Source organism: Dermacentor silvarum, chromosome 7, assembly GCF_013339745.2.
Source record: "Dermacentor silvarum isolate Dsil-2018 chromosome 7, BIME_Dsil_1.4, whole genome shotgun sequence".
In the NCBI taxonomy this organism is placed as follows: domain Eukaryota; kingdom Metazoa; phylum Arthropoda; class Arachnida; order Ixodida; family Ixodidae; genus Dermacentor; species Dermacentor silvarum.
In genome coordinates, this window is record NC_051160.1 from 127,804,711 (window position 1) to 127,876,799 (window position 72,089).

The window sequence follows — 72,089 nt, forward strand, 5'->3', positions numbered from 1 at the left end:
GAACATAAAAGGAACTCTTCTACTGTACGCCCTCTTGCCTCGCAGCGCGAGCCGCCCCACAGCATGTTATGGGCGTTCAGATCTCCTGTTAAAATGAATGGCTCAGGGAGCTGATTGACAAGCGTTTGAAGTTCCGTAAGCGGCAAATGATGCTCGGGTGATACGTACAGTGTAACGATGCTTAATGAGTCTCTGTATATCAACGCCTTATGTAGTTTTAACAGCTTCATGTGTTTCGCAGCGAACCATAGTGCATACGCCTATGCTGTAAAGATGCTCGGGTGGTACTACACTACAACTGGTGCACCAATACTATTAGTGGTTCCGGAGTTTCCGATCTTCTGTTCTACGTATTATGCTTACTATACAAAAAGTACTACACTACAACTGGTGCACCCCTACTATTAGTGGTTCCGGAGTCTCCGATCTTCTGTTCTACGTATTATGCCCGACGACCACACCTCAGGTCGCTTGGGATCAGTGCAGACTCTGTACCGGGCTAAAGAACGCTTCTATTGGCCGGGAATGCGTCAGACTAAGGAACAATACGTTGCCGGTGCTGACTGTCACCAACCAGTCAAACAGTATTGCCCTAACTCCTACTGCCTCTAGATTTGTTTGAAGGTGGAGGTGTTGGCAAGCAACTGACCTCTGAGCTATAATGGCCACGCCGCCAGACGCGGTGTGGCCATCATCGCGATCTTTGCGAAATAATGTATAGTGTGTCAGGAAATTTGTATGAGATGTTTTAAGTGTGTTTTCTGGACACAGAAAAGCCTAGGATTAAATTATTGTATTATTTCCTTGATGTCGTCCAAGTTGTTCAGAATGCCACGGGCATTCCAATGAATAATTTGTACCGCCATCTTCTTGAAGAGAGGAGCGTTCTGTGTTCAGGTGTGTAGTTGGTGTCCTTTAAGTAACAGGACCGTCGTCCGGCCCTGTTATGGGTTTTTTGTTTGGTTTGGGGCGCTCGAGAGAGCCACGTCGGTTTTTCGGCGCCAATGGCACCCGTGTTGTTTCCATTGCCTCCTGGGAGGCACTGGATGCCCGCAAGTGCGGGCTGCTTGTTCGTTTTTCAGACCTCCCCTGGTGAGGCTTGGTCTTGAGACCCAACGTCCCTGGGGTAGCGGGTCTCTGTGGCTGGGTGGGTGGAGCAGATTTAACTGCTGCCACCACAGGGGCAGAGGGCGCCACTGCCAACGGCTCGCTGTGCGCTAGCCGGGCAGGTGGAGGATGCCGGTGCGACGCTGCCCCCTGACGCGTCACATCGGCATACGCTGTGCTGTGGAATGGTAAGGACCTTTTACGTGCTTCTTTGAAGGAGATGTTCTCACACACTTTAAGAGTGATAATTTCTTTTTCTTTTTTCCAGCTCGGACAAGACCGGGAGTAAGCTGGATGTTCACCATCACAGTTGACACAGTGAGGTGTCGCTTCCCAGTTGTCTGAGGCATGACCTTGCACTCCACGTTTCGCACATGTGAGTCTACCACGGCAGCTCTGTGAGCCGTGGCCGAATCTTTGACATTGGAAGCATCTTCGTGGATTAGGTATGTATGGTCTGACAGATATCATGGTGTATCCGGTTTCTATGGTTTGTGGCGGATCGCAAGTTGCAAAGGTCAGGATGAGGTGTTTGGGGGAATTTCTTTATTGTCTCTTCTGATAACGATGCGCTGAACGTTTGTAACATGCATTTTGTTCTTTCCAGCGTTCTAATAGTTTGGTTTCGGACAAGTCAATGAGATCTGCATCAGACACTACTCCGCGTGCTGTGTTTATAGACCGATGCGGTTAAACGGTAACAGGTATGTCGCCAAATGCCACAAGCTTGTTTATTTTACTGTGCTGCTCTTTATCACGGATCTCAAGGAGGAGGTCCCCGCTCGCCATTTTAGTGACCTTATAACCAGGGCCAAGGGCTTTAGTCAGGCCGTTTGCAACTAGGAAAGGTGATACGGTTCTATGTGGTCTTTGTTTTTTCACTGTGCACAACTTGGAAACGGGGAATTTTTTTTCGGTTTGAATAGGCTTAATATTTCATCGGTGCGTCCCCTCTTGTGAGGGTGACGATCAAGTAAACGGGGAAATGCAGGTGTTCCCATATTATTTTCGTTTATTTCGCTGGCAATGGCAGCCACCCACCACGGAGCCCAACTAGGAGACGCTGCAGCACTTAACGTGTAAGGCTCCAGACGCCAGCCGTGCATTGCTGGTACAACCCAATATACCCAAGAGAGGGCACATACACAAGGTTAACCCAAGCCACCTGTGAAAATGTAGAAGTAACAGAAGAGAAGAGAGAACAGGACAGGAGAGGAGACAGGGCATATAAGAAAAAGTTCGGAGAGGGGGATAGGAAAAGGCGACCAGCCGATTTCCCCTGGGTGGGTCAGCCCAGGGGTGCCGTCTACGTGAAGCAGAGGCCAAAGAGGTGTCTTGCCTCCTCCGAGGGACCATAAAGGTCCAAGCACTCAGCATCCGCTCAACCCCCAGGATTCCCTTTTCCCCGGACACGGCTAAGCCGCGCACGGCTACACGCGGGAGGGTCCAACACTCATGTGCGCGGGTACGTGGTGTCGCAACACACCAAACGCCGGCTTACGCAGACGCCCCTGCGGGGAAGCTGACAACTTTGACCACTACCTCGCTTCCCTGGCACCTGCTTTTCCCGACAGCGATGCGTTCAAGGTTGAGCAGCTGAAGTACCCAAGTTTACTGCCGTGCTTTCCGGTCAGCAAAAGTGTACTCTAGCACACCGTTTTTGTGTTCGCAATGGCTTACTATACAAAAAGTAATACACTACAACTGGTGCACCCCTACTATTAGTGGTTCCGGAGTCTCCGATCTTCTGTTCTACGTATTATGCCCAACGACCACACATCAGGCCGCTTGGAATCAGTGCAGACTCTGTACCGGGCTAAAGAACGCTTTTATTGGCCTTGAATGCGTCAGACTAACGAACAATACGTTGCCGACTGCGCGACGTGTCAGCGTCATAAACATCTGAACAAAGCTCCTGCTGGTCAACTTCAGCCCATGCTGCCTCCAAGTTCCCCACTTGAGTAAGTTGGAACTGATCTTCTGGACCATTTTCCGCGATCCTCCGCAGGGAACCGCTGGACTGTCGTGTGCGTCGACTACCATACTCGTTACTGCAAGACGGCAGCCATCCCCTCCGCCACTGCTCTGCGGTCTCATTTTTTTTTTGCTTCACTGCATCATCCTCCTGCACGGGCCGCCTCGAGTGATAATCAGTGACTGTGGGCGCCAGTTCACCGCAGATGTTGTGGAAGAACTAATAAGCTTGTGTCCTTGTATACCTTCCGACATTCAAAGACCCCATACCAATGGACTTACAGAGCGTGCCAACCGAACACTTAGCAACATGCTTGCAATGTATGTCGCGTCGGATCATAGCAATTACGATGAAACTATTTCTGACGTACGCTTTCAACACTGCTAAGCACGAGACGACTTGCTATAGCCCACTCTTCTGTTTGCACGGCCGCCTCGTTGCACTTTAGACACCATCCTCCCTTTGTCGACTAATGAGAATTCTATACCGGAGACACTCTTTTGTGCCGAAGAGGCTCGTAGGCTTGCTCGTCTACGCGCACTAGCTTCGCAGGATGCATCAAAGACAAGATACGGCAGTCGCCCTTGCCCGGTTACCTATGCTGCTTGTGAATTGGTCTGGTTGTGGACCCCAGTACGAAGCGCAATCTGTGCACAAAGCTTATGGCACACTATGATGGCCATTTTCTGATACTCGACCACGTCAGCGAGGTGAACTATACCATACCGCGCCTCACCGGCAACGGGTGACGTTGTGCCCGGACTCAAGTAACGCATGTCACTAGGGCATGACATGCCCTCAGCGCGAGGCCACCCACCTGACTCGCCCAGTGGGCTTCGTCGGCAGGAGGAGCGATGTAACGGCGCGTTAGTACACACGAAGACGAAGGGAAGGAGGGGTGGAGGAGAAGGAAGACGAGGACATTTCTTTTGGTCTGGCGGCGCCGCCTCATCCAGTGCTTTCTCCAGCCAGCCTTCTAAATAAACACTTCCCGCCTTGCAACGATATAAACGACACCTGCTGGGTCCTGGTATATCGTGGTATAGTTCGGAATGAGGAAGCCATTGTTATGACTAAATCAGTCGATATCAAGAGCCCCCTTGCATTACGCTACGTTCCATATTGAGACCTTCGAGCAGTTATGCGCAATAACTTGCGCATGCAGTGGCAGAAAGAATGGGATCTCCAAGTCAATAATAAGCTTCACACTATACCACGAATTAGCTCTGGATAAACTCTGTTCCGCCAGACACATGACAAAGTGATTTACAACCATTTGAGAATAGCGCACACTTGTGGTACATCGAAGTGGCTGACCTACCGATCTGCGGTAGGTGTGATCAAACGCTCGCCGTTTTCTATGTCACAACGTCACAAAATGGAGCAAGAAAGAATTCAACGCTTTAGTTTCCTGTACAAGTCACATACATTGCATCCATCAGTATTTTTATCTGAAGAACCTTCAGCCGCTTTTAAACACGTTTATCACTTTCTGAAGGCTGATTGATTTTTAAAGAGAGGTTCAGCATCTGGTGGAACCCAGTCCTCGTGCAGATCAAAATATTTCACCTGACACGGGGTCTCGTTACCCTTGGTAAGGTAAGGGCTAATGAGTGCTTCTTTGTCACCACCACCGTTATTATTTTAACCATCAGACATACACATTTAATCTTTCACCAGTAATGGCTTTATCAAAATCTCTAGTACTCTATTTTACGCGGCACTCTACACCAGTGTATTTATTCCCACTTGAATACACAAGGCATCTGCTTATTACCACTACCCTGAGCGGACCAATCACCACTGCTTTGGCGCTCTGTGGCTAAATCCACAAATCATCATTATCATGGAGTAAGCTTGTAGCACAAGGCTTCCCTTTTCCTACGGAAACTGCAGCCAGCAATTGCAATTATGTGGAGCGACAGTGTCACCCGCACTGCGCATGCGCATCCTCCTCGCCCTCCTCTCCTTGTCTCATCACCTCTCCTCTCGGCATTCCTCCTCTCATCTCCGACGCTCCTCTCCTCTCCGTATTGCGCCACGAATGCAACACCTGCGGCTCCGTGCGCGATAATGCGAGGCAGCTTAGGTTAGAGGCGCGATGGTAGGCGCCCCATAGGCACCGGCAACAGTCACCAACACCGCGCGAGTTCGGTGCGAACGCGGGCAAAACGCCGACGGCGTCGACAACAGTTCTGCGCGTTGCTGGTGCTGCTGCATGTCCAAGTTTATATAGAGCTGATAGAACTACCTTGAGTCGACCCCATGGCTGCTTCGCATACTATTGAGGGTTCCCCTACGGGAAGATGGTGTAATTTTTATCTCTACTCTGTAACTCATTGCACCAGCATTATATTATATACACACTTTGATGAGGTGCATGAAGCCTGTTTTTTATCTTTTCAGTTTGATACTACTTTTACGCTATTGTTACAGAGATTGTTCCCAAGTTTGTTCCATCCTAGAAGTTTACATTGTGCTTGCGCTGAACCGCAGTGCACACAAAAAATTTGTGTCACAGAGACGGAGAGGTATCGATATGCGGTTGCTTACGTGACTACACAAGCACAGAAGCTTAAAAATCAAAATGTTGGGCTGAACAGTAAGGAATCAACATACACTGATTTATCACACAAAGCTTGCATAGAAATGAAATCAATATTGTCGACTGAATTGTTCCGATCGAGTCAGGATTCAACCGCAAGTACTTAACATTTTCAAGTACCATGTTTCATTTAGCGGTTTCTATTACAGCAAGAAACAGTATTATCAATCCAATAAATTGTGCTGAAGTGGAGGAATCGCGCTTCTAAAGATAACGGCATTTTGGAACAGTACGACAGCTGAACGCATTTGCAAATGGTGGCGAAACCTTCAACATTTCGCTACAAACGGGATTTTTAGGGCTTCCTCCGTAGCCCACGTAGCAACCAGAGCGACAGTAGGTTATGAAGAATATCTGTTCCGGGCTGTAGCTCTCGAGGCCTTTAAGAGGAAGATCTGTGTCTTGGTCTCTAAAACGCTCGTACGCTGTGTAAGCGACGTCCACCGCTGGAAGATCCGGGTATAGCCTGTAGGTATTGTTGGGGTAATAACACCAAAACGTGCTCCAAAAAGCACGGTGACTGGTGATATCAGTAGGAGCAGCTATAGTGGCGCCTTTAAGAAGGTGCGAGAGCACGTTGACCGCACGGAACATTTCGGCGGCATAGATGTAGCCCAGACCACCATACAACATTGCACTTGTGCCGTGGGTATAAAACAACGGAGGCGCCAGAACAGCTGGCGATACTGATATGACGTTTGTGACAGCGTAATACGAGGTGATTAACTTCATGTCTGCCAAAAACACACTACTTATGTCCGTGTTGAATGCGTTATTCCTGGCGCGTTGCCGCTGCTGACGGCTCTGCAGCCACTCCTCAAAGAAAGTGTCCGTATCGTTCTCTGCTGGACCGTAAATTTGCTCCAGCGCATCGAGGCTATCGAAACCGCGCTCTGGCCATATGAGGCCTCTGGTTTTCCCGATGAGGTCGGCTAGCGATGATCTGGTACTGAGATCGTGCGTGGAAGACGAGCGCACCTTCTCCACTGCAACATCGTGAATATGTTCCATGATGTGCCTGATTTTCAACTGCTCAGCAGGAGCCAGTAACTTTCTGTAGCCAGCGGCAATAAGAGCACCATACGGCTCATCTACGTGCACTGTGCACATGATCGCCAGGAAGGCACTTCCGAGTGGGTGAATGCTTAGTTCTGTGGAGATCGAGTTGCTGATTACAATACCAACAGCCTGCACGAACCACCAAACTGTGTGGAACCAGACCTCTCGGGCAGAATATGAACGAAAGATGGAGTTCATTGCCGCCAGAATATGCTCATTCGAAGCGAACACTAGGGTATCATTTGTCAACATCACCTTGCTAGCATGTTGCAAAGCCACCGTCCAGTCCTCGGCGCTTAAGTTCTTCACAGTTTCTGCCAAGAGTTCAACAGTGAAAATCCTGGGTGTAATGAATTGCGCTTCTATGGCAGCGCTCAAGTTTCCGAAGACGTGGCTCTGCATATTTGCTCGTCCCCTTATGAAGTTTTCGAACGCACGTGCTGCTGGCCGACGGCTGAATATGACATCAATGAATCTTTGCACATATAGAGGGTAGACATCATCGTACTGCATGATCTGTTGCTGCAAATTCACGTAGATTCGTGGAAACACTGACGGCGATATGGCTACGACGCTCTCGGGACGCGCAAGGAAGTTGGGAAAAACGTCGAGGCGAAACCACAGCGGAAGTCCCCACAACACGGCCAGCTCCACCAAAGCACTGAGAGCGCGAGAACTCGGGACCACTTCCGTATCGTTCCATTCTTCCGTAGGCCATGAAAAAGTGCGACCGTTCACAAACTTCACGAATTCGTCGATAGCACGGTCTTCGCTGCCCGTTTTCTCGACACACTTGCGCATCATGTTCAGGGGTCTGTCCAGCACGCTTGATGGGCTATGGACACGGGGGCTGGAGCGCACTAAGGTCTCCATCCAGTCAACTGTTACCTCGGTTAGAACAGTTCGTGCCAGCTTGCGGTATCTCGGCGTCCAGCCGGAGCAGACGTATTGACCGAAGTTGCCGCACGATGTGCTTGCTTGGCTCTCGCTGAGGGCCAGGATGCGTGCGTGGTCAACGCAGTCAACCGTCGAGCAGACTTCTATCCCGTCGGCAGTGGTGTCGTCCTTCTTTCGCAATAATAATATCGCCACTAGCGTCGTAGCCACAGCTAGGACCAGTGCTAGTAGTGATGCCAGTGTGACACACTTGACTTTACCATCCCGTTGCTTCAACGGAGGCTGCACGTTGCCCTCAGGAATGGCGGCAGGCTGCAACAGAAGATAAACAGCCGGACGTTAGGTAACATCGGTAGTAAGTCTTTACTTTCGTCTGACAAAGAATTGTTTTAGTAGTGTGCACACATTTTTAGCCATAGTACGTCTCACAGAAGCACACACGCTTGAAATTGTAACATTGTTAAGCTGGACTGCGGATAGTTTCAGAAAAAAAATGTCGCCTAATTTCAAGCAGCAGTCGCACGTGATTTCCGAATGCTTTTTGAGTGAATTATCAGTTTCTTTCGACATGTATAAAAGCATTGTTCTCAAACCTACTTGGCTCTTACTAATAGTGCTTTTCTGGACCCATTAATACAAAACATCAATGCAACTGAGGGTAAAACGAAAAGCGAATCTAAACTTTAGTTTCTAATAACAGATAACAATGTTATGACCTAAACGAATATCAACGAATTGTAACTATGCCATCGAAGCATCATCATCATCGGTCTATATTTGTGTCCACTGCAGGACATACAGCTTATTAATTAGATCCTGCTTAAAATATGTGAAAATTTGGAGCTCTCTTTTATTGTTATAGGGTATTCCATAGTTTTGGCCGTCTGCTACTGTGATGCTACTGTGACCTTACCGTATAGGTTACTAGCAGGTGCAATGCTAGAGCATTAATCAATTGTGTTCGCGCGTGTCTGTGTAGCCTGATTATTACAGGACCTGGAAGGGGTTTAATTTCCAACAAATAACATGAACGTAACATGCTGTTTTAGTCCCTGCAAATTTGTAGTGACATATTTCACATTTCTTTTTTGCAGAGAAGTAAGTGATGTGTGTTTTGTACATCTAGAGAACGACAATCCATAGCGCTATTTCCTGAAGTTTGATCACTCGATCTGCACAAGAATAATACATATGATCCCATATCTTCATACAACAGCTTTAATGAAAAGTACGGAAGTGATGACTAATAGAGTTTATTGGCGTAAGGGCCTGATGTGGCCGAAGAGCACCAAGGGCATGGAAATGTGTTGTCAGTGGCAAGTGAACTGTGAACTTTGAGGATTGGATGACACACGGCTGTATAGAGGTAAACCAATTCGTAGAAAATTATGAATTTGGCCTTTTTGTGGTGCAAGGGCTAAGTGTGGCCAAAGAGCGCCATGCCAGCGTTAATGAGTTGGGAATTGACGAATAAATTACATGAAGTGGATATGACGTGGCCGCAAACGGGCCTTATAACTATCGCAACACAGCACTGTGTTGCGAAACGGTCAATAGACCGTTTCATTCAGGGTGTCGCCATTTCGCGATCACAGCGTCGTCTATCATCCGGCGCCATGCTGGTATGTGGGATCGCGCTAGAGGGTGCACGGCGAACGTGCTGTTGACAACGAGTGGCAAGTTTTCGCGCTTTCCCGAGAGGTGCCAACAAGTTTTTGGGATTGAGAAGCTTCTTAGCGTGTCGAAGTGCTAAGATATAGCTTCGATATAGACGCAATATCGAACGGCGACGGGCCTAGAGGCACTGCCACAGCTCTGCCAGCGACAGTCAAGTCTTAAGATTGTCGATGCGTAACATACTCAAGCGTGTTACTATTATATGTCTAGGCTTGAACTCTTGAACTCTATTAAGGTATCACTCAGGTGACATCAATTAGAGGTGTCTCCGTGCGCCATCCGGTGTGCCGCACCAGCTTACATCCCAATACAGGTAACTACACAGATACGAAGAAACACGTTTTTGCTAGCTTCCGTGCTCCTGAAAGTTTCGCGGCACTATTTTCTAAGCATTGATTTCCTTGCACCTGGACCATGAAGCTTTCCAAAATAAAGAACTGTAAAATAAATCGGCCGGAAGGGCCGTTAACATGGAGCACTCGATAAAACGACCCGGTGACAGTGGCCGCGAATATGACGCGATCAACAACACGCACGCGACGCGTCGAAATAATATGCGCACTCTTAGGTCCCGAGCGGTGTATCTGCAAGGTCACCTCACCGACTCGAGGGAGCTCAAAAACGAACTACTCTTTGCAGAAACTTTATTTTCTGAAGTAATACAGCGCGCGATGCGCGGCATCCGCCAGACAGCTTACCCGCGAGATTCAGAAGTACGGGAGAGCCCATGTGAACTAAAGGCGGCCAGCACAGGGTACGCATGGATTTGGTTACATAAGGAAAAAGACCACACCTTCATTTTCTTAGTCGACACATACTGTTTCCATAATACCTCCTCGGTCAACCTCCACCAGAACGTTGGTTTCCAAGCGTGAGAATCTTAGAACGCATTTGAAAAGAATAATTTTACTGTACGTGCACGAAGAACTAGTTGACGTTGTCCAGAAATTCGATATATACTTGAATACGCACCTTTTGTTCATATCTCAATTAGATCACGGGTGCCGAGTTCGTCGCCGTACGCTCACTGAAAACAAAATTTACTGAACATACATAGGACGAAGCTGATGGCATCGAGTCCTTTCTGTTTATGCTAGCAATAAAAAGCGGATGATTGTCTGCAACCACAGCGGCGGAGTCCACGGACTTGCCGCGGCTGATGGTGCACTTCGCATTTACTTCCGAAAGTTATTTTTCCAGCCAAATACAGCACATTGGTAGCCCGTTGAACCTGAGTCATCTGACATCGCAATGAGCACAGACGGAACACGTTGGCTTAAGATACGACGTGGACGGGTCGTGCATCCGTGAATGGAGTGTTTTTGTAAAGATTTGAGCGTTGTTACATGCAGTTATTTGCGCAGGTTATACGCGGTGGCGGGTAATACGTTTTTTTTCTTTTTTTTTTATTATCGCGGAGTTCCAAAAGGAGATCACCGCTAGCTAAGGCCAAAATATTCAATACTTCGGTGTACCTCTTTTCTGGGGGCCATCAGGAATAATATGTTTTTATTGGCGCAATGGCCGGATATAGCCAAAGAGCGCCATGACATATTGTGATGGGTACGCAATGTGTTATGAATGGAGTGAACAATGAGGTTCCAATGGTACATGTAACGTGGATGTAAAAAGGCTTAAAAACAAGTCGCTTTAAATTGCGTAAAACATAATGACGTTTACTAATGATGTGAGCAATAAGCATAAAAGTTCCGTTGCGAAGAGATGATATAATAAAAGCTTGGAGGACGCTTAAGCTTCGCCTTAGAGAGCGGAACGAGACAGTGTTATTGGACGCCGCTGACGCCGACACCGACACCGCATTTTCCGCGACATGGGACCCGATCACAATTTAGAAAGGCTCAGTTTTCAACATTCCCCTCAATGTTGCCTAGAACCAAAGTACAGCGAAACGCCATCAGAATTGGGGGACGCTTAAGCTTCGCCTTTAAGAGTGAAACGCGATAGCATTCACAGATCCCTGGCTGCTTAAGGCTTTTTTCTCGTATATTCAAATTGCAATCCGACAGTATCAAGTCTGTAGGTTGTGCTTAAGTGGTACTTTGCGATTTTTCTGACGTATTTTACTTTGAGAAATTCAATTTTTGTTCAATAACGCCTTGCGCCACGCGAAGGGCCCGCCCGGTCGGGGTGGTTCGGGATGATGTGGTTCGACATGATTATTTCGGCCAGACGCCAATGCTTAACGCCGTGGCCAACGCAGGATTTTCTGCGACACGGGGCCCTTAACGCCGTCGTGTTAAAACGTATACAATAGCACTAGTGCCTCAAGAGGGTCCTTGAAGGCGCGTGTTGTTATTACATTTCCTACTACAGCTACTGCCTGCAAGGTGACCGTGCACTACAGATAACCTGACCAGATGATTTGTATGGTATTTACGTCTGCTAAAAACTTTAAGATTGTTTGAAAATCAAAATTCAGAGCCCTTGCACTACTGTGAAGATGAAAGCCAGCGAAGCTGTGACTATGGTGGGTCTGCTATAGTGAATATTGCTATAGTGAATTTATATAATCATTATTGACTACTGCAAGAGTTGGGGTCGGGCAAATCCAAAGGTGTAGCTGGCCCATACCGTCGTCCACCTCATCCAAGCTGAAGACGTTGTGGAAGGGAGGAACAGGTTCTCGTCGAGAACGAAGAGTACTGGGTTTATTTGCAATAGAGAACGTTACATCTCATCAGTCTAGCATCACTGGATCGAAGCATGAGCTACATGATGGAGCTGATGAGCGAGCACTGGCTACATCTCAGAGCAGATGGGATAGCAAACTACATCGCAGGGCAAATGGGACCCACCGATGAGCCGCAAAAGTCCGCTTAAAAGCCCTCTGGCCAAGCTGCGGTCCCAACTCCCTCCAATCGGAGCGTCGAAAGTCACCGAAGGGTCCGCCTTGAGGGCGAGGGCGTGCATAATCCCCCGACGCCTTTGTTTCTGGGACACATTGGGAGAAGTGCACACACACTGCTCACTCCCCCACAGAAATGAGGGGACACTCGTAGACAGGCGGCTTCGCGCCTCAGGATTCCCGGAAGGGCCAGCCATCGACGGGTTTGTCTGGAGAACGGCCTTGGCGGCCACCAGGTCGGTCGAGCGGTCGTGACAAAGCATCGTAGAAGCGGTCCTTTTCCAAGAGCCCCCCGCTCCTAGCATCGTGGTGGGCGTCCGGGTGACATCCAGCAACCACGTATTCTGTGAAACGTGTCTAGGCATGGTGTCGCCGCTGATCTCTCCCGTGGGACGTTTTTCAGCCTCCCGAAGCGATTTGCCACAGGCAATCAGGAGATACTTCAAGTTTGCTGCCTCCGATGGTCGCCGAACGTAACACTATATTGAGCGGCTTCGGCATGTTCGTTAAAGGGCAAGGACACCGGCGTCTTGTTTGCGCCCGGCGCGATGGCCAAGTAGTGCGCCACAGATTGGGGTATGAGCCACAACGTTCATAGCCGCGGCAAACTTCACGGCACCGTCACGATCCTGACGTCAGGACCCCAGAAGATGTGGTTTAACGAGCGTACATCCAATAGCGAGACCAAGGGCAACGGCTGATAACAGCACGATCTCTACGTCACGAGAGAAAGTGGAAAAACATTTGGTCGGACGTGCCGCCGCTAAGTATCGCGACACTTGTGAAAGAGGCATCGGCGGTGGCGAGGACAATGGCCCATCCTCATCCGTCTTCACAACTGTGCTAAGGAACAGGTGGCGGGAAACCGCCACGCACATGGAGCCTGGATTGTTGATCTGCTTCCAGTCTATCTACTTCCGTTGCTGGACGCGATCTCCTGGATCCTAGCCTATAGCAGCTTCGCTGTGAAAAGCAGCTCATGGCTCAGAAGGAATGCTGGCTGAAGAGGGATGTGCTCACGATATAAGGGATAAAAGCACTGTTTACGCTGGGCTTCTATCTCAGGTCACCGGACAATAACATGGAAGACTGTAAGAATATCACCACATCTATTATATCTCGGAGGATCACTTCCAGTAAGGAACTAAGTTTTCTTTGCGATGGACAAAAAGATTGAAAGTTTCTTTGGTGCATCCTTTTTTTAAAAGAGGACGATCAGGCTGCTTGGGAAGGAATATGATGCCAAAATGTCTTAATTTCGGCAGCGATGCCAGCCGCCCACCAGAAAGCGCAACAAGGGGGAGGGGGGAGGTGACAGCAGTTCCCACAAGGAAAGTATTGTCAACGCCAGCTGCACAGCGTTGCTATAATCTAATGCCACATAACGAAGACATGTTAGCCACACAAGTTTAAACCTTGCCACCAAAAAAAGTTGAAGTAATCAGCAAAAAGAAGACAGGACAGGCATGAAAGGGTTAAGAAAAAAGATCGTGGAGGAAGAAGGCAGGAAAAGGTGACTGCCGATTTCCCCCGGGACGGTCAGTGTGCCGGGGTGCCGTCTAGGTATAGCCGAGGCCAAAGGGGCGTGTTGGCACCGCCTAGGGTCCAAACATTCAGCATCAGCTAAACCCCCAGCATCAGTTTTTCCCCGGACACGGCTAAGCCACGTACGGTTTAACCTGCTGGCTGAGACGACCCTGCGGGGACATGCGAGCTGGCCATGGCACCTTTGAGAGCCGTGGCCAAAATAGTAGGCCTTCAAGCAACGTCCAAGTTCACTATGTAAGACCTGACTTGAATTTTGACATTCCCTGTCTTAATTCAAGCAGTATGCTCGATGCAAAAGTTAGAATAAATGCTTTGTTGCCATTTCTTTGTTGTCATATTGTATCTTGATTTGATACACCGTAGATTTGTTAGATTTTGGTCTTGTCAACCTACAAGGAGTTCTGATTCAGTTAGGTTTATGAGGTACTATACTCATAAATGACAAATCAGACAGAACGGACGGAATTCATTTAGCAATGCGGGCTTACGGTGGTGGGGAAGTTCCCAAAGTTCAGGTCATTTAGTTTGTCGTGCTGAGTCTCTGATTTGAAGAAGATCAGCACTTGCTAGTTTAGTTGCCTTGTAACCTTTACTTCTCGCCTTAGTGAGACTCTTGACTCCTAGGGACGTAGACATCTAAAAGTCTTGTCCCGAGTTTTTGCTATATATGAGTACTCCATGGTAATGTGGAAAGTTCTCCTTCTGTCGGCCTTTAAAAAACTAATACTTTATTCGGTGCACCCCCTCTTGTGGGAACGATCAGAATTGCAGGAAATGAAATAGCTAAACAATAATCCTATAATTTCGGCAGACACGCCAAACATTCACCGTGGAGCCCAATCCAAATAAGTGGATGCTGGAGAACGTGCAATAAAGACATCTAAAAGACGCCAACTGTACCTTTCCACTATAACAAAATATCTGGAACCAAGTTTTGTGATTATATACAAAGGTTAACCTTTGTTGCCTGGAATATTGCAATCAACAGGAAGTGAGGAGAAGACGGGAAATATTGAAAGTGAATGGGAAAGACGAAGATTGTAAAGGAGGACAGGAAATGGCAACAACCGATTTTCTCCAGGTCTACTTGCAGAAGTGCCAAAAAGGTGCGTTGCAGCCACCGAGCGCCCTTAAATGTCCAAACACTCGGCATCGACTCAGCCCCCAGAATCCTCTTTCCCTAACACGGCTAAGCCGAACACGGAACAAACCATGTGCTCGGGTTAGTGGTGTTGCAACATACTAAGCGCCTGTTCACGCAGACGCCTACCCGCCGGGGTGGCTCAGTCAGCTAAGGCGTTGCGCTGCTGAGCACGAGGTCGCGGGATCGAATCGCGGCCCCGGCGGCCGCATTTCGATGGAGGCGAAATGCAAAAACGCCCGTGTGCTTGCGTTGTAATGCCAGGTGGTCAAAAATAATCCGGAGCCCTCCACTACGGCGTGCCTCATAATCAGAACTGGTTTTGGCACGTAAAACCACAGAAAGAAAGACGCAGACGCCCCTACGAGAGTCGGCCGGATCTAAGTTTCAAATGAGTAGCAGTGACGAGTAGCAATGAGTAGCACTGACGTATTCTGGCGAGAAGGCAAGCGTGGAGTGATGACATTGTTTTCATATGCCAGTCTTTCTGGTCAAACTTGCCGTATTCTTAGTAAGGCCGACCCAAGCTTGAGGAGAAGCGCCTATCTGAAAAAAAAAAACAGAAGCAACTCACCGGATGCCGGCATTCGGCCCAACGCTGAATTCCCATTCCAGAGGCCTTGGATGCTGCCTCAATGGCCCCGGACAATCTTCGCCACACAGTCACCTCCCTTGAAGCTCGTCTTGTTGCCTCGGAGTTCGCAGTGGCGACAACGTTACCCTCTGTGGCAGGATGGTCGTCGTAGATTTCATCTGCAATACAGAACGCCGAGGCAAACAACATTCAAGCTAGCCATTGTGCCTTGCCACTGCGTTCAGTACCATTCGTCTACCATATAACCGATGTTTCTATTTTAGAAGTGTCTAAAGTCAAGTCGGACGTACTCGCAAACAATCCAGTTTGTTGCCTTAAAGATACGGCGGAATGGCAGCTGCATTAGGAAAACGTTCTTCAGCACCCGCTTCCCCCGAATATTTGCACTGTCTTCAGAATACAGTGGTCAAAATGCCTAAAGAACTGCCTCCCATACACGCATACCTTCCCGTCAGCACGTGTACGAGCTGGGAACCTGTACAAACAAGAGGGAGGAGTACGTGTGGTAGCGCATTTCAACGGCAATCGGTTCTAGAGCAGCGGATGGCTCGCTATTCTAACGAAAGATGTGTTTGGTAACGGCTCTAGCGTTAAATACGTTATAGGACAAAGGTTAGAGTAGAATCGAAACGTTGGACGCAGGGGTTTCCCCAGGAATCGAAATTATGGGGGTATCTAAATTTCTTACTGGCGCGGGGGGGGGGGGGGGGGGGGTGACGCGATGTTCACGGTGAAGTAGAAGCGCTAGTCATTTTGAATTTTTTGTGTCGTTCATGTGTGCCGTAGGGCTAGCGCCCTGTATGGCTCCAGCACTCATGAAAAGGCTGCGAACAATTACTTCACTTTACACAAGGACTAAAGTCGCATTAATGAACAGACGAAACTAAAGAACAAGGACTGCATGAAATGTTTATTCTACATAAACAACAGGGAATCTAATTCATGCTGAACGCGGTAAACACTCGCGGAAGGTGTATATCGGAGCTTTGATAGAAGCCAAGAGGATGTGCATGACACTGACACACCTAGATATGAATTTATGGCTGCTACACACAACAGTTGGCTGAATACGTACAAGCCCGGGCACATTGCACATCCGGGCCATTCCCGCAACTAGTGAACGATATATAAGCCATGACATGACCATCTATGGACTTTCAACCAAGAAAAAAAAAACTAAACCGCCACAAATGTATCTGCGCATTATCAGCCATATTCTGAACAGTTAGACTCTCCTGGGTTTCTTGCTGTGACATCCAACCCGCCTAGTGGCGTAGTTGCTTAGGCTTTGCGCTGCTAAGCCGGAGGGCGCGGGATCATATCCCGGCCGCGGCGGCCGCATTTCAATGGAGATGAAATGCGGCCGTTACAGAACCTCAGGTACCCGAAATTAGCGGGCTCTGCGTGACGGCTTTGTCGTCAAGATCAGGTTTAGGTAGTGATCTTCACGGTAATTAACGTACCCACAGATGGCGGTGGTTCCTGTTGCCTCGACGCGAGCTCCTTTGTTAACGCGTCACAGTCTATGACATGCCCACTCGCTGTCGCTGCGCGCGCTGATGAATGGACAGCCTCGGGGGAAACGTCCAAGGTATGCGCTTGTCCAGGTTGAGACGTGAGCTGTGTTCGGCCATTCCAGGCCACCACTCTAGAGACGAGGCTAACATAACAAACCCTTTCCATGGCAAAATCCAGTCTTTTTAGTCTTCTTCTTCTGGTGCTGCTGCACTTTTCCTCCTCCCAGAGACTATGTTTCGCATCTCAAGGCCGCCACCACTCACGTTTTACTAGATCACGTAGTCTGTGAAGGTTTGCGGTTGGCTGTACGCGTCGACAAACCAGCACAAGCGCTTTTTTTTTTTGTCCTCTTGCTACAAGACGATGGGTGATCGCTGTAGCGGTGTACGCTCGAAAACGGAACACTTGAGACAGACCTTTCAGGCTAGTTCGCACTGGGGCTTCCGGTCGCCGATCAGGCATAATTTACAAATGAACATCGGCGTACGTCAACATAGTCAGGGCGAAAACGCTTCGGCCTCGCCGATTGGTCGTAGACTGATTGTCGTCGCCTCCGAAAAAAAAAATAGCATCGCCTGATGCAAGCCAATGTGAACATGGGTAAGGCAAGATAGAAGAGGGGGGGGGGGGGGGGGTCGTGGGTGAGGTGAAGCCCTTTTTAAAAATTGTGTAGTCCAGAGCACGGTGTAAAAAGGAAGGTGGTCCGACGGCGGCGCGAGGCGCGGCCACTTAGTGTGACTCTACGGACGCCGCTGCCGCAAGGGGCAGCACCTGTTCTGGGGGCCACTTTTTCGCTCGCTTTGCTGGAGCTTTCATGGGCACGCGCGGCAGAAGTGCTTTATTTGGATTATTATACGTCGTTCGCCTGCTTAAAACGACTCTACTTGGTTGGAGGAATGTCCCTTTATATTTCTGCTGACATTCCGATTGAGCAGACGACGCGTCTCTCTCGTGTTCGAAATGACGGTATTTTGACTGTAAGTGGCATGAAACCTTCTACCTGCTCAGGATTTGGCGTCTAAATAACGAAAAATTGCATATCTTTGGGTCATCATCATCATCATCAGCCTATATTTTTAGTCCACTGCAGGACGAAGCCCTCTCCCTGCGATCTCCAATTACCCCTGTCTTGCGCTAGCGTATTCCCACTTGCGCCTGCAAATTTCCTAACTTCACCATCCCAGCTGGTTTTCTGCCGACCTCGACTGCGCTTCCCTTCTTTGGTATCCATTCTGTAACCCTAATGGTCCACCGGTTATCCATCCTATGCCTGCCCAGCTCCATTTCTTCCGCTTAATGTCAACTAGACTATCGGCTATCCCCGTTTGTTCTCTGATCCACACCGCTCTCTTCCTGTCTCTTAACGTTAGTCCTAAGATTTTTCGTTCCATCGCTCTTTGTGCGGTCCTTAACTTGTTCTCGAGCTTCTTTGTTAACCTCCAAGTTTCTGCCCCATATGTTAGCACCGGTAGGATGCAATGATTGTACACTTTTCTTTTCAACGACAGTGGTAAGCTCCCAGTCAGGATTTGGTAATGCCTGCCGTATGCACTCCAACCCAATTTTATTCTTCTGTATATTTCTTTCTCGTGATCAGGGTCCCCTGTGAGTAATTATCCTAGATAAACGTACTCCTTTACAGACTCTAGAGGCTGACTGGCGATGCTGCATTCTTGTTCCCTTGCCAGGCTATTGAACATTATCTTTGTCTTCTGCATATTCATCTTCAACCCAATTCTTACACTTTCTCGATTAAGGTCCTCAATCATTTGTTGTAATTCGTCTCCATTGTTGCGTCTCCAATGTCATCTGCAAACCGAAGGTATCTTTGGGTATGGGTGTTTAAATGCTGACGGAGGTCGTAAATTATCCACTGTGGTGCCGCTTCTATAAGGCCTTCTGAACACGTGCTGCCCCTAGCGGCGGCACTCACTTCCGGTCACACGAAGTGGCCGCTCTCTCGCTCCAGCGCGGGCGCGCCGTCGGAACACCTATCTTCTTACACCGTGGTCCAGAGTGACTGTTGTCGGTAGGGTGGGTATTCTGTAAGTGTCCGCCAAGTAAACTGTCTATTTTGGCCGCCGAGGATTGACCCGAGCTGTACAAGGGAAAAGGAGGCAGTCTGAGGACGCTTGCTTTGTCGCTATTGCGCGTACCCCATTACAGCCGATCAGGACTTCAGCTGCAGGCGAATTGAAAAGTCCACAAGGTGGACACGGTTTATTTGCTGGCGTTCGTGAATTTCTTCCATGCTCCGCGTCAAGAAATTTGCAGAGCTGGTGTACTTGGACGTTATATATGCAGAACTGGTTGAGCACGTGCATCTGTTTATGTGGTGTTGGTACAAGGGCACCGAACGAAACCTGAATGGTACCCGAGCCGCCATTTTGGGCGGAAGTGAACCTGAACACGAACCGATATCTTTAAACGTGCCTGAACCCAAACCGAACCTGAACCGATAAAAATGTTAACGTTCTCGGTTCCGCGCGAAACATTTCAAGCATATCAGATGACTATGAGTGTCCAATAGTCTGCACGATTCTTCTAATAACTACTTCATCAATCGGCGCACCCAACTAGCAGATTTTTACAACTCACTAGTTGTGTGCGACAATACGGATAGACGACCGGTATGCGCTGCTAACTACAGCCGCTTCAGCAGAGACAGACGCACTTCTAAATTCGGCCACACCAGTTGTGTACTGCGGCCAAAAATTTGTTTCAGGAGCTCCGCAAACTCACCATTTCCGGTAAAGCTCCCAATTCAACAGTTAGGTCAGTTCGTTAATATTGCCACCTAGTAGTGACGGCGAAGAAAACAGTCGTAAAACTGTATATGACGAAACTGCATCTTTATTGGGCGAGCCTGTGCCCACAAAAGCAAGCTACACTAGCAGAACGACGATAGCGGCGAACACAGTCGGCGATCGTCGAAATCTGATCAGCGGCGAAACGCGTCGGCTTTTATACATGAGTCATCGAATGTTCCACAGTAATCCCTGGTGCCTGCGTGTCTTCCAGAAAGTACTAGACCATTCGCGTCGCTCATACAATCAGATTACATAAGCGTCGGTGACAACAGACAACGGATAGAAGCATCGATAACGTTCGAGAAACTTCCGATACATGCATTCGTCCTGCGCCTAGCGATAACGTGCAACATTTGTTAGCCGGTGAAAAGCGGCAACCGGTGAAAGATAAACAAGAACAAGTGTCAATATATAATTCGATAAACCGTAATACACGCACGCCAGAATACACAGAAAGCGGGAAGTACCTTGTCCTCGAGGAGATAAAATCGAAAAATCAACGTGTTCAGCTGTAACTATTGTAACTATAACACTGAGGTCGGTAATCAATGCCTTCACCTCACTCCGTGCAAGCAGTGGCTTGTACCCCAGGTAAGCCAGAGGCTCCAAGCAGTCAGCAAAGTGAAGCGAAGAGTACATACATTCTTTGCAATCACGCATACAATGTACAGAAGTACGTTTCAATGAAGAACAAGCACAAAACAGTCATCCGAACCACATATTTGATAAGGCACTCGTCATAACAATGCAAAGCACGTAGCGCTCCCCGCATACGTTTGCCAATAAAGATTACTGTTGCGCAAGTCGCCTCGCCGACGGCTGCTTGCGACGTGGGGAGGGGCGTCCCTAGCCTTTCGTAAAGAAAATAACCAGCCTAGCAACTGATTTTATTGTTGCTGCACCGCTAAGGGCGGCGGCGTGCTGTAAAAATGACCATTACTCTAAATTATCATTACTACGATCACTCTAAAGCAATAAAGCATTGCATGGCCCCCTGAGCAGTTGCAGTGGTGGTTTTCAACTGCTTCCGCAGTGCAGGGACGGCGAGTCAATATTTTTGTACACCATAAGCCGACGCAAAATTCCGCACAACGTCAATGCGTCAGAAACATCGGACGGCAGATTCACCATTAATCACTCTTCTTCGTCGTTCAGGGACATGTACAATCTGTTTCACAATTAGGGGAAATCTCGGAGCGCATTACATCGCGATGCGGCGAGCGCTGGAGTCGGGCGCCGGAAGCAGCTCGCGCAGGCGCGGACGGTCGAGGCGCGTTATCTTGAACCGCGTTGACTTATAGGGACTTTACGTTGACTGCTACAGGGCCGCGCGCTGGCCGCATCGTCGGTAAGCGTGCGCCCTGTCAAGGGCAGTTCATCGTTACTGCGGTCACTGAGCCGATAATGTTAACAAAACGTTGTGCGCACATTTTTGTGTCTCTTTCTTGTCGCTGCGTATTACGGTAGCACACGCAGTGAAGAAATATGCGTGCACGCACTCAATACCTCGGCCTTTCGAAAGAACAAATGAAGCCTGCTGTCAAAAGAAGTGTGTACAACTCTATTTTTGCCAGTGAAGGCTCAGAGGTTGGCGTCGCACAACGTTTAGTTAACGCTATCGGCTCAGTGCCCGCAGTAACGATGAATTGCCCTTGACAGTAGCACGCGCCGCCGTAGCAGTCGACCCCGGTTCAACATAACGCGCCTCGACCGTCTGCGCCTGCGCGAGCTACTTCCGGCACCCGACTCCAGCGCTCGCCGCATCGCGATGCAATGCGCTCCGAGATTTCCCCTAAGTGCGAAACAGACTGTACACTCGGCCACAAAATATTGCGGGGGGCGCGAGCGCGTGGCCAAGCAGTCCTCCTCTCCTTCTAGCGGCACACCCCTGGTGTCGAGACCGACGCTTACGCGCATGGGCGTCCTTCCGTGACTGCAAGCGTGCATGTTTCCGCGCTTGTATCTTGCGTGCCGGCGATATCCGAGTGTAGCCGCGAGGTGCGCTGTGGTGACTTCGACAGCCAGCGCGGGTGCGACCACTTTTTGTCGAAAACCGACAGGGATCACTTTTTTTTTTTTTTGTCGCCTGTCATCTAAAGGCATACATATGGGCGAGAAGCCAGCGCAGTCTTGGCCAGCCCGTATACTAGGTTCATTATTCTGCCACGCTGTTCTGAGGGAGAACGTCCCGTTCTTAAGAAAAAAAAAAGAACTAAGATTGGCTACGTAAAGGCGCATCGTAGAAAAAATGAAATGGCTTGTTGCGTTTGCGACCGGGCGAGATATATCTGTGCTGGTGTTCCGACAAAAAGCGGCCGCAGCGGTGCGGGCTGTCGAAGTCACCACAGAGCCAATCGCAAAAGGTGCACCTCGCGGCTACACTCGGATATTGCCGGCGCGCAAGGAACAAGCGCGGAAACATGCACGCCTTCAGTCACGGAAGGACGCGCATGCGCGCAAGCGTCGGTCTCGACACCAGGGGTGCGTCGCTAGAAGGAGAGGAGGAGCGCTTCGCCACGCGCTCGCGCCCCCCGCAATATTTTGTGGCCGAGTGTACATCCTGATTTGCTTGCGAAGAACGAGCAATGTGAGCGAAATGGCAAATGTTGGCCTCTTTCTTTCCCATAGATGATAGACTAGACGATTTTAGTTGTAATTAGTGTAATACAAAGCGATTTCGCGATGTCTTCGAAGCTACAGTGGGGTGTGAAGAGGAGTTAGCGTTAGCGTTGGTTGTATATACGGAGCTGTGTTGGTCATGGACTCCTGTCTGGGAACCTCGTACAAAAGCGTGAGGAGTCAGTTCTTTCAGAGCCGAGCATTGTGTAGCCATCGTCTAAGTGTTAAAAATACCCCATTGCGCTACTCGGAGCCGGCACCGAAACCTCTTTCCCGAGTACGTAGCGAAGGGGTCGGTTTATCATTTTGTAGCCAAATTCAACATAGCAAATCCCGCATAGCGAAACCCCAACATAGCAAATCCCACCACCCCGCCAGCTTCACTGGACTTCCCTCTTCACAGGGTGAAAGGGCTCTGACTTTTTTGTGGCGATATATGGACACTCCAGGCGCATTTGTGCCGCATTTGTGGCGTCATGATATTGCGTAAGAAGTCTAAGGACGATAACATCGTCGCCGAGCGCCGTATGCTGCATGTGCGAGTGAAAGCGTGCGAGGGTAAGTCGACGATGGCGACTGAATCTCACGCGCACAAAGGAAAGCGGGGAGGAAGCGGGTGTCCTCCGTCGCGGGCAAGGCACCGGGGGAAGGGAGGGAGGAGGGGGGGGGGGGGCGTTCTACTACGGTGGCTGCTGCATATGGCGCGGCCGCGTGAGCCCTACTTTCAAAGTGATCTGCGATAACTACAGAGTTCGCGTTGAAGCGCAAGGCAGCACGAAGCTCAATTCGGTCGCTGCTACTGCCGCGCTTCCACACTCCACCGTTATCGCAACGAGTTTCCACGTTCGCTGCGATGCGTTCATGTTTGCTTGTGCGCGCGTGACGCCATGCTTGGTAATTTAGTTAGTAAACGAACGTTTGCAAGCTTATACGGCCGATAAAACTATCCTTGTTTCGTATAGCTGTCCACTAATTTGCTATAGCTATCAATGCTACGACTTTTTGGAAAAAGCCATCGCTATCCAAGGGGCGCGAATCGTGCTTCACGAAGTATACACGTAAAAAAAGGCGAAGCATGGAAACGCGCGACCGCGTTGTCGGCATCAGAAGACCCAGATATATGCTGCATCCGCAAGGTCACTTCGCCCTCCCCCTCCACCACACACACCTACACACACACACAGTAGCGCACGGACGGGGGGGGGGGGTTCTAACCTCCCCTGAAGACGAATTAATGCCCCCCCCCCCTCCCCACGCGTCCAGCCCCACCAGTCCAACGTGTACCTTCAGTGCTTCAGTCTGTTCATATTGTCAATACAATTGAGGAGGTGGCTCGAGGTCGAATTTTCCTGATTAACAAAAGCACTATATCATTGTCTTGTATTTATTCATTCACTCTTAAATTCAAGGAGGGCCAACCACGTGCTCGATGGCTTTGCGTTGAATTCTACTGAAGCAGCTCTAGGTGGAAAAAAAAAGATGCAATTTTCGCCTCTATGGGGTTGCCATGCAGTTGGACCCTGTTTCATACGCTGCGCCTTTGAGTACTGCAACTAAGATGCCAGTCGCGCAATCGTCTGCACACTCGCAAACTTGCGCACACCCCCCCCCCCCCCCCATACACACACATACAAATTCACACCCTCCCCCCCTTTGCAGAGATCCTGGGTGCACGACCGACACACACACACACACACATGCAGCAGCACGGGCGAGCGAATTGCCCTCCTGGTTGCCTCTCGCTTAAATACGAACTAGGCGCGCGAGAACACGCCGCAGACGAAGCCATCAGCTATCTCTGGTTACCTAGCCTTCGAACCCATCGCAGATTGCCTCCATGGTAGGGCGCAAGCGGCCGCGCTCAGCCGTCGCAGCCGGAATAGAAGAGATGATCACTAACCTGCCCCTCCCCCGTCTTCAAGCGCGGGCATGTCTTCCCGGTCCCCCCCCCCCCCTTGCGCACGCGAGAAGGCGCCGCCGCATCAAGCCACCATCTTTCTCGCCTCACCGCCGCAAGCTTTCCCTCGCCCGTACAGCATGCGGCGTGCGGCAGCGATGTTAACACAATTTGACTTCATAAAGAACATCACGGCGACGCCAACGGCATCAATTTGCCTGGTGTGTCCATATAATTGGTATCGCAATAAAATACAAGTACATTAAATATGTACTTAAAATTTGTACTAAAATCTGTACTAAAATATGTACTTAAAATCATCATTCAAAATGATGAAGAAATAGAACAGTTTTATGAAGATATTGAATTAGCAATGAGAAAGGAGCAAACTCAGTATACTGTAGTCATGGGCGACTTCAATGCAAAAGTGGGGGAAAAGCAGGTTGGTGAGCAAGCAATTGGCAACTACGGCACCGATTCTAGGAATGCAAGAGCAGAGATGTTGGTAGAATTCGCGGAAAGGAATAGGCTCCGAATAATGAATACCTTCTTCAGGAAGCGCAGCAACAGGAAGTGGACCTGGAAAAGCCCTAATGGAGAAACAAGGAATGAAATATATTTCATACTCTCTGCCGATCCAAGCATAGTGCAGGATGTAGAAGTGTTAGGTAAGGTAAAGTGCAGTGACCATAGCTTAGTGAGGTCCAGGATTTCTCTCAATTTGAAGAGAGAAAGAGTAAAATTAGTCAAGAGGAAACAGGCCAACCTAGAGCCAGTAAGGATAAAAGCAGACCAATTCAGGCTGGTGCTCGCAAACAAATATGCAGCTTTAGAACAGGAAGATAAAGACAACATAGAGGTAATGAATGAAACCGTAACTAGGTTCATCTCAGAAACAGCAATTGAAGTGGGAGGTAAGGCACCAAGGCAACCAGTAGGTAAGCTCTCCCAAGAAACAAAGGACCTAATAAAGAAACGACAAAAGATGAAAATGTCCAACTCAAGAGATCAGATAGAATTCGCTGAACTGTCAAAACTGATCAACAAGAAGAAAGTAAGGGATATTCGAAATTATAACGTGGGGAAGATTGAGGAAGCCGTAAAATATGGATGCAGCATTAAATCAGTAAGAAGAAAGCTTGGCATAGGACAAGGCAAGATGTATGCACTGAAAGATAAGCATGGTAATATCATCAGCAATTTCGATGACATAGTAAAAGCGGCGGAAGAATTCTATACTGACCTGTACAGTACCCAAAACAGCCAACCTACTTTCATTTCGAATAGTGATGAACCGCATACAGAGGCTCCTTTTATAGTTATCGATAAAGTTGGAAGGGCCTTGAAAGACATGTCCAGGGGAAAAGCTGCTGGAGAAGATGGAATAACAGTCGATTTAATCAAGGATGGTGGAGAATAGATATCATAATTGAAAAGCTTCCGACCCTTTATAGGCAATGCCTCACAACTTCAAGTGTACCAGAGAGCTGGAAGAACGCCAACATTATACTAATCCATAAAAATGGAGACGTTAAAGAATTGAAGAATTATAGACCCATTAGCTTGCTTTCAGTACTGTATAAAATATTCACCAAGATAATTTCTAATAGAATCAGGGCAACACTTCAGCCAACCAAGAGAACAGGCTGGCTTCAGGAAGGGATATTCTACGATGGATCATATCCATGTCATCAATCAGGTAATCGAGAAATCTGCGGAGTACAATCAACCTCTTTATATGGCTTTCATAGATTATGAAAAGGCATTTGATTCAGTAGAGATACCGGCAGTCATAGAGGCATTGCGTAATCAAGGAGTACAAGAGGCATACGTGAATATCTTAGCAAACATCTACAAGGATTCCACAGCTACCTTGGTTCTCCACAAGAAAAGTAGAAAGTTACCTATCAAGAAAAGGGTCAGGCAAGGAGACACAATCTCTCCAATGCTATTCACTGCATGCCTAGAAGAAGTATTCAAGCTCTTAGACTGGGAAAGCTTAGGAGTGAGGATCAATGGTGAATATCTCAGCAACCTGCGATTTGCTGATGACATTGTCCTATTCAGCAACAATGGAGACGAATTACAGCAAATGATTGAGGACCTTAACCGAGAAAGTGTAAGAGCGGGGTTGAAGATTAATATGCAGAAGACAAAGATAATGTTCAATAGCCTGGCAAGGGAACAAGAATTCAGGATCGCCAGTCAGCCTCTAGAGTCTGTGAAGGAGTACGTTTATCTAGGTCAATTACTCACAGGAGACCCTGATCACGAGAGAGAAATTTACAGAAGAATAAAATTGGGTTGGAGTGCATACGGCAGACATTGCCAAATCCTAACTGGGAGCTTACCACTGTCGTTGAAAAGAAAAGTGTACAATTATTGCATTCTACCGGTGCGAGAACAAGGGCCGCACAACGAGCAATGGAACGAAAAATGTTAGGCCTGACATTAAGAGACAGGAAGAGAGCGGTGTGGATCAGAGAACAAACGGGGATAGCCGATATTCTAGTTGACATTAAGCGGAAGAAATGGAGCTGGGCAGGCCATGTAATGCGTAGGGTGGATAACCGGTGGACCATTAGGGTTACAGAATGGATACCAAGAGAAGGGAAGCGCAGTCGAGGTCGGCAGAAAATCAGATGGGATGATGAAGTTAGGAAATTTGCAGGCGCAAGTTGGAATACGCTAGCGCAAGACAGGGGTAATTGGAGATCGCAGGGAGAGGCCTTCGACCTGCAGTGGATATAAAATAGGCTGATGATTATGATGATGATGATGATGATGATGATGATGATGACATTAAATAATAACTTATCGCTGGTGAGAAACGAACCCACAACCTCCGCATTACCCGTGCATTGCAGTACGAATTGTGCTATGTTGATGGCCGTCTATCTATCCCCTATCTTGTGTGTTTATGTGTACTAGATTTAGGCCTGGGAGCGTTAGCCAGCGCGACACTGGGCCGCGTCTGGCGGATGTGGAACATTCAGTATTACCCGATGGCATCCCGTAACACGTGAACTGAGCAGAGAAGGCACGTGACTAATAAACCGTCGTATGCTACCTAATGGCATCAGGCCTGTCAGATTCGAGACCTTCGCGTTGAATGGACGAGCAGAGGTAAACAGCGGGGCTCGATTTTTTTGCGTTAGTATATGCTTAGGGTACTTCACACTCTTTCAGAGGGCTACGTATGTTTTATGTCTCTCGCCTTTTTCCCGCCTACTTGCTTCACTGGGTAATCCTCGTCGAATGGGTAGCGCATCGGGCTGCTTTGCTGAAGGAACAGAATTCGAAACAGTCGGACCCACTTGGTCACTAAGTATATGGCAATGTATACACATGTACGGCTCCTGAACGAAACTCTTTAAAGCCGACTTCGAATTCTGAGTATGTGCTACTTTGGTCTGTGCTGGTCTTCAATGAACCTCTTTAATAACAAAAAAAAATTCAGCAGAAAAACTTAAGACTGCTTACGTGTGGGAACGCGAAAGCATTATAATAGCTTAGGTGAAAAGTATTCGATTTATGTTTTCGACATGCATTGAAGTTCTTTCTGCTGAATCAGTGTGTGTGTGTGTGTGTGTGTGTGTGTGTGTGTGTGTGTGTGTGTGTGTGTGTGTGTGTGTGTGTGTGTGTGTGTGTGTGTGTGTGTGTGTGTGTGTGTGTGTGTGTGTGTGTGTGTGTGTGTGTGTGTGTGCGTGCGTGCGTGCGTGCGTGCGTGCGTGCGTGCGTGAGTGCGTGCGTGCGTGCGTGAGTGCGTGCGTGCGTGTGTGTTTGCGTATACGTTGTCCACAGACCGGAAACATTGGGACAATTTTGTTGCAGAACCATGATTTTTTTGTTGCCTTCCCTTGCTTTGGTTTTTGAAGCGTGCTTCCGTGGGCACCACGTTTCACAGCTGCCGCTGAGGTAGACGCTTTGGAGAGCACCCCAGTAGGCACAGCTCCGATGAAACCCGAAGAGCAAGTGACGCGCGGGAGGTCGCGACGTGACGTGTGCAATGACGCATGCACCAGGCAGACCTCATTTTATACACTCATGATTTGGCGTCGACAGTACATCGCAGCAGACACAGCACCGATGAAATCCGAAGAGCGATTGACACGTGGGAGGCAGTGACCGAAGCAGTGACGTGACGTCTGCAATGACGCACGCACTAGACCCAAATTTCGTCAATTTGGGTCTAGCCACCAATTTAGCCACCGTGGCGTCGGGGAAGCGTGCTCGTCTCGCACAACGGAGGCCCGGGCTCGATTCGCACCCAGATCGAAATGTAGCAAGTTTTCTTTTCAATTCCATTAACGGACTTTGTTTACAGAAACCTGCGTGGCAAATTTGACGTCAATCCGAGATTTTTTTACGTGTTTTTACTCTTCGCGCCGTCGGCCATTTTTGGTACCATCTGTCTGTCACGCTGCCGACGACAACGCTGGATTTTCTCATAATGAGGCATAACATGCTTTTGCATTAAAACAATCCTTCAATTTCATCCGATGCTGGGCACAATCAAACGCACGTCAGGCGGGATTCCTCAAGGACAGCAACCCGACGACTGAGCAGGCTGCGTCGCAAATCCATTGGGTATGTGCCGCTTTTCAACGGACGTCTTTGACGTCAATGCTTTAGCGAGTTGCGACACGAATGCGCCGAGTATGTCCCACTGCGTGTGCAGCAAGCGAACGAACGATTCTCGTGGTTCGCACGCGCCTTCGCGCTACGCTTCTCGTCTCAGAGGTCACGTGCGGACTTCTCGGCAGTCCCACTAGACGACGCAGCGTGCCCAGAAAGAAGCGCTAAAGGTTAGCCCGGACGCCGCATGACGCGTTTCTCGGAGTTCGCACGAACCAGCGCACAATGCATTTCGGAGGCCACGCGCGAGCTTCGCGGCGGCCTCGATAGATGGCGCAGACTGTTCTTAGGAAAGCGCGAAAGAGGCAAAAGAGTTAACGCCTCATACATAACTCGTTTCGACGGTGGCAATACGTCGTGTCGCTGTATTGGTTCAATGCAAAACGCATTACCCTCGACAGTCATTGTGAGATGCGTTCTGCCGGATGTTTTTTTTTTTTTTTTTTTTGCTAATCACGACCACATAAAGCCAACAGGCAAGGAAACTATTATTTTTTACATTTATATTTCAACAATACTAATTACACCTCGGCTTTCCTCGGCTTTATTGCCTATTGATTTTACATGGTCGTTGTTACCTGCAAGTCTGCTGCTGCGCTGAACGCCAGCAGGCTTGTGCAGGACACACTTCTTTCGGTCTAATCGCAGCGGTGGCTCGTTGGCTACCACGTTTTTCTGCTGAGAACAAGGTCCCGGGTTCGATTTCCGGCTGCGGCGAGCGCATTCATTCCCATGGCGGTTCAATAATTGTTACCAAAAAAGAGGTAAGAATTAATTCATAGCCTTCTCCTACGACTGCCTGTGCCACGCGCGGGGTTTAAAACACTATAAATTCTTCGATTCCTCGTATTAGGTAATTTAATTGCGTCCAGTTCTGCTACAGAAACTTGCAAGGAGTATGAAAACCGTCATGAACTCATTGTGAAACCTTCTGAAAATTAGTAGCACTCGCTAACGAAGCAACTACCTGCGTCAAAGTGTTATTGTGCGCGCTATAACTTGGTTCCGACCAGTCCACGGCGCGCTTAGCCTTCGGTAAGCATGCATCCAACGTATGCCTACCGCTTAAATCCACTTTTCGAACCACCAGCTTACCGATGACTTTTCAGATAACGGTTCGGGTTTCTTATGGTGTAGTTTTTCAAATATTTAGACTTCGATTTTCGCTGCTGGTAATTATCGTAATATTTCAACTCTACGGTTTCATTCTTTTATGTACCACCTGACGGCAGCAAGCGACATTGAGCGCCGTCCCCTGGCATTGCAATCTACGAAGGTGTGATAGCACACCGCGTTGCATTTACCGCTTGGATACCACAGCAGCCCTGGGATCAGTTTGCTAACCTTGCATGTAGTGTTTTTTGAGGGTCGTGTCCTTGAGAGGTGAAACCTTCACCAGGACCGGTAGCTGAAAAGGCTCGATGCATGTCGGAATCACGGACGGCGGCGCAGGCGATGTCAGTGCAGTGCTGGCTGCAGTTGAACGTGTGCTGACCGCTTGGTCGCTAGTTGGCGTCCGAGATCTGCTGACTTCGTCGTACGTAGACGCTGTCTCTGGAGCAGGCTTGTCAGGAGCCGGCGACGCGCGCTGGTAAAGAAATGGTTGTACAACATTCAGCATTTTTACGCTTCGTACGTACAGAGGTAATTACATCAACAACGTCTGTTCTGTTGAAATCGTTACCGTGCTAATGAGCTGTGCGAACTGGCTTTGAAGATGCCTGCTCGCAACCTAAACCGCAGAAATTAATACCGTACGCTTGAAGATTAGTTGGCCGGGAAACAAGCCAATGCGGTAGCCTTTGCAAGCAACCAAGGAGTTAGCTTATACAAAGCATCTAGTCACGGGAAACACTTCTCCTGAGGACGTATATGAAGGAGAACATACATGAATTTAGGCAAATTTGGCAGCCCATTCTGAGTCATGTACTGAAGAATAACCATATCCTCAAAGGAGTAAAACATTTCGTTGTTATTCTAAGAGTAGTAATTTAAGAAAGCTTCGTGTGAGCGAAAAAATTTAAACTCGCACCACATGGTTAGTTATAAGAAGGAAAGTTGCAGCTAGAACATTAAAGTAAAACAGTTGCACCACGTTAACTAATAATGGTAAACTCAGATAATGAGGAACAAGTTCCATCAGGCTCGTTACGGTAAACAATCGGTGTCGAAACGTAAGCGAAACGCATCAAGAGCGGTCGTAAAACAATTTCTTAGTCGTATTTGTAAGACATTGATGCTGAAAATTATCCCTCAGTTTGCAACGCCTTTCACGGCAGTTTACAAACCCGAAAGCGGACTGTAAGCGCAACTGACCTGAAATCTAGCCTTCATCTACCATACTTCGCATTTCGTCATTGGACTTTCACTGTCCTAAGAGGTCACTTTCATCTCCTCGCTAAGACACCAAATATGCCATGATAGTTCACTGCGTAACGAATTCGTCTCTGTTCCACAGTACGTAACGGGCTTTCACATTACTAAACTCACTGGAACACTTCCTCCGTACGAAACTCACTCCTTCAAAGAATGTCTAACGAGTGGAACCATGTTTATGCGTTCGCTACATATATAGCAGTCTACCTAAGATTCAAGAGGACTTCATTTGTACCCAAGTGACATAATTCCAGCTTATTTTATGCTATTTTTTGTTATTTTCTTGGCATGTCTCCACATTTATCGTTTTTTTTTTCAGAGTTTGCGTCTTATCGTTTTTTGTGTGTGTGATTTGATGGATGCGCGGTGCGCGCGCGTTTTCTCATTTCGGCCCCATGGAAATGCGTCGGCCGCCATAAGGATTTGATCCCGTGCCTTCGGGCCTAGCTGCAATGCTGCTGCTGATTGATGAATTGGCGTTTTGTGGCGCAAGGGCCCAAGTATAGCGAATGAGCGCCAAGCTAGTATTAACGTAGTGGCAATGGCAATGTAGTAAAGAATTACGAGAGGTTGATGGTGGCGTGGCTGTAAAGGAGCTTAAATATAGTCACTGTAAAATTCGTATGTGTAATATGATTATGGCAATGTCTAAGAAAGTACACTATGAACACCAAGGAGACATTTCAGAAGGATGACATATATACTAAATTTGTCAGTGGTAAACATTTGCGAGAAGCACTACTGCCTTGACAGAGCCCTTGCAACACAAGATAGCAGGGTCATTTGCTATACAGAACACTACTATCGCAGCAGCATTCTGCTATCATTCACTATCGCAGCTGCAGCGACAAAGCCACTACATCACCGTGGTGGGTGCTAACAGGGCAAGAAGTACTATCGCGCTCAATAAGTAGAAACGTGCGAGTCTGTCTTTTTATTTTTGAGTGTGTGTGTGTAGGCGCTGCCACGCTGCCATACAGTGCCCGTATGGCCGCAAGGCAGCGCCTACACAAGAAAATTACTTAACAACGGTCCGACTACTGGTAGCACCCTGTTTAGAAGAAACATGGCACTGGTCATTTGTAAAATTCAAAGAACTGACGGGTGTATGCCGTGTTGCAACTCGTAAAGAGCGCTGTAATAACTCACAGGAACATATGCCCAAGGTCTACAAAGGCATTGTGCCTAATATTTTTACGGCTTTAAACGTTGAAGAATGCCCAGGCATCCTTGTAGCAGATTTCCGCTGACATAGGCAAGGCGAACGGAATTTTGTTGTTGAAACCGGCGCGACCATGTCGTTCTTGAACTTGCAAAAGCTCATATCTTTAAAACTTCTACAAGCACCATATGCCAAACTTTTTACATTCAATTGCAAGCGTCCGCTACGTACATAGCTTGTTTCCAGTCAGTTTTTACGTGATTGAAGAAGGCTCGTCACTCGGCATGAATACCGTCTAGGGAATAGGACTCAATATCTGTGATGCAACGTTGAAGTATTCGCCGACTCTACCGGCCACTGAACATCACTCATGTAGACTGGAAACTTCTAAGCACCTCTTCCCTAAGCTCCCGGACTTCTCCAACGCATTGCAGAGCATACAATGCAGGCCTTGTGTGTGGCGAGTGAGTCCTAGTTTCGTGTATGCGTTCTCTTCGCAACACCCAGGAACTGACTCGCAGAGAGAACCAGACCATTATTGAATATACACGTAAACATGGACTTACCGTCCTCTGTGGTGGTGAGCAAAAACGCTCGAACAGCATCCTGAATTGTTCGAACGCTAAGAATTGATCTGGCTTATTTCACCCATGGAATATGCCAGAGTGGCTTCGACAAATGCGTTTATACACTGGAAACATTTTACAAGGTGGTGCGAACTACGCTTGGAATAGGTAGCTGATACCCTTTAGTAATAGTGACTACCTTGTTTATTCAGTAATGTTATTAGCTCTACCGTTACCAACTATAGTTATTACAAGTTGTCACGGCGGCCGCATTTTGATGGGGACGAAAAACGAAAACAACCGGCACTTAGATTTAGGTGCACGTTAAAGAGCCCCAGGTGGTCCAAATTATTCCGGAGTCCCCCACTACGGCGTGCCTCATAATCGCAACTTAAACAACCTTTTTTTTTTTAATAGTGCAACTGTAGGGTCGTGGTGCTACACTAACTCCATTTACAAGATAGTGTAGTACTTAAACGTCACGGAACTTGTCTAAGCAGACATGAATGCCGCGAAATTATTTTGAGTTTCTCGATATCTACTGCGCCACTCGCTGGGTTCTTTCACCTCAAGGATTGGGCACTGCACAGCAGCACTGCAAGTTTGCTTTTCGACACTGTGCACACAGCCAAATTCCATTACAATTGGTTCGATTCGTTTCCAATCCAAACATTTACACTAATAAAAGTGACATTGGTCAAAAGAAAACCCTCGCTAAATTTCGGAAGCCTATTGGAAGAAACACATCCTTGTCCGATTGGCTGTTATTTACTTTTCATGTTTCACCGGGATTCGACAACGCCTACGGGTGGCGGGTGTCTGCTGTATTCCCAAGCCTGGACTCTACCTCGAGCACTGCGTATTGCAAGCACAAACCAGCGCCAGTTATCAGACGCAAACTACCTTATCACACGGATCAGCTAACTATAAAGAGAAAATTCATTTGTTTTTATCCCAAGACACACTCACCAAGCAACTCTAAAGCTTCTAGCCTCGTTCTATCAGTGCACAGAGCCGTATTTGCCTTACTGAATGCACGACAAATGTTACTGCATATATGTATATCGCGGGATGCTACGTGATATACTGCAACACGAGTCACAGTGCGGTGTAGCCTATGAAGGTCGAAAACAGTGAATGTGTCGCCTTGTAGCGGTGGAGCAACGCCGCAAACAAGTGCTTGCACCTTTCGGAGGCCCCGCTACGCACAAACATTTCTTTTTTAAGATCACCAGCTCACTGTAAAGGCTGGACGTTTGCACGCACAGCGCAACGACCGCGGTACAGTCACTGCGATCCTTGAGACCGATCAAAATAAGGTCCTCGGCAGCAAGGGCCCTTTCAGCTTCGACGACGAAGCACCTCGATTCTACGCCAGAAACGAGAAGCTTGAGCCGCCAAGTGAAAGAGCCGTCGTGAACCTGAATGTCGTAGCCATCTGTTTATTTGGACAGTGTTGCAGTACAACTTAACGGATTTTGGAGTTGCCAATTGTCACATTCTAAAACCACTTCAGCTTCCCTATAAAGAAGTTCAAGGTGGGTACATGCTCGCTTATAAAGTCCGACTCACTCACCTGCTGCGACTCGTCCGCAGGCAGCGGCTCGACCACGGCCGGCGCAGGCGTCGATTGGGTCGGCTCCCAAACGACGAAGCCGCTTCCATGCGACTCGGAAGCGAGACTCGGCGCTGGCGCAGCGTGCCGTCGACCTTTGCGGCGCCGGCGGCTCTTGAGCGAGGAAACCGCGGAGGAGTCTTTCCCTCCGGGCTGCGCTGAGGTAGCAAGGCTGGGGTTAGCGAGCACCGAAGCCTCGTCGCGAGCGGGTACGCCGTCATCTTCCCGTTCGTGCGCAGGCAGTGTCGACGGTTTGCTGACACCACTCTCCTGTGACGGCGGTGGGTTAGCGGACATCGCTTTTGCTTTGTGGAGCTCAAGGACGAAGTGGAGTAGACTTGCTTGCTAGCGCCCGTTCGCTGCTACGTTCTTCTTCTTCTTCTTCTTCTTCTGCCTATCTCACGTTCTCGAACACGTGACCAGACCGCGCGCGCTGGCGCCAACACCGCGGCGATCCACATCCACAGAAGAAGACATGACTGTTCGAGTTTTTCAGTACGAGGTGACTGGTAGTAGTCAATCGCCAACAAGTCACTTGCACGCCTCTTCATGAATTCAGCGGGAGTCGAAGTTAGCCTATGTCAGTGGCGCACCGACCAGGGGGGGGGGGGTTCGGGTGTTGTAAACCGCCCCCCCCCCCCTCAGGCCGCGTTAACCCCCCCACGCGTCCACCAATCCAACGTGTACCTTCAGTGCGCCGTTCACATTGTCATTACAAATTGGGAGGTGGCTTGAGGTCGAATTTTCCTGATTAACAAAAACACTGTACCACATATCTTGTGTTCATTCATTCACTTTTAAATTACGTTGAGTAAAACGCTGAAGAAATGAGCATCGTCATTCTCCTTCGTGTCATTATATCAGTAGAATTATTAGGCATTTTATTTGCTGTTAGATTCCTCTGGCTAAAGCAAGGAAATTGCATATTGTGCAAAGTGCTTGCTTCCCCCCCCCCCCACACACACACATATAAGTGCAACCAACACCCTTCCCCCTGGCAGAGGTCCTGGGTGCGCTACTGGCCTATTTAGACCCTACGACCGACCAGTTATCCGCTAGTGGGTATGAGCCTCTGTTTTGAGGACATTATTCACTACGCTGAGTTAGCCTGTGCTTACGGTAGTTAAAAAAAGCTATGGGGCTTGGGGGTATGGTTATGCGAGAGTAAAATGCAAAATGCTATGGCAAGATATTCAAGATACAGAGTTAACGCTCGTAAATGAGCCCGCCTCGCCTACACGTATAGGGACCGGGCTCAACAGAGATACCACACCGGATCTAACAATCGTCAACAAGGTGGTAACCGTCAAATGGAGAAACACCTTCGAAGACCATTGGGAGAGATCATAGAATTATAGAAATCAAGATCGAAGAAACCGTAGATGCCGAAATTAATAAAGCCGTTAAATGGATCGACTGGGATAAGTTTCGCAAAATAAGAGACGAAAGGAAGCAAGAGCCGATCGAAAACATAAAACAATGGGCTAAAGACGTCATGAAAGACGTAAGCGTATCACTCACACTATCACGCCGGACCAACCGGTAGAGAAGATTGACAGTCGTTTCGCACATATGTGGGAGGCGAAACAGTCTTTACAACATAGATGGCGTCAACAAAAGTACAATAGGAGTCTACGTAAGCGAATAACTGAGTTAAACAAAAAGATTGAAGAGCATAGCAAACAGTTATGCAAACAGCAATGGGATGAGTTTTGCAATGCTATGGATGGTCAGATTTTCGCTGGCCAGACGTGGCGTATACACAAATACCTGCTAGATCCGGACAATCAAAAACTATCTCAAAAACATAACTTGCGAAAACTTATGCACGGACACAAAGGGAAGGAAGATGAACTCATCGCCGAGGCAAGCGCTACATACCTTCCCTCCAACCCAATAGTCGAGCATGGGCGATATAAAGGACAGCATAATGTGTCCTTGGATGAGGACTTCACTACACAAGAGATTAGAGCAGCAAAACCTCAATACGAAATCTGCCCCGGGACCAGACAGGATTAATAACAAGATGATAAAAAACCTGGATGATCAGGCAATAGAGAATATCACGAAATACATAAACGAATGCTGGACCAAGGGCTCTATACCACAACAGTGGAAGGAAGCCCAGGTCATACTTATTCCCAAACCTGGCAAACCAATTAATATTTCAAATCTGCGGCCCATATCTCTCACCTCTTGCGCAAAGCTTATGGAGCACGCATTCCTTATCAGAGTAAACAATTACCTGGAAGAAAACGAAATATATCCAAATATTATGTTGGGCTTTCGGTCTGGTCTCTCTACTCAGGACGTTATGCTGCAAATCAAGCATCAAATACTAGCCAGTAAAACGAGGTCCACCAGAGCTATATTAGGGTTGGATCTCAAGAAAGAATTCGACAAAGCAGCACATTCGGCCATACTCAGTCAGGTCAGCCACCTAAACCTCGGAGAAAGGGCGTACAATTACATCCGAGACTTCCTAACGAATAGGAAGGCTACCCTCATGATGGGGGAACTCAAGTCAGAGGTGAGGGACACGGGTAGTTCGGGTACGCCTCAGGGCTCCGTGATATCGCCCATGCTCTTTAACCTCATTATGATAGGATTGCCGGAAAAACTCGATGACATCGAAGGAATCAATCACTCCTTGTACGCGGATGACATTACCATATGGATCTCGCAAGGCAGTGATGGAGAGATAGAACAGAAATTACAGGAAGCGGCATGTAAAGTAGAGGAGTACCTTACAGGCAGGGGGCTTGAATGCTCCCCAGAGAAATCAGAGCTTCTCCTTTACAGACCCACCCTCAAGGGCAGGCCGCCCAAGGGGTACATCACAGAGAGAGAGTACGAAGAGATACAGATTCGTACGAAGAATGGCGGGGCCATCCCCATCGTTGAACAAATTAGGGTCCTGGGACTCAATATTGAGTCTAAAGGCACTAACGGCGAAACCCTTAGAAAGCTCGGGACCAAGGTCACTAACGCTATTAGGCTGATTAGGAGAATCACGAACCCCCGCAGGGGCGTCTGCGTAAGCAGGCGTTTGGTGTGTTGCGACACCACGGACCCGAGCACATGGGGGTTGGACCCTCCCGCGCTTAACCGTGCGCGGCTTAGCCGTGTCCGGGGAAAAGGGGATCCTGGAGGTTGAGCCGAAGCCGGGAGTTTGGACCTTTATGGCCCCCTGGCGGAGGCAACACACCTCTTTGGCCTCGGCTTCACGTAGACGGCACCCCCGGACTGACCCACCCGGGGGAAATCGGTAGTTGCCTTTTCCTGTCTCTCTCTCCCTCCAACCTTCGTCTTTTTTACTTTCACTCTTTCCTGTCCTCTCTTTATTTTCCTTTCACTTCCGACTTCGCGGGCAGCAAGGGTTAACCTTGTGCATTATATCCTGCCTTGGGTATATGTATTTGGTTATAGTGGTGGCGTACAGTTGGCGTTTGCAGGACCTGTCCCTTACAGACTCTGCAGCGTCCCCTTGTTGGGCTCCATGGTGGGTGGCTGGCGCCACCGCCGAAACTCATCCCACATATATGGATAGCTCCTTTCCTGCACTTGCTGATCGCCGCCCGAAACGGGGACGCACCGAAGAAATATTCCAATTTTTTGGCCGACAAATTGAGAACTTTCCACGATACCACGTGGTACATAGTGAGAAAACTGACAAGTCCGTGAGAGTGATCTCACCCTTTATTGTTGCAAAGACTCTGACAGAGACTATAGGACCAGGTTACAAGGCGACGAAGTTGGCCAGCGGTGATCTCCTTCTGGAACTCCGCGATAAGAAACAACATGATAAACTACAGAATCTAGTGTCGTTTGGAAATTTTTCTGTGGCTGTGACCCCGCACCGCACCATGAACACCTCCCGCGGTGTTATTTCTGATGACGACATGTTGGAGCTCACTGAAGATGAACTTCTGGAAGGATTTAAGGAACAAAATGTTTTGGCTGTAAAACGAATCAAGATGAGGCGCGATGGTAAGGAGATTCAGACAAAACACATAATTCTTACGTTTGGTTCAAGTGTTCTACCCGAGACCATTGAGGCCGGATACGTCAAACTACGTGTCAGGCCATACGTGCCAAACCCGCTCCGATGCTTCAAGTACCAAAGATTCGGCCACAGCTCTCAGAACTGCCGAGGCCGACTGACATGTGCTAAATGTAGTGCCTTGGAACACACATCTGAATCGTGTGAAAACTCTGTCCGCTGTGTGAACTGTGATGGGGAGCACGCCGCATACTCGCGGTCCTGCCCGTCCTGGAGGAAAGAAAAGGAAATTGTTACTATAAAAGTGAAAGAGAATATTTCATTTAAAGAGGCACGAAGGCGGGTATCATACATGCCCAAGAACACCTTTGCCGATGTGGCGCGTCAGGGGGCAGCGACACAACGGCTTCCGGCGCCTGCCCGGCCCGCAAGCAGCGAGCCGGCAGTGACGCCATCCGCCCCCTCGGCGGCTGCAGCTAGCGCTGCTCCGCCAACTCACAAGAAGGGGCCATCAACCTCCGGGCTCGTGGCCTCAAAGGTCTCGTCCATCGAGACGAGGCCCTCACGTCAAACACTGCGCTCGCAAGAGCGCGTGTCCAGCGCCTCGCAAGAGCCGATGGACACAACAACCGGTCAGACGGCGCCGCCAGCGCCTAAGGAGCTCCGCGAATCTCGCGATCGCTCCAAAAAAGAAAAACCCCGCATCACAGGGCCCGACAAGGGCTCTGTAAGCTAATTTAGAGTCCCTTCACACACAGCGCAAACCTCTTCTCAATATGGACACGCAAATATTGCAATGGAACGTTAGGGGACTTCTCCATAACCTCGATGACGTTAAAGAGCTCCTTCATAAATATAGGCCGAGGGTGCTGTGTGTCCAGGAGACGCATCTGAAATCAGGAAACACAAACTTTTTAAGGCAATACGCCGTTTTTCGCAAAGACCGTGACGACGCTACCGCCTCGTCGGGCGGTGTCGCTATAATTGTCGATAAAGGTGTTGCCTGTCAACAATTAAACCTCCGAACTTCCCTTGAAGCAGTTGCTGTCCGAGCAGTACTGTTTGGTAAACTAGTCACGGTTAGTTCGATTTACATCCCCCCTTGCTATCAACTTTCCAAGACACAGTTTCAAAATTATATAGATGAACTTCCGCCGCCATATATAGTTGTCGGAGATTTAAATGCACATAACACTTTGTGGGGAGACTCTGGTTGCGATGCGAGAGGGCGCCTAATTGAAAACTTTCTGTTTTCTTCAGGTGCATCTATACTTAACCAGAACGAGCCAACGTATTTCAGCGCTACACATAACACATACTCATCCATTGACTTAAGTATAGTATCGAGTACACTAATACCGTACCTGGAGTGGTCTGTTCTCAAGAACCCCTTAGGGAGCGACCACTTCCCTATTATGTTAAACTCAACAAAACAAGATGGATGCTTGCCAAGTTTTCCTCGATGGAACGTGGACTCGGCCAACTGGCAACTGTTCCGAGAGCTTACATGTTTATGTGGCGATGACATTGCTGATTTTAATGTAGACGATGCTGTGGCTTATCTAACATGTTTTATTATTGACGCTGCTGCGAGATGTATTACGCAAACTAACGGATTGACCGAGAAGCGCCGCATCCCTTGGTGGAACGATGAATGTAGGAAAGCACGCAAAAACCAAAACAAAGCTTGGGGATTGCTTCGCAATTCTCCAACCACCGAAAACCTCATTAATTTCAAGCAGGTTAAGTCACAAGGCAGAAGAACCCGTCGACGTGCAAAAAGAGAGAGTTGGGAGAGGTACCTCTCTAGAATAAATTCTTACACAGATGAGGCGAAAGTATGGCATAGGGTGAATAAATTGAAAGGCCGGGAGTCGAACCCTCTGCCCTTAGTAAGTACCCAAGGAGATAGCCTGGAAGACCAGGCAGATTGTCTGGGCGAACACTTTGAATATGTATCCAGTGCAGCTCATTACACAGAAACATTCATGAGGTTCAAAGAACGTGCAGAGCGACAGCCCGTTAATCGGAAATGTGCTCGAAATGAAGATTACAACCGCCCGTTTAGTTTAGCTGAATTTAAAACTGCTCTCGCTTGTTGCAACACCTCAGCACCAGGTGCTGACCGTATCATGTATGAAATGATCAAGCACCTACACCCTGAAACACAAAAGACCCTCCTGTCTCTTTTTAATGTCATGTGGGCTGCTGGGTACATTCCATCTTCCTGGAAAGAAGCTATAATAATCCCTATACATAAACAAGGCAAGGACCCGTCCTTGCCTAGTAGTTACAGACCCATTGCCTTGACAAGCTGTCTGTGTAAGCTCTTCGAAAAGATGATTAACCGGCGCCTTGTCTATCTCCTAGAAAGCAATGGAATACTAGATCCGTACCAGTGTGGCTTCCGAGAAGGTAGGTCGACTACAGACCACCTTGTCCGTATTGAGGGGATTATAAGGGATGCCTTCATACACAAACAGTTTTTTCTATCTTTATTTCTTGACTTAGAGAAAGCGTATGATACCACATGGCGCTTCGGTATTATCCGAGACCTATCCGCTATGGGTGTGCGCGGCAATATGTTGAGTACTATCGAAAGCTACCTTTCTAACCGTACCTTTCGTGTAAGGGTGGGCCGGGCATTGTCGAGGTCTTTCACCCAGGAAACTGGTGTCCCGCAAGGCGGTGTGCTTAGCTGCACACTGTTTAATGTTAAAATGAACTCTCTACGCACGGCTATTCCACGAACGATGTTCTACTCTGTGTATGTAGATGATGTCCAGATTGGTTTCAAGTCGTGCAACTTTGCTGTCTGCGAACGACATATCCAGCATGGCTTAAATAAAGTGGCTAAATGGGCTGATGAAAACGGTTTTAGGTTGAGCCCACAAAAAAGCACATGCGTCCTTTTCACTAATGAGAGAGGAATAGTACCAGACCCTTCTATTGAGCTCTCTGGTACCACATTACCTGTAAGCAAAGAGCACAAGTTTCTCGGCATCATGCTGGACTCGAAACTCACATTTGTTCCGCACATCAAATATTTGAAGGCTAAGTGCCTGAAAACAATGAACTTATTGAAGCTGCTGTCACGTACAACATGGGGCAGTGACAGGAAATGCATTTTAAACTTGTATAGGTGCCTTGTCGGCTCACGACTTGACTACGGCGCGATAGTCTATCAGTCTGCTGCACCCAGTGCTTTAAAGATGTTGGATCCTGTTCACCATTTAGGAATCCGCCTCGCGACTGGAGCCTTCAGGACAAGCCCCGTACAAAGCCTTTATGTGGAAGCAAACGTGTGGTCGCTCTACCTTCAGAGGACTTATGCCAGTTCTACATATTTCCTTAAAACAAATTCAAACCGTACACATCCTACCTATTTTACCATAAATGATACCACATGTGCCACACTATTCAATAATCGACCAACAGCGAAGCAGCCCTTTTCGCTACGCGTGAGAAAGCTCAGTGAATAAATGGGTGCTTCACTACTTGAACATTGCCTAATGCCTCCAGTGAAGCTGTTACCGCCGTGGCAGTGGCTGCTGGTTGAATGTGACACATCGTTTATTGAAGTCACAAAACACGCGCCAGATGCACACATTCAAATGCACTTTTTAGAACTAAAGTCGAAGTACTCTTGCCCTGAATTTTACACAGATGCATCAAAGTCACATGCTGGCGTTTCCTATGCGGCAGTCGGTCCGTCCTTCTCGAAATCCGATGTACTTTATCCCCAAGCAAGTATCTTTACGGCCGAAGCCTACGCAGTGCTATCGGCAGTGAAACACATTGATAGATTGAAACTCCAAAAGGCTGTAATATTTACAGACTCTTTAAGCGTTGTTAAAGCGTTAATGATGCCGCAAAAACATAAACACCCTGTAATTATCAACCTCTACTCACTGATCTGCTCTGCTTATGCATCTAAACAGCAAATCATAATATGCTGGGTGCCTGGGCATAGAGACATTGAGGGTAATGTTCTTGCCGACCAAATGGCCACATCAATAACATCGCACGCTATTAATCCTACAACTGCTGTCCCTGTAACAGATTTGAAACCTTTCTTGCGTAAGAAACTGCGAAGCCACTGGCAACGCTTGTGGGATGCGGAAACAAATAATAAGCTTCACTTGATAAAGCCACAGTTAGGTTTCTGGCCCTCTGCATCGAAAACACGGCGAACTGACGTCCTATTCTGTCGTCTCAGAATAGGACATACATATGGTACTCACAACTTTCTATTGAGTGGTAATGATCCTCCAACCTGTGGTAGATGTGGCGAGAGGCTCACCGTCCTCCACGTCCTCTTGGAGTGTCGGGAAGCCGAAAGAGAAAGAAAGAAACATTTTCCATTAGCATATCGCTATTGTATCCCTCTCCATCCTGCTATGTTTCTCGGTAAAGAACCGCTTTTTGACACCAACGCAGTCCTCGCATTCTTGAAAGATGTTGTGCTACATGTTATTAGCCCAATGAGTTCATAGCGCATCCTCTCTCGAGAGGATGTTGCTGTGATAGTTTTTATAGCACATGCCTCCAGGCCCTTGTGTTTCAAGAGCTCTGTTTAGGCACTTGTGCTTCTGGCTAATTTTCGCATCTTTAATATTTTGTATGTCGTATCATTCCTTCGCAATGCATTGTTCATGTCCATAGTACACATAATTAGTCATTGCCATAATCTTATTACGTATTGATTTTACGCACTTTACAGCGACTGTTTTAGGGCCATTTACAGCCATGTCACATTTAATGTTCATATAGTCCACTATTCATGTACACTAACAAGCCATTACCATCGTCTTGGCGCTCTTTGGCCACGTCTGGCCCTTGCGCCAATAAACCACAATAATCATCAGAATCACGAACAAGTATCAGGGAATGAAAGAGGCTAACATTGTTAGGCTCATTCAATCTTTTGCGATAAGCCACATCATTTACGTAGCTGCGTACCTTAACTGGTACAAGGCAGAAAAGGACAAAATCAATACGCTCATAAGGAAAGGCCCTAGGCTTGCCCGACAGCACTAATACAGAGAGATTAATGCAGCTGGGCATGCATAACACCTTAGAAGAATTGATCGAAGCTCAGCAGATAGCTCAGCTGGAAAGACTCGCCAGCAGCCGGACTGGCAGAAGTATACTCGACAAATTGCGAATAAATTACCATAACCAGCAAGGACCGAAGGTTACGTTGACCAGGAAGATCAGGAGCAGGATTAAAATTCCCAATTTACCCAAAAATATGCACCTGGAATTCAATCAGGGCAGGAGAACGAGCAGAGCTAAAACTCTACTCAAAGCCTATGGCAATGATGAAGAAGCGCTGTTCGTGGACGCCGCGGAATATTCAAATCACCTAGCATTTACAGCAGTAGCAATTAATACAAAGCAAGAAAGCGTACGCACGTGTTCAATCAAATCAGTGTCTCTGAAGTTGCGGAGGAGGTTGCCATCGCTCTGGCTATCGCTTCTCCCAAATATAGACACATTATTAGCGACTCTCGATCGGCTATACGAAATTATGCCAGAGGACGGATATCATGAAGCTGCAAAAATTCTAAACAGTGAAACCAAACTTATATCATCTGAGGAATGTTACGACAACGAAATCATCTGGTTTCCAGCCCATACAGACTGCAAATCCACCGCCAACCCAAACCTTAACGAGTCTGCCCATCGTGTTGCGCGAGGACTCACTAACCGCGCCCGACTAGGGGGGGGGGGGGGGCTCTGGCCGAGGAGGAGATGGAACGGATGGATAGGGCTAGACTTTTCTCATGCAGTGACATTACACAATTCTACAGAAAGCCGAAGTGTATATATCCACCTCCTGACCCAAATTTAAACAGGTCTCAGGCGGTTGACTGGAGGCGACTTCAATCCAGATTTTACACGCACCCGGTACATCTTAACCGCATGTTTCCAGATTTATACCCCGAGGCCAAATGTAAGTTATGTAATGATAGAGTAGCCACCCTAGAACACATACTCTGGGATTGGGAAATAGTTCAGAGAAGAATTGCAGTCCCCCCAGATGAACTAAGGGCGCGGTGGAGAACCGCACTGACTAGCTCTGATCTTCAGGACCAACTTTTGGCCATCCAGCAAGCCCGGGAAGCTACCGAGAGACAGGGTTTCTCTGCTGCCTCCGGCGCGGCCTAGACCCAGGCCATCAATTTGCCGGATATTTATTAAAGTTGACTCACACACTTTACGTGCCAAAACCACGACGTGATTATGAGACACGCCGTAATGGGGGACTGCGTAATAATGTGGACTACCTGGGGTTCTTTGACGTGCACCTATTCTAAGTACACGGGTGCTTTTCGCCATTTCGCCCCCATCGAAATGCGGCCGCAGTACTCTGCTTTTAGAGTATACAGAACATATTACGGCATACTCTATACTATGTTCTATCATAATATAAATATAGTAAATAATGCGAATATGCGACGATTGTTCTAGACCAAGGATGATGATGATCGTTGGAGTTTATTGGCGCAAGGGCCAGATGTGGCCAAAGAGCGCCAAGGCGATGATAATGGCTTGTCAGTGGTATGAATAGTGAATTATAAGGTGTGGATAAAACAGATGTGGGATGGCTGTAAAAGGGCCTAAAAACAGTCGCTAGGTAATAAGGTAATAAAAAATCGGTAGGTAATAAGATTGTGGCAATGACTAATGAAGTGTGCTATGCATACGAGATGCATTGTGAAAGGATGACATACTAAAATAGGTCATAGGCGGGAATTTTCAAAACGCACTACTGCGTAAACAGAGCCCTTCAAGTGCAAGGGCCTGGAGGCATGTGCTATACTGTACTCTATCGCGGCAGCATCCTCTGGAGAGAGGATGCGCTACGTATTTACTCGGCTTATAACATGTAGGACAACATCGCGAAAAAAGTGAGGACTGCTTTGCTATTAAAAAACGGTTTACCAAGAAACATAGCGGGATGGAGAGGGATAGAACAGCGGTATGTCAGAGGAAAATGTTTCTTCCTCTCTCTCTCTCTCAGCTTCCCGACGCTCCAGGAGGACGTGGAGGACGGTGAGCCTCTCGCCACATTTATCACAGGCTGGAGGATCATTACCATTTAATGGAAAATCGTGGGTACCATATGTGTGTCCTATTCTGAGGCGACAGAATAGGACATCAGTTCGCCGTGTTTTCGATGCAGAGGGCCAGAAACCTAACTGTGGCTTAATCAAGTGAAGCTTATTATTTGTTTTCGCATCCCACAAGCGTTGCCAATGGCTTCGCAGTTTCTTAAGCAAGAAAGGTTTCAAATCTGTTACAGGGACAGCAACTGTAGGATTAATAGAGTGCGATGTTATTGATGTGGCCATTTGGTCGGCAAGTACATTACCCTCGATGTCTCTATGCCCAGGTACCCAGCATATTATGTTCTTTAGATGCATAAACAGAGCAGATCAGTAAGTAGAGGTTGATAATTACAGGGTGTTTATGTTCTTGCGGCATCATTAACGCTTTAACAACGCTTAAAGAGTCGGTAAATATTACAGCCTTTTGGAGTTTCAATCTATCAATGTGTTTCACCGCCGATAGTACTGCATAGGCCTCTGCCGTAAAGATACTTGTTTGGGGATAAAGTACATCGGATTTCGAGAAGGACGGACCGACTGCCGCATAGGAAACGCCAGCATGTGACTTTGATGCGTCTGTGTAAAATTCTGGGCAGGAGTATTTCGACTTTATTTCAAAAAAGTGCATTTGAATGTGTGCATCTGGCGCGTGTTTTGTGACTTCAATAAACGATGTGTCACATTCAACCAGCTGCCACTGCCACGGCGGTAGCAGCTTCGCTGGAGGCATTAGGCAATGTTCAAGTAGTGAAGCACCCATTTCTTCACTGAGCTTTCTCACGCGTAGCGAGAAGGGCTGCTTCGCTGTTGGTCGATTATTAAATAGTGTGGCACATGTGGTATCGTTTAAGGTAAAATAAGTAGGATGTGCACGGTTTGAATTTGTTTTAAGGAAATATGTAAAACTGGCATAAGTCCTCTGAAGGTGGAGCGACCACACGTTTGCTTCCACATAAAGGCTCTGTACGGGGCTTGTCCTGAAGGCCCCAGTCGCGAGGCGGATTCCTAAATGGTGAACAGGATCTAACATCTTTAAAGCACTGGGTGCCGCAGACTGGTAAACTATCGCCCCGTAGTCAAGTCGTGAGCCGACAAGGCACCTGTACAAGTTCAAAATGCATTTCCTGTCACTGCCCCATGTTGTACGCGACAGCAGCTTCAATAAGTTCATTGTTTTCAGGCACTTAGCCTTCAAGTATTTGATGTGCGGAACGAATCTGAGTTTCGAGTTTAATATGATGCCGAGAAACTTGTGCTCTTTGCTTACAGGTAATGTGGTACCCGAGAGCTCAATAGCAGGGTCTGGTACTATTCCTCTCTTATTAGTGAAAAGGACGCATGTGCTTTTCTGTGGGCTCAACCTAAAAGAGTTTTCATCAGCCCATTTAGCCATTTTAATTAAGCCATGCTGGACATGTCGTTCGCAGAAAGCTAAGTTGCACGATTTAAAACCAATCTGGACATCATCTACATATACAGAGTAGAACATCGTTAGTAGAATAGCCGTGCGTAGAGAATTCATTTTCACAATAAACAGTGTACAGCTAAGCACACCGCCTTGCGGGACACCAGTTTCCTGGGTGAAAGACCTAGACAAGGCCTGACCCACCCTTACACGAAAGGTACGGTTAGAAAGGTAACTTTGGATTGTACTCAACATGTTGCCGCGGACACCCATAGCGGAAAGGTCTCGGATAATACCGAAGCGCCATGTGGTGTCATACGCTTTCTCTAAATCAAGAAATACGGAGAGAAAATACTGTTTGTGTATAAAGGCATCCCTTATGATTGCCTCAATGCGGACAAGGTGGACTGTAGTTCACCTACTTTCTCGGAAGCCACATTGGTAGGGATCCAGTATTCCGTTGCTTTCTAGGACACAGATCAGGCGCCGGTTAATCATCTTTTAGAAGAGCTTGCAGAGACAGCTTGTCAAAGCAATGGGTCTGTAGCTACTAGGTAAGGACGGGTCCTTGCCCTGTTTAAGTATGGGGATTACAATAGCTTCTTTCCAAGAAGATGGAATGGAACCAGCAGCCCACATGACATTAAAAAGAGAGAGGAGTGTCTTTTGTGTTTCAGGATGTAGGTGCTTGATCATTGCATACATGATACGGTCAGCACCTGGTACCGAGCCGTTGCAACAAGCGAGAGAAGCTTTAAGTTCAGCTAAACTAAACGGGCAGTTGTAATGTTCATTTCGGGCACATTTCCGATCAAGGGGCTGTCGCTCTGCGCACCCTTTGAACCTCAGGAATGTTTGTGTGTATTGAGATGCACTGGAGACATACTCAAAGTGTTCGCCCAGACAATCTGCCTGGCCCTCCAGGCCATCTCCTTGGGTGCTCACTAAGGGCAGCGGGTTCGTCTCACGGCCCTTTAATTTATTCACCCTGTTCCATACTTTTGCGTCGTCTGTGTAGGAATTTATACCAGAAATGTACCTCTCACAACTCGCTCTCTTTGCACGTCGACGTGTCCTTCTTCCTTGCGATTTAACCTGTTTAAAATTAATAAGATTTTCGGCAGTAGGAGAATCGCGATGCAATCCCCAAGGTTTGTTTTGATTTTTGCGCGCTTTGCGACATTCTTAGTTCCACCAAGGAATGCGGCGCTTCTGAGCCAGTCCGTTAGTTTCTTTAATACATTTTGTAGCAACGTCAATAATAAAACCAGTTAAATATGCTACGGCGTCGTCTACGTTAAGAGCAACAATGTCATCACGGCCTAAGTGTGTTAGCGCTCGGAACAGTTCCCAGTTCGCCGAGCCCAGGCTCCATCGAGGAGATGGTGACAAGCATCCATCTCGTTTCGTTGAGTTCAACAGAATTGGGAAGTGGTCGCTTCCATAGGGGTTCTTGAGAACAGACCACTCCAGTTATGGCATTAGTGGACGAGTATGTGTTATGTGTAATACTGTAGTACGTAGGCTCTTTCTTGTTCAATAAACATTCACCTGAAGAAAAGAGAAAATTTTCTATAAGGCGCCCTCACGCATCGCTACGAGAGTCGCCCCACAGGGGGCTATGAGCGTTAAGATCACCAGCGACTATGTATGGCGGAGGAAGTTCATCGATCAAGCTCTGAAATTTTGATCTGGAAAGCTGATAGGAAGAGGGGATGTAGATGGAGCTAATTGTGACTAGTTTACCAACCAACACTGCTCGGACAGCAACTGCCTCAAGGGACGTTCGGAGGCTTAATTGCTGACATGCAACGCCCTTATCGACCATTACAGCCACACCCCCTGACGAGGCGAGAGCTTCGTCGCGGTCTTTGCGGGAAGTGACATATTGCCTTAAAAAGTTCGTCTGTGTTAATTTTAGGTGTGTTTCTTGTACGCACATCACCTTTGGGCCGAATTTGCGGAGGAGGTCTTTAACATCGTCAAAATTACGTAGAAGTCCCCTCACGTTTCATTGTAATACTTGGGTATCCATAATGGAAAAAAAGTTAGTGATGTGTGTACAGAAAGATAGAAGTTAGTTCACGAGACCTTTCCAGGCCCCGTGATGCGTGGTTTTCCTTTCTTCCCGGTGCGCTCCAGGGAGCTGCACCCTTCTTTGGGCGTCTGAGACGCCGGTGTTTCGCTTGTATCCATCACATCGTCTGAGGCGGTGGATAGTGCCTGCTCAGCGCGGATGTTTGCGGGGGTTTCGGGCCTATCTGCACGAGCAGTGGCCCTGGGTCCGGCAGGCCCGCGGGTCTGCTGGCCCTCCTTGGCAGGGGGCGGAACAGCGCTGGTTGCTCCAGCCGGGGCGGCTGATGGCGTGACCGCCGTCACACTCCGTGTGACTTGGGCAGCCGCCGAAAGATGTGGCGCTGCCCCCCGGCGCGCCACCTCGGTGTATGAAGGACTGGACTGATTGTGGATTGAGAAACGCTTACGTGCCTCTGGGAAAGATAGGTTCAGTTTTACTTTCAGTTCTACAATTTGTTTCTCTTTTTTCCACGAGGGGCACGATCGCGAGTAGGCGGGGTGATCTCCTTCACTGTAGGCACAGCGGGTTGCTGAAGCTCAAATGTCAGAGGCGTGTTCATTTGAACTACACTTAGCACAAGTGGCGCGCCCTCGACAGTTTTGCGACCCATGCCCAAAACGCTGACACTTGAAGCATCGACGCGGATTTGGGATGTATGGCCTGACACGAAGCTTGCAGTTGCTGGTTTCAATTGATTCTGGTAGATTGCTAGTTCCGAAAGTAATGATAATGTGCTTGGTAGGTATTTGCTTGTCACCTCGCCTTAGTGTTATCCTCTGCACCTTGACTACGTTCTGGTCTTGCCATCCTTCAAGTAGTTCGCTTTCACTTAGTTCAAGGAGATAGTCTTCCGAGACGATACCGCGCACTGTGTTCATCGACCTGTGGGGGCCCACAGACACGGGGATGTCTCCAAACGCCACAAGTTTCGAAAGCTTGTCGTACTGTGGTTTGTCGCGAACTTCTAGAAGAAGATGGCCGCTTGCCATCTTCGTTACTTTATAACCTGGGCCTATTGCTTCAGTGAGACATTTAGCTACAACAAATGGCGAGATCATTCGGACTGTCCTAGTTTCTTGCTGGCTGTGTATAACGTGATACTTCGGGAAACACTGCTGCGGTTTCATAAAGAAATGAAAACTTTCATCGGTGCGCCCCCTTTTTAGGGAGCGATCAGATAGTGCGGGAAAAGCATTTGCCATGTAAAAATGTAAAATTCGGCGGCGATGGTAGCCACCCACCACCAGGCCCAACAAGGGGACGCTACAAAGTTAGAATACTTGCAGACGCCAGTCATGCATCGCCGCATAACCTAATATAAAATACCCAAGGTTGGATAAGTACACTAAGTTAACCCTTGCCGCCCAGAAATTCGGAAGTGAGAAGTGACTAGAAGACAGGACAGTTGGGAAAGTGAGAGAGAAAGACAAAAGATTGAAGAGGGGGACAGGAAAAGGCGGCAGCCGATTTCCTCCAGGTGGGTCAGTCTGGAGGTGCCGTCTATGTGAAGCAGAGGCCAAAGAGGTGTGTTGCCTCCGCCGGGGGGCCTTAAAGGTCCAAACACCCGGCATCGGCTCAACCCCCAGAATCCCCTTTCCCCAGAAACGGCTAAGCCGCGCACCGCTACACGCGGGAGGTTCCAACCCTCGTGTGCTCGGGTCCGTGATGTCGCAACACACCAAACGCCTGCTTACGCAGACGCCCCTGCGGGGTAGACCAGGGACGCTGATAATGATGATGAATTGATGTTTTGAGGGGCAAGGCCCAATTAGGACCAAGGAGCACCAGGCTAGTGTTAAATGAGTTGCCAATGTAGTAGTGAATCACGAGAGGTAGATCTGACGTGGCTGTAAAGGGGCCTTAAAACAGTCGTTGTAGAGTGCGTAAAATTGATATGTAATAAGAATATTGTAATGACTAATGGCGTATACTATTAAAAAAGAAAAATACATTCTAGGAGGGTAATACTTTTACTTATAAGTCGGTGCTAAAAACTTGTAGGAAGCACTACTGCCTTAGCCCTTGCAACCCAACAGCCTGGAGGCACGTGCTATACAGAACACTACTATAGCAGCAGCATCCGCTGGCGAGAGGATGCGCTACGAATTTATTGGGCCAATAACATGTAATACAACGTCACTAAAGAAACCTCGAACTGCTTTGGTGTCAAACAATGGTTCTGCTCCAAGAAACATTACCCGATGGATTGGGATGCGCTGGCGGTATACTAGAGGAAAGTGTTTTTGTCTTAGCTTCTGCTTCTCGAAACTCTAAGAGGACGTGGAGGACGGTTAGCCTCTAACCACATCTACCACGCGTAGGAGGGTCATTAGAACTCAGTAGAAAGTTGTAGGTGACATATGTGTCCTATGAGTGGACAGAATAGGACTTAGGTTCTTCGTATTTTTGTTGCGGAGGGCCACAAACCTAAGTGTGGCTTAATCACATGAACTTTATTATTTATTTGAGCATCCCACAAACGTTCCCAGTGACTGCAGTTTCTTTCGTAACATTAGACTAGTAACATGCATTACCACATCGTTCAAGAAGCCTAAGACAATTTGGTATTAAAAACCGGCTGTTCACCAATAAACATCATGCGATGAAAAGATATGATATAACGATATGCTGCAGCAAAATCTTTCCTTCTCTCCGCTTCGGCTTCCCGACACTCCAGGAGGACGTGGTTGACGGTGAGCATCTCACCACATCTACCACACCTTGGAGGTTCATTACCATTGAATGGAAAATTGTGAGTACCATATGTCTATTCTGAGACGACAGAATAGGACATCAGTTCGCCGGGTTTTCGTTACGGAGGGCCAGTAACCTAGCTGTGGCTTAATGAAGTGAAGCTTATTTGTTTCAGCGTCCCACAAGCGTTGCCAGTGGCTTCGCAGTTTCTTTCGCAAGAAAGGTTTCAAATCTGATGCAGGAACAGCCGCTGTAGGGTTAATAGCGTGTAGTATAACTGATGTGGCCATTTTGTCTGCTAGCACATTCCCCTCGCTACCTCTATGGCCAGGCACCCAGCATATAATTACATGCTGATTAGATATTCAGTGATTTTTAGCTGGACCAAATTTTTTAAATTAGAAAAGTATATATCTTGGTCACGTTCACCATTCGAGTGTACTGATTGGCGGCCTCTAGATACAGAGCAATTTCCGCACTTGCGTGCGTAATTAGCGAAGTTAAGGTAATGAACTTTGTAATTATCAACAATAGGTGGCTACAGAAATGAGTACTTTGGGGCCTGTCCTACACTAGCCGCAAAAAGAGTGCCTGTGTCGTCGATATCGCCGCCCCCCCCCCCCCCCCGCCTTTCATCACGTCTCTGACGTCACCGCCGGTCCGGCCCCGCGAGCAGCTTGCGTTCTCTCCTTGCTGTCTGCGACGTTGGCCTAGCGCTTCAATGCCGGCCGGCCGCCAAGGGCGCGGTCTTGTACGCGTTCCAAAATCGAACGGAGGCGGTCCGTCACGAAATAGGCGGTCCGCAATGTTCGCGAGAACGAGAGGAAGCAAACAGCCAATGAGCGAAGTGGAAGCCTGCGTCTTTTGACGTCTGCTTGGGGACCCTATAACATATTTAGAAGTGTTTCTAACATGTTGAGAAATATTTTACTATTATGACTGAGTATCAAAATGTGTTGGTGTTTCTTTTTGCAAGATTCAATTTGGAATGCGGAACGACTAAAACAAATTATTGCGGTTAATGTCTTGAAATGGCGCTAGGTGGTGTCGCAGTTTTGCGAAACGTTTAGCGGTGGCGCTAGCCACTACTCCGTTTCAAGCAAACGGTGAGGCTTTTGAAGCGGTTGGTTGAGTTGAGCCGTTGCGTGCGGAGAGCCGTTCTTCATTCTATGGGAGAGCCATGGCGCAGAACGTCACAGCGTGCGCACCCGTCAAGGGACCGCGTGTTTCTGAGGGCCAGCGGGAGACGGTGCTCGCTTTTATGGAGCAGCATCCCCAGCTGGCTTTAAGATCCAGCGAGCTGGGGCCGGGCTTCACCGCTGGCGACCTGCGACGGCTGCGGCAGGAGCTGGCCGACGTGCTGAACGAGTAAGGGCCGGTGGTGAAAACAGTGGAGCAATGGCAGGAGTGGTGGCGCAAGCAGGTCTACGAGGCCCGCCGCGACGCCACCTCAATTGCCCAAGTGCAAAGATGAGTGACCGTCGAATGGTCTGGGCGATTTTTCCTTCGACATTGGTGTGTATTTTCAGAAGCACTGGAGGGGGCCGCGCACCCGGCTTCCACGGCCGAGTACTGCACTTGACGGGGACGGCCCGCTTGCGTGGCCGCCCTAATATCATGGGCCGACTTAGAGTTTGCCATTATCTGCAAGTGGCACCTTTAGCGAAACGCGACACTGCTGGTGAACAGGAAAATAGCGTAGAAGAGAATGGAAAAGCAGGTAAGTTAGTCAACTAGAATCTCAGTTGGCGGCACTTTCGGGAAAAGGGGATTAAGTGATCATCACAGAAATAAAATGCATTCAGGTAAGTGCAGGAGGATGGTAATGCATGTAACCATTAAGCACTCAATAATTGCAGGTTATTTCCGCAGATGTGTAGCACGAAACTTGTAACATGGCCAGTGTAACGAATAGCCACGTAGTGAAGGGACACGTTTATGACACTTTCCAACAGGCCGACGATCCCACTGCCGCAATGGAGGTCGTCGTCGAGGCTGCGGACGTGAGGAGCACAGCGACACGTAAGCATCAAAGGAATAAGTGTTTGAATTATCGCCAAATGTGTGTGCAGTTCGTAAACTTTTTATGTGTTTACTCTACAGCGGCAGAGGATCCACCGCATCGCGCATCGGACACGGAAAGGGTGGCCGCTGCACCTGGTAAGTTATTGATCCTCAAGCTGTTAGAGAAAATAAACTCTCGTATTTTCTTGAACTAGCCCAATAATAACATGGCCATAGCCACGTTTATGCATACCATAACATGCATATCATAACATGCAGTGCAACTGTGGAAAATGATGCATGCTTTCAGTGTTGCAGCGTCCTGTACGGCCACCACGTCGACAGCGACCGCGACCGGTGGACACCCTTACCACGATGTCGTCGCAGTGCGCCCGCAGCCTCGAACAGAGCAGCGAGATGCTCCAGGTTGGTAGATATTTTGGTGTCATTTTACTTGACGGACAAATATTCTCTATCCTTTGTTATCATAAGTGAATCATGAATCTGAAAAACAAACCAACTTGGGATGTAAACAAGAAATATGCGTTGTATTGAGGGTTCGGTATCGTATCTTGCCAACGATCAACCGCCGGGCAAAAGGTTGGTTAGCCCTGAAAAAGGCTGTTTGGTGGTAAGAGATGCATTTGAGTAGATGACGGAAGAGTAGTTCCAGTAGGTCTTTGTCCAAACGAAGAGGGCATAGCTTGTACACGACGCTTGACACTGCCAAAGGATACCACCAGGCCAGTGGCTCTTCAACTGAGAGGGAATTGTCGTGCACGTTGCAATTCTTGACAACCGCAGCTTCCAGCCATGAGCTGGTTGCGAGTAATCAGCAACTCATGCGAACAGTTCCACCACGATTATTCATTACAGGCGCAGCGGAGGGTTGAGGAATACACCACCCGCATCACTGTCGCGGCAGAGAGGACGGCTGTCACGACAAAGGATGGCTGTCGCGGCTGAGAGGACGGCAGCGGCTCAGGAGGCTATCCTGATGCAGGTGCGCTCTATGGCACGAGACATAGCTGGGCACCTGCAACATCAAAGGATGAATTAATTTATTGTTTATGTTCAACTTTTCAATTTCATTTTATTCATTTATTGTGTTTTGTTTTTTATGAGTTCAGTTTATTTTATTTATTTATTGTTTGAGTTTTAGAAGTTAACTTTCATTTGAGGCACGAATTGTTGCTTCACTTTGAGTTTTAGTGTTTAAGTTTCCTTGTTGCCTTGTATAAGTGATACAGGAGCACTTTTTGGATGAAAGGCGCAATGCGTGCATCCATTTTTGTTGTGTAGTATTTGCCTCTTTCTATTTATGCTTATCCAGCTGCAACGCCAGCGTGCTTTTTTATTTACATATTTCGAAGGCGCGTAGTCATTTACAGTGGAATCATTACAAGTAGTTGCAGATTTTTGTGTATGGGTTTTTTACTGCGATATTTATATTGCTTCACTATGTGTTCTATCTGACTGCACTCATTATGAAGCGTTACCGTATAGTGTAAGCACTGTGATATTTCCATTTCAGCACAGTGAGGCTAAGGTGCAACAACTACAATGTGGTCTTTTTTCAGAGCACCAAACTAGTCACTCTTCAAGTTGCATAGTTTCACAAATGAAAATGGCCATCATCATTTTACCATGCCGGTAATTGGTTTCCTCTAGTTTTCGTTCCAAGAGGTCATTGCAAGAATAAGTTTCAAGTGTGATACGATCTGGGCGCTGTAAGATTGCAGAGCCAATTATTCATGTTGTATGTAATTTGTGTTTCATCACAGCTGGCAAGGGCACTCACCTTTCTACAATTATGATTCACCTCTTGTTTAGCATCCCACTACAATTGTTTTCGAGAAATGAATGCTTCTAGTCAGTGACTCGTAACACTGAGAAGGGAACGGACGTGCCTGTCAAAGTCATACTTTCTTGCAAGGTCACTTAATGTAACTGCAAGTTTTATGTGCCGTGGTGAAAACGAATTGTGTGATGCTAATGCTTTAATGTTGTCACATGCTTTGCTACGTGTAGCGTGTTGTACTACAAGGTTCGTGATGTACTAGTCATCAAGGCGTGCGATAAAGTTGACCTTTGTATTTTTTGTGTGTTTACATTAATTTACGTCTACCCATTTGGACATGATGTGACGAATGTAATGTCACAACACACAGCGGTATATTTTTTGTGTGTTTGAAATCTGCATTCATTGCGCTTTACTTGCTTGCCTTGTCTGCGTATTCATGCTTGCACGGAAGTTTTGATACACCTAGCACAAGACGTGGCTAGCAATCATATTGCCTCGTTCCTACCAATGTACACTGAGCGTCCGAACGCACAGGATGTGGCGGTTGCGATCATTCTGGTGTGTTTTATGAAAATTGTGCAAACCTTTTCCTGATGGTGACCATGAGCACAGAGTGCCGATCATATGTACTGCTTCCGTCAAGCCTGTCATGACTATGATGGGTCAAGGGATGTTTCCATTTGATATGATATTTAAAGAAAAGGCTGCACTTTAGCGTTGCTACCATGTTTCATGTTGCCACTTCATGTTGCACTAGGAAAGAAGTACTTTGTGCCGATTCCCCATTACTGTAACCACAAACTATGGCAAAACAAACACATGTTCTGTGTATTAACATGAGTGGAAAGTAACAACTGCTGCATCTGCATGTACAGCAAGTGGCCTATCATAGGATGCACACAACACATACAAGCTGCTGTGTAGTGAAGGATACGAACGTCATAGTGGGTCATGCTCTCCAGCCCTTTCTAGTGGGTCGATCCCTCCTGCGCTCTCCTCGAGAAACACCGTTCGTGCTGATAGCTCAGGCCTTGAACTAACGGCCGGTCCAAAAGGCTGGTGCCTAATAAACGCCTTTACAGCTGTAGCATCGTATTTATAATGTTCGACGAGTAAAGAAGCATTTTGTGATGTGCTTATTGCACACAACAATGCTAGCTTGGGAGCAGCAGCAAATGCAGTTCTTCAAAGATAAAGGGCCATAACTCATTGCCTTACGACTGCTTTACGCGTACTACTGTTAATAAATGGGAACCTTGGAGACTCTTGCACAGTGAAGAGGGTACACATGTTTCAGAGTCCGCGGCTGTGGCATTCTTTTTAAAGGATTCTTTGTATAACTTTACTTCGTTTGTGTTTAAATTATCATAATCTGTCGGATGTGTGGATTAGGAACACTAACCATCCGTATGGAGGTGCACTTGATGTGTATACAAATTCTTTATTATATTTTGCACTGTACAAACACAGCCATGTGATAGCCTAGGGGCACTTCAATTTGTATAAATAAATTATGTATCATGAAAACTCACCATTCCTGTGTCCTTCAGAAAAGGTTGACAACGGCAATGCGCTGCTGCGTTCCTGTGAGAAACACGTCGTGCGGTGCCAGCACCTGGCTGTCTCCAGGCTCCTCTGACTCCTCAGCTGGTGGCACTTCTCCACCTTAATCGTCCAATGACCAGTCGCCCGCGTCCAATGCAACGTTATGGAGAGCAACGCATGCATAAATGATTCGCGCTGCTCTATCAGGGCTGTATAGCAGAGGCGGAAAGTGCTGCAAGCAGCGGAACTTACTTCTCAACACCCCGATACATCTCTCTACAACATTGCGCATGGATGCGTGCTCCCGGTTGTAGTGGCCTTCGGAGGTGATGCCGGCGTGACTGCCAGGTACAGGAACAAGTAGCCACGACTCGAGGGGATATCCCGAGTCTCCTGTTACAGAAAAATGACAGTTGAGTGTTCTGCCCTAGTTAGGGGTACGCATTACGAATACTTACCAAGCAGATACTCGCGAGGCTGCAGTTGTGCGGCTAGGCGTGCACGCAGTGGATTGTGCTGCCACACCCAAAAGTCGTGGCATGAACCAGGGAACCGGGGATCCACAACAAGAATGCAAAGTTCTGCGTTGCACACCTGCAATGGGGACCAATACAAAATAGCGCTGCAGATATGCTTGAAATCCCTTTTTGCCATTCATATGCAGAAAACAATACATGCATGTACGCTGGTACAAGCGGCTACACTGTTTCAGTCATAGGCGTGGACAGGGTTTTGCAAATGGTTGGGGGGCAATGCGCCCCCCCCCCTCTTTGTGCGCACGCCCAATTCATTTCATTTGTTTCCTTAAAGACCCCGTAGTAGGGGTATTACATAAGGGATGGGAATACAACAATACAAACAAGTGTTACAATGCTTACAATTCGTTAGATAAAAACGTTGTTACATCTTGAATGAATTGTGATGAGCAGGTGACGGCAGCGACTTGATGAGGAAGGGCATTCCAGTCTTTAGATGCTCGGTAGAAAAATGAGGCTGAAAATGTATTTGTGCGTGAGTTTGGTTGTGCTACCTGCAGGGGATGGCCAATGCGTTGTGACCGGCGTGATAGGGGGACAATGAATGGTGGACGATTAAGCGTCGAATAGTAGAACCTATGGAAGAGGGAGAGGGTGGCAACGCGGCGACGAAAGGATAGAAGCGATAAGATTCTTTTTTCAAGTATGAAATGCTGACGTCGTAGGAGTATGTGGAATGAATATACCTGGTGGCGCGATTTTGAACTGCCTCAAGGGCTTTGGCGAGATATGCTTGATGGGGATCCCAGATGGAAGATGCGTATTCAAGTTTGGTTCCTACTAAAGATTTATAGGCTAACAGCTTTACATGCAATGGAGCGAAGCGAAGGTGGCGTTTTAGAAATCCCAATGTTTTGTTAGCCGATGAAATTACATTAGTAACATGCACATTCCAGGTTAGGTCATTAGCCAAGGTGACACCCAAGTATTTGTAAGATTCTACTAATTCAACAGAGACGTTACTAATCCGATAAGGAAAGCGAAGGGGGCGTCGGGTGAATGAAACAAGTTTGCATTTATTAGAGTTGAGTGTCACCAGCCAATGATCACACCTATTCTTGTACGTGGTTAAGGTCAATTTGAAGAGCTGTTTGGTTAGTGATGTTATTGACTGCGCGTTAAATGACGCAGTCATCGGCAAACATACGGATCTGGCAGGATACGTGCAAGGGTAAGTCTTTAATATAGATCAAGAAAAGAAGGGGGCCAAGGACGGATCCCTGTGGTACGCCTGACGTGACGGAGGCAACGTTAGAAGCGTGGTTGTTAACTGAGACATATTGCGACCGGTTTGTTAAAAATTGTTCGAGCCATTTTAGGATATCAGGATGCAGATGCAAATGTGAAAGTTTTAGTAATAGGCGCCGATGCGATATTTTGTCAAACACTTTCGCGTAATCCAAAAATATGGCGTCTGTTTGAATGTTCTTGTCAAGATTAGTATGAATGTCATGAAGAAAGAGTGCAAGCTGGGTGTATCGCAAGACAGGCCCCTGCGGAACCCGTGCTGCGCTGGATGACAGAAGTTGTTAGCGTCTAGAAAGTTCATATTATGAGAGTAGATTACATGCTCCAGGATCTTGCAGGGAACACTTGTCAATGAGATGGGGCGGTAATTTAGTGGAGAATTTTTGTTACCTGATTTGAAGACTGGAATAACCTTCCCCATCTTCCACTCATCTGGTATGGTGCCTGTGGAAAGCGACTGCGAATGCACTAATTCGCAGTCATTGTTTGCACTAATTGACAGCTAAATGAAAACTTGAGGCACAATATTGCGCAACAACACCCATACACGCTAAAGCCTGCCGATGCAATAGATGCAAGTACTTCCGTGTTCAAAATGCTTCCAGCGTATCTTCCCTATAGTGTATCGATTTCTGCTACGACTGCTGCCCATTTTCCTTGCTACCTCCAAAATTCACAACTCCATTGTGTATGCACGCCAGAATGAAAACACAATTTAGGAAAGGCAAACGGCTTATGCACACAAACACATGGCACTCATCATTACCGCTGACATGTCGGACTTCAACGAGCTCGTACACAGTTCCCCGCATGTCCTCTTTTAACCGTTACATTACTAGTTATGCCAGCTTGGGCATTAAACTGAACAATTGCTACTAAGGGCGAGTAAAAATGGCAGCTACAATTTGAAGTAAAACATTCCAACGGTACTTACGACAATGACGTTTAGGGCGTAATAACCCTTCCTCGCCATGAAGCTCGCCGTGTCGGCCGGGCACTTGAGTCCCTCTGGCTTCATTATGGCGATCAACGTGCCGTCGACGCACGCTAGCACGCCTGGAATAGCGCCGCGTCGCGCAAACGCCGCCCTTGCCTCATCCTTGGCAGCCGGTGTAAATGAGAAGTCCACCAACTTTCTCCGGGCAGACACGGAAATGATGGCCCCCGTCACCTCGTGGATGGTGTTGCTCACGGCCGACTGCGCCATGCCTATTTGCTCCTCGCGACCAACGCTCCTCTGGAAGCTTCCGGTGCCGAAGAATCGCGGCGCGCGCAACACCTTCCTTTCTGTGGAAAGGCCACTGGCTCGCTGGCATCCAATGATGGGGTCAAGCTCGTCGCACAAGCTACGCACTGTTCGTTTGGACAGACGAACATACTGCCGGAACTCTTCCGTCCACTCTTCAAATGCATCATCTACCTCGGGTCATCGTCTCTGCGCGACTGCAGCAGCCGCACAGGCAACACGTAAAGACACGGCAGATAAAGAAAACGCCACTTTCTCCAACTCTTGGGACTGCCGATTTGGATTGAACCGGATACGAAAGAGGCTAGCTGTCCCAAACGCTTACGTTTTAATCCAATCCAAGCCGTCTGGTAGCCGTTCTAATCCGTTCTATCGAAACGGACGGACTCGGCATCCATTCCATTGCGTTCGTCCGTTAGCAGACGACACGGAATGATTGACAGCAGCAAGACGTCACGGCTCACGTCACAATTGACGTCATGGCGTTCGTCACGGTTCAAATTGACCAATCGTGTGCGGCTCGATGGAACGGAGCGCCTCCGTTCCATTTTGGAACGCGTACATGATCGCGCCCCAAATTTACTTCGTCATTCCGTCGGGCGCCAAGTGTACACTTCCACCAACGAAATGGCGTTTCAGGCTTTTGGATGATAACCGACGTTAAATCAAAATTCCCTTTCTCCGGGAAAGCTGCCTCAAACGCGCGCGTGCGAGTTGTATGAATAAAAACGCGTGAACAGATAGCAATATAACTCACCGAGTGAGCCGGACTTGAGTGCACTCAACACAGTTTTATTCCTGGAAGACACTGCTGAGCAAGCTACTTGATAGAACACACAAACACACACACACACACACACACACACACACACACAGTGTTGTTCCAATTACATTCCTGCAAAGGAACTGATGAAAATGATGGCCATTCGTGGCAACACACGTCATCAACCTGTCTGTCATGGAATCCGAGACTTGCTTGAGCATGGCAGGTATAATTGCAGCACATGCAGCAGTTATCCTTGTTTGAGGTCTTCCACAGTGGCGGGTTCAGTGGCGTAAACAACATTCTTCACATATCCCCAGAGGAATAAATCTAGAGGGGGTCTGGAGAACGTGCCGGCCACGGAACGGGTCCATTCCGTCCTATCCATTGAAGAGGAAAAGTGTTGTGAAGGCACGGCACAGCCCTAGAAGAGGAATGCGGAGGCACGCCGTCGTTTTGGTACCAAGTGTCTTTCATGAGGGTTAGAGGCAGTTCAGCGACGAACGAGTACGACTTCTTTCAGTATCTGCGCGGTGTTTAAGTTCCCAGTGACTGTGCCATCAAAAAATACGGTCCGATAACTTTTCCATTGTAAATCCCGCACCACACGTTAACAGACCACCGTACCTGGTGGCTGTGCTCACGGAGCCAGTAGGGATTTAAATTTGCCCAATAATGTGAGGTCCACTCATAATGCGCATTGTGAATGTTCACAACTGGATTTCGACAAAACTGGGCTTCATCTGTCCAAATGATTTTCTTGGGGAAATCGGGATCTCCGTCTACTTGAATCAGCGCGCAATTGCGAAATTCCAGGCGTCTCAAAAAGTATGTGTCTGTCAGTGCTTGGTGCAGGGTCTCATGAAATGGGCACAATCGATGTTTCACGAGGACTCTTCACACTGTTCTGATGTTTGCTCCACAAGACTCGGCAACTTCTCGCGCGCTTGCTTCGGGCTTTGCCACAAAATATCCAACTATGGCTTCTTCGAACTCTTTGCTTATCAGATATTCATTCAGTGTCCACCTTGTCATTAGCGATCCAGTTGCAGCAAAATTGTTGAACACGCGTATAAACGATGTGTGTGCAGGAACCCGTGGCCTGGATTATGGCGGGCGGAATAGTATTGCGCCGCTAGACGAGAGTCAGGGGCCGGAAACTCCCAATACCTCCCATGGGACGCTCGGTTCCATGCCGATACGCGGCGGCAGCGCCACTTCCACAACTGGCGGCTGCCGGATATCCCTACTGGAAATAATTCACAAACAAAACAATGCATTATTGACGTCCCTGATGAGCTCAGAAAGTACGGGGAGAGGGCACGCAGCCGGGAGGAGGGTTACCGCTGAAGCCCTCCTTTCCCACTTCGAATGCAAGCGGACTGTGTTCGTGCTCTCTTGCAGGTCCGCTGGCCGTGCGGAGACATTGGCCAAATCACGGAGCAGAACCCGCTGAAGTGTGTCGTGTATTAGGAAGCGCTTTCTTCCTGCCAGGTTTACCTTGCAAGCTGCTATTCATTTTCTAAACCACTGGGACATTGCTCGCACGCACCAGTGCCAAGAAATTATATTGTAGAATATTTATATAGCGAACCGTTGTTAATTACCAATATTCGCGGTTAATATGTTACATTTCGTCATTTAGTGAAAGTAGTCGCTTTGAAAGTCCTAACTTGCGGTTACGTTTAGGGCTACGCTTCTACTAGTCCACAGATATAGTGGGGGGTAGCATGAAGAAAATAACTTCCTGGAACCATCAATCGTTAATTTGTTCGTGTGTTGTGAAGTGGATCAACTAAAACTAGCCGATTTCTTGGCCAGCCAAAACTCAACACAAGTAAAAGTTGAACGCTTTTGTTTTTATTCCCACATTCGGTACTGGAAAAAGACTGACCTCCACGCAGTGCGAAAGTGGCAGTCAACAGAAGCAATTTTCATACACAATGGAAATTTGTACACAATGAGTGAAAACAGATTCCGGGAGATCTAAACCAATGTGAAAATTATTAACCACCACGGCTGCGTCTTTCTTTTTTTTTTAACCTTGGCTGTGCACGTCGACAAAGAATGAACAAAATGTATAGCCCAAAAACGCGCACTCAAGCCCTTCATTACAGGTATTTCAACGGCAAAATATGGGCTGCCGTCATGAAGAATGAGTCGAGCGACACTGCTCTTATGTCAGTCCACTCAGGCTTGCATAGAACTGGTTTACTCATGCAAAATGAATACCTGCTCGGAAAATAGAGTGAAATACTTGTGCTTACCCGTGGTCATTAGGAAACCTGAAAAACTTCTCAGAACTGGAATTCCCGGTGTTCGAACACTACAGAGCCGCGCAACACATGTTATGCCCCGATTTAGCCATCTTCGTATAATGCTCGGTCGACCTGGGGCGCGATCTTGTACGCGTTCCAAAATGGAACTTCCATCGAGCCGCACACGATTGGTCAATTTCAACCGCGACGTTCAAATTGACCAATCGGGTGCGGCTCGATGGAACGGAACGCCTCCGTTCCATTTTGGAACGCGTACAAGATCGCGCCCCTGGTTTCCTGCGTCTTCCGTTCGTTGCACGCCTGATCAAGCTTCTCTGTCTTATCATAGAGAAAGGAATTCAATTTCTTTCTCTATGGTCTTATCTTCCCCGTCTTCCCACTTGGGACCACAACCGAAGCAGACGACCAAGCGCGATATGACTTGTGATATCGCTGAGCGAGTGGCAAGCGTGAGCGGAGACAAGCTCGACGGACGCACGATAGCGACCACTTCCCGCGCTTCGCCCGATTTAAAATTCACAAGAAGAAAAATAAGAAAAATAACTTAGGATGTCCGGCAACCGTTAGGAGCGCGCATATGCCTTGAAACCTAAAGTCCCTATGTAAGAAAAGTACCGCCATCTACTCTTTCCTCCGCCGCCTCCTCTCCTAAAGCGCTTGCTTTTTCTTAACTTTTTGCTTGCGAAAGCCAAGTCGACGGTGGCGTACCTAGAAAGTCCGCGTTGAAGCTTTCAGGCCTGGCGCGCGCCGCCGCCGCCGCCAGCAACTGCGGCTGCGCAGAGGACTTTCAACATGGCTCTGAGGCGGAAAAAAAGAAAATATAAAGAAGTGAAAAGCGCGCGCTATCATCGCCCAATCGGAGATACAGGATAACACAGGAGAGAGCGAAACGGCCTTTGTCAAAGAATGGCGGTACTTTTCTTATATAGGGACTTTATTGAAACCTAAAACCCCTATATATAAAAGGTAGCGCCAACCACTTCCCTCCTCCTCCGTTCCGCTGTCGCGCTCGGCGCGGCCAGCGCGATCGAGGCGCGATATCGACAGTGGCGCCGCCTACGTCGGGCCTGCCGTGGCAGACGAAAGCTAACGCGCTACCAGAGGAAATCCGCGGAAAACTTCGATCGCGTCCTGCGGAGCAGTTATTGAGGCGCGATTTTGCTTCGTCAGTCAGTAACTGACCTTAATAATGCCGTTTTGGAAGTAGCAACGCGACGATGCGAGACGGCGCAAATACCAAGTGTGCAGCAAGCGTTTGCGCACGCCGGATGGTAAACAAAAAAAGCCTTTTGCCCTCGCCTTGTCGGTTGCGGCAACTTAAGGCGCAGCAGCATGCCATCACAGCGAAGTTCTTGTCCCTAACACGTTTGATCCGTTTATGCGTACAACACTTTCGTCGCACAGGCGCGAGAATGGCGGTCGGAGCGCGCTGGAAAGAAAAAAAATATACAAAAGCGCAGCCCGTGCTTCCACGTGACACGGATTGGCCAATGGGGGAGCGGAGGAGGCTGGGGCAACAGGAGGCGGCGAGGAGGAAACGCCGAGGTGAGTGCGGTGGCGGCAAGATCTAAGAATGGCGCTACATTTTATATATAGGGGCTTTATTGAAACCGAAACTAGCTCTACTTTCCGAGGGCTGCGAGAGTTTTTGTTCATAGTCAAATGAGCGATCACCATGCCACTTCTTGAACTGACAGCCTGATGTCGACCCGTGAAGCCACTCTGAGCTGCGTCGTTCGCAGTCGCACTGCAGACTGATATGACGCCGTGCCTGTAGTATAAAAATCCCAAGGAGCCTGCCAAAAAATTCTGGCAGGTGATAAACCCTCAAGAAAGGCACAGTGTAACACTTACCAATGACGAAGGTGAAACGGTCGGCGATGTAGAGTGCGCGAACCTTTTTATTGCAGCTTTTGTATCTGTATTTACAGAAGAGCCTACCACGTTCCCGTTTTCTTCGCGTACTAATGTACCAAGTGTTATGCCAACTATTACATTTTCACCAGAAGGTATCTCATCGTTAATTGACAATCTTAAACTCACATCGTCGGCCGGCGTGGATAACATTAATTCGAAACTATTAAAGAACACTAAGCATGTCGCCGCGGTGTTCCTGTGTTTGCTATTCTCGCAGTCACTTTCAACTGGTGAAATACCATATGACTGGAAGGTGGGGAGGGTTGTTCCCATCCACAAAGCAGGTGACAGGATTTGGCCGCTTAATTATCACCCCGTTTCATTAACGAGTGTGCCCTGTAAGCTCATGGAGCACGTCATGTACACTGAAATCATGAAGTTTCTTGACTCGATCAAATACTTTCATTCATCCCAGCATGGGTTCCGCAAAGGCTTTTCCTGTGAAACACAACTGGACATTTTCCTGCATGATATTCACACTTCCTTAGATTCTAACCTCCAAACAGACGCGATATTTCTAGATTTTGCAAAAGCATTCGACAAGGTACCACACCAACGTCTACTAATAAAACTTTCTCTTGCGAACCTTAACCCCGAGATTTTGCAATGGATTGAAGCGTTCTTGACAAACCGATCTCAGTTCGTTGCAGTTAACAACCGCGCATCTAACCCCCTACCAGTGACTTCCGCTGTACCGCAAGGGTCTGTTCTTGGACCTCTACTCTTCTTAATATACATCGATGATCTACCCCTGCACGTGTCTTCCAACGTTCGTTTGTTCGCAGACGACTGTGTCATTTATCGAACAATTACTCGCACATCTAATCAAGACTTACTTCAGGAAGACATTAACTGTTTACAGCAATGGTGCGACCGTTGGTTAATGGAACTTAATCCTAAGAAATGCAACTTGATGGTATTTTCTCGTCGGCGCGATCCATTTCCTTACCAATCCACAATTCATAATATTTCCGTCTGTTCTGCGCACTCTTACAAGTACCTAGGTGTTACCATATCTAACGACTTATCCTGGCGCACACACGTCAGTAACATCATTTCATCTGCTAACAAATCACTGGGTTTTCTCAAGCGTCATCTAAAACGTGCCCCCAAACCTATTAAACTAGTGGCCTCCCAGTCAATAGTCCGACCGAAACTGGAATATGCATCCGCCATATGGAATCCACACCAAACATATCTCATCAACGCACGCGAAGCCGTTCAAAACCGCGCCGCAAGGTTCATCCATTCTAATTATTCATATGACGTGAGAATACCTTACTTAAAGAAAGAATTGAATTTACTTCCCCTTTGTACGCGCCGGTGCACTGGAACCCCTTCACTTTTTCATAAGTTCTACCACACCTCGCTTAATCAACCACCCTATATCCTACCCACAGCCCGAACATCTCATCGTACACGACACACTTTTCAAGTGGGCCGCCCTCGCATGCGCACTGTCACCTTTTCCGCCTCATTCTTTTGCCATGCCGCTACAGATTGGAACAACCTGCCCCACCAAATCGCCTCCATCATTTGCCCTCGTACGTTTATGGAGAGTGTCACTGCGCACTTTTCACGATGAAAGTGACTTGTGTTAACGTACTTATATGCTCGTGCAATTTTAGTTTGTATTATTTAGGTCTATGTGTTTGGGCTGACGTATGTAACACTTTAACTCATGTAGTTTTTTTTTTGTTCTCTTTTGTTGTTGGCGTGTTCATTTCTGTATTACACAAATTATGTAATAATGTATTCCCACCCCTTATGTAATACCCCTGTCAAGGGGTCTTTAAGGTAATAAAATGAAATGAGGAGCGGGGTTGGCGCTACAGCGCAAATTGGCGCCCGACGGAATGATAAAGTCAATTTGGCGGCCCGGCTAAAGTCCTTATATAAGAAAAGTGCCGCCATCCTTTGATCAACGCCGCTTCTCTCTCTCCTGTATCTCCGATGGGACGATGATAGCGCGCGCTTTCACTTCTTTATATTTTTTTTAGAGTGTACTAGAATACGGTCGAGTGGGACGAGCCGCTGCGGCGGCGCATGCTTTGCAGCGAGGCGCCCGACGTGGAAAAATACTGTGGAGGCGCTGCGATCGAAGTGGATTGGGCCGCATCAAGGTCGCGCCGTTGGAAACTGCTGGTGATACTGCTCCGCAGGGTCATTAGTACTACTTCGCGGGCTGGTATTTGCCTTGAGACCGCTCAAATGGCGTTTAAATTTGCATATAACATGTATTTATGCCTTAAGAAGACATTCCCTTTCTCTTCTTTATTTTATTTTATTTTTTAATGCCGCTCGGTTATTGCGCGTGTACTGCGGCCGCAGTGTCGGCTTTCATTCTACTTTGTTATCGTACGGTTCCCCTTCGAGAACAAATACTTTTCTTGTTCTTCAAGCAGCATGTATCTCTCGTGTGTATTGTTGCGCGTATAGTTTTCCATCAGTAGGTCTTGCGAAACGCAGACGAAGAAACATTTGTAACCTTCCTGCTTGCCGCTTCGATAAGTAAAGCATATCTGCCGCATCCGGCGCCTTGTACTCAGATTTACGGGAAGCATTGTTATAGATAAAAAAGAGTAAACTGCAGCGCAACATTCCATTCAAGTTTCCGCCTTACTCGCGTAACAGAAAGCGGAGTAAGTGGTACGGGGTCATTTATTGCGGTCGGACTTCGAGCGCCAAAAACGGTTTTCGATTGTCCTTCTATATTCTAATCTTTGGCGGTAAGCCGTACGTGGAATTTTTTTTCCAGTCCATACTTCAAAAAAGAAAAGAGAGAGAGAGAAAAGACTTTATTCGAGGTCAGACTAAGACCTATAGATATTCCTCCGCCAGGAGGACCATGGCCAGCTGGTCGGCGAAGGCCGCCGACGCCAACCACACCCGCCAGTGGGGAGGTGGGGGGTTAGGGTAGTGAGGGGATTGTAGGGCTGCGGGGCAAGAGAAAAGGATGTGCTCTACATTTGCGTACGTAGAGGGGCAGTTGGGACATGAGGGGTCTGAGCGGTAACGATAAAGGTATAGGCGTGCTGGAGTGATCAAGGTGTTGAGCTGGATGGCCCTGAGGGTGCGTACTTGGGCAGTGGAGAGACGAGGGTGTGGTGGCGGAAGCGTCTGCAATGAATGCCGGAGGTGTTTGTAGTGCTGCTTCAGAGTTTTCTTATAAAAGTGTGCCTCGTCCGCTATGGGCGGGCAAGGCCAGGGGATCGTCGGCGCCCGGCTATTAATCTCGCGGGCAAGCTCATGAGCGAGCTTATTGCCGATAATCCCCGCATGACCTGGCACCCACACCACAGTGACCAAAGCATGGGAGAGATGGGAGAGAGCGTCAGAAAGGTCGTCATGAAGATTATCGGGAAGTCTGTTGTCGCGAAGAGCCCTGATTGCCGCCATGGAGTCCGAGCAAATGCGATACCGAGGAGAGGGAGGAAGAAGGGTTAGTTCGTGCGTTGCGTGAACGATCGCGGCCAATTCAAGGGATAGAGAAGAAGTAGGAAGTGAGAAGGGGCCAGCGGTGGAAGTGATGGGAATGCCAAGGGGGGTCGGCATTGTCACACAAGCAGTGGAGCCATGAGTTTGGTAATACGCTGCGTCGACGTAGCATGTGACAGTGTCCGGTGGAAAAGGGTCGTGGAAGTGAGCGCGGGCTTGTCGTCGTCCCTCATGAAGATGTGGGGTCATATTAGAGGGAATAGGGGCACAGCGGAGATTGCTGGGAAGAGGTCGTTGAGGAGTGTACAGAGGAAAGTCAATGGGCCGGATGCCAGCCCGCTGCAGTAGCCAGTGACCCTGCGCAGAGCTGGATAGGCGGCCAAGTTGTCGATCCCTATGGAGGCACAAGAGCTCTGCAAGGGGAAGAAATAAGCCTGTTGCGTATAGTTTGGCTGTGGATGCGTGTGTCGGAAGATGTAGGGCAGCTTTATAGAGAGTGTTTAAAGCCGATTGAATGCGATGCATTTGCGTCTGCGTAAGTGTGCAGTATGGTAGGGAATAAAGGATTTTGTTCAAGGCAAAAGCTGTTACAAGTTGATTGGCTCTGCATTCGTCGAGACCGCCGCGCCGCCTGACCACTCGTCGGACTAAGTGAGTTACTTGGTGGCAGGTGGTGATCGTGGACTGTATTGCGCGGCTGAAAGAGTGGTCTTGGAGGGGAAAGCCTAAAACCCGGCAGGATGACGTGCGGGGGATGGGAGTACCGGCGAGAGTGAGATTAAGGAGGGGGTTTACAGACCGTTGGTACTTTGTAGCGGAAAGGAGCAGCAGCTCAGATTTCTCTGGAGCTGCTTGCATACCAGAGCGGGAAAGGAATTCGGAAATGAGGTTGAGGCCGGATTGTAATGTGAATTCCACCTCCCCCGGTGAGCCGTGAGCACACCAAAGGGTTATATCATCAGCATAGAGAATTGACTGTAGGTGCGGAATCTCCGACAAGGATTTTGCGAGAGGGGCTAGCCCGAGATTAAAGAGGGTTGGAGAGAGCACAGCACCTTGAGGTGTTCCGCGGGTGAGCGCGATGGGCGGGGACAACGTGGTCCCGAGTCGGAACTGAGCTTGTCGAGAGCGGAGAAAAGAAGAAACGTAACAGTAGAGTCGGGATCCACAGCCGGTGTCTTCGAGGGGGGAGAGGATAGCGTCATGAAGTAAGGTATCGAAGGCCTTGCGCACGTCCACAGTGACAAGTGCGTGAACTTGACACCTCGAAGGTTGAAAGAAAGTTTCCTGGAGAAAGAGAAAGAGGTCTTGAGTAGACATGTGGGGGCGGAAACCAATCTGATTGTGCGGAAGGAAGTGAGTATCGTCGAGAAGATCCGTAAGACGTGCGAGTACCATGCGTTCCATGGTTTTCCCGACACAGGAAGTAAGTGAAATGGGTCGCCGGTTGGAGAGTGTGGCGGGCTTGCCGGGCTTTGGTATTAGAGTAATGATGGAAGAGGTCCATTTATCGGGAAGAGTGCCGTTGGCCCAGTGTTCATTTATTTTGTTTAAAAGAAATTCTTTATCCGAATCAGGCATGTTCTTCAACAGAGAGTAAGTGATGTGGTCCGCACCCGGAGTGGTACCAGTTTTGTTTTGAGCCAAAGCTCGTTCTAGGTCCGGCAGAGTGAAGGGGCTGTCCAAACCGCTATTGGAAGGCCCTGTGTACTCAGGGTACAGGGAAGGAAGTGGAGGAGGGATGTATATATCCGTGACCTGTTGAAGGAGGGAAGTAGCACCATGCTCGGAGAGATGCTTTTGGATTGTGGGGAGAGGAGCAGGTTGAGGGCCAAGGAGGGACCGGAGGATCAACCAGGCTGATTTAGTGTGGAGGGAAGAGTTGATAGAATCGCATATGCGATTCCAATTTGTTGTCTCAAGGATGGAGCAGTGAGTTAGTATGTCAGTGTTGAGTATGTCTAATGTATGTCTAAGCTGGATGTTGTTAGGTTGGGTGCGGATGCGACTAAGGAGGCGTTTACGGCGTCTCCAGAGACGCATGAGGTGTGGGTCAGCGTGGTCCGACGGGGGGTTAGCTTCTGTAGTGGTGGTGGTCTGCGACCGCGTTCGCCGTAGCGAGTCCACCCACACATCATAGTTGGGAGTTGACTCCTGGACTCGCAGGCGACGAAAGAGGTGCCAGTTGGTCTGGGTGATGCGTTTTTTGGGTTTGTGAGTGAGTGTCAGTTTAATTTCAATTATGTGATGGTCGGATAGGAGGGTGTCCGGAAGGACTTGCCAAGTCTCTGGAGGATTGTGGCCATGGTGAAAGGTGAGGTCAGGCGTTGTATGACGTTGTTTTGCGTTTCCGTCTCGTGTGGGTGTGTCTGGTGTATTGATGAGTGTATATGAGTGCTGCATAGTGTGTGCGTGAAGAAGGCGGCCAGGGCGCAGAGTGTTTGGGTAACCCCAGATGGTATTTGGGGCATTGAAGTCTCCGCCAAGAATAATGTCACGGTGTTTTGGAAAGGATCGAAGAAAATGAAAGAGAGGAGAGAGAATTGTGGTAGAATTTGGGGGATTATAGACGTTCACAAGTGTGAGAGGTGGGTTCGGGGGGTCTGGGTAATACGAAATGGCTGTTACATATGGAAGTAACGTGGATGGAACATCTTCCACTTCATAAGCGATATCCCGGCGAATATAAATGGAAGACAGCGGCGCGGCGGGGTCGGCGTGCAGAGCTCGGTAGCCTGGGATGTTTTTGGTATGCCTTGTTTCTTGTAGTAGGATAAAGTGAGGTAGTGTGGTTTGCGTAAGGAGCCATTGCTGTAAGGGGGTGCGGTTTGTGGAGAGGCTACGGCAGTTCCACTGAATTATTGTGATCGCCATGATGCTTGTTATTGGAAGGGTTGGGTGGAGCGAGAAGGGTGGCGGGCTTAATTTTGGGGGCTAGGCCTACTGACGCAGCGGGTATGGGGTGGGTGCGCTTGAAGGGGTGGTTCTTGCTTCCATAGGGCCTGGGGCGTCATTAAATGCTTTGTTTATGGTGGAGTTCAGATTGTCAAGGGACTGTGTGAGGTTTGAAATGAGCGTCTCGAGGTTGGATGTACGTTGGTCTTGTGCCTCGATACGTTTTTGTTGCATCTCAACGAGGGATGTCAGTGCGGTTACGCGAGAGGTAAGCTCCGTCAGCCCCAGCTCCAGCTGTTCAACGCGGCAGGGAGAGGGGGAGGTTGTGGGTGCGGGAGTCGTCGGCGACCTTACCTGGTGTACAGGTTTCTGCAGGGGTGAATCTTGCTTCACCGGAGCAGGCGTGTGGTATTCCGCAGGCTTCGGTTGTGCACTCGGTGCTGGTT

The 72,089-nt window shown here is 48.2% G+C and overlaps 1 protein-coding gene and 1 long non-coding RNA gene across 2 annotated transcripts; both read right to left on the bottom strand.

The window, feature by feature from the left end:
* Positions 1-5,417: 5,417 nt before the first annotated feature.
* LOC125947211 (neprilysin-like) lies at positions 5,418-34,968 on the bottom strand. Its single transcript, XM_049671615.1, has 4 exons — positions 34,633-34,968; positions 30,297-30,540; positions 15,450-15,628; positions 5,418-7,955 (listed from the first exon to the last, which is right to left on the bottom strand). The coding sequence occupies exons 1-4, from the start codon at positions 34,966-34,968 to the stop codon at positions 5,892-5,894; spliced, it is 2,823 nt and encodes a 940-aa protein (XP_049527572.1). The 3' UTR covers positions 5,418-5,891.
* Positions 34,969-54,493: 19,525 nt separating this feature from the next.
* LOC125946974 (uncharacterized) lies at positions 54,494-57,582 on the bottom strand. The gene is made up of 2 exons (XR_007468036.1): positions 57,309-57,582; positions 54,494-55,008 (listed from the first exon to the last, which is right to left on the bottom strand). It is a non-coding gene; the product is annotated as an uncharacterized LOC125946974 (long non-coding RNA).
* Between the last annotated feature and the right edge of the window lie 14,507 nt (positions 57,583-72,089).

Bases quoted from the DNA above. Each gene is read 5' to 3' on its own strand.
- LOC125947211 (XM_049671615.1), bottom strand. From the start codon at position 34,968: ATGTCCGCTAACCCACCGCCGTCACAGGAGAGTGGTGTCAGCAAACCG. The intron at 30,541-34,632 runs GTGAGTGAGTCG...TTTCTTTACCAG, and splicing joins CTGCGGACGAGTCGCAGCAG to CGCGCGTCGCCGGCTCCTGA. The intron at 7,956-15,449 runs GTGAGTTGCTTC...CTTCTGTTGCAG, and splicing joins GGGCCGAATGCCGGCATCCG to CCTGCCGCCATTCCTGAGGG.